This window comes from Stegostoma tigrinum, chromosome 2 (assembly GCF_030684315.1).
Source record: "Stegostoma tigrinum isolate sSteTig4 chromosome 2, sSteTig4.hap1, whole genome shotgun sequence".
In the NCBI taxonomy this organism is placed as follows: domain Eukaryota; kingdom Metazoa; phylum Chordata; class Chondrichthyes; order Orectolobiformes; family Stegostomatidae; genus Stegostoma; species Stegostoma tigrinum.
In genome coordinates, this window is record NC_081355.1 from 155,196,428 (window position 1) to 155,265,276 (window position 68,849).

At 49.4% G+C, this 68,849-nt stretch overlaps 2 protein-coding genes across 2 annotated transcripts; both read left to right on the forward strand.

The window, feature by feature from the left end:
- The first annotated feature begins 3,551 nt into the window (after nucleotides 1–3,551).
- Nucleotides 3,552–17,159, forward strand: c2h8orf82 (chromosome 2 C8orf82 homolog). Its single transcript, XM_059642237.1, has 3 exons — nucleotides 3,552–3,775; nucleotides 12,208–12,256; nucleotides 16,490–17,159. Exons 1-3 carry the CDS (start codon nucleotides 3,617–3,619, stop codon nucleotides 16,936–16,938), a joined length of 657 nt encoding a protein of 218 aa, XP_059498220.1. The 5' UTR covers nucleotides 3,552–3,616; the 3' UTR covers nucleotides 16,939–17,159.
- Nucleotides 17,160–31,615: 14,456 nt separating this feature from the next.
- LOC132207049 (uncharacterized) lies at nucleotides 31,616–59,883 on the forward strand. The gene is made up of 2 exons (XM_059642243.1): nucleotides 31,616–31,795; nucleotides 59,265–59,883. Exons 1-2 carry the CDS (start codon nucleotides 31,772–31,774, stop codon nucleotides 59,865–59,867), a joined length of 627 nt encoding a protein of 208 aa, XP_059498226.1. The 5' UTR covers nucleotides 31,616–31,771; the 3' UTR covers nucleotides 59,868–59,883.
- Nucleotides 59,884–68,849: the final 8,966 nt, after the last annotated feature.

Below are 68,849 nucleotides of genomic sequence, written 5' to 3' on the forward strand. Positions count from 1 at the left end.
CAGCAGGCCAAGCAGCACCAGAGGAGCAGGAAGGCTGACGTTTTTGTGCTCCTAAGTTGTGCTCCTCTGATGCTGCTTGGCCTGTTGTGTTCTTCCAGCCCCACCCCTTGTTATCTTAAATACTTGAGTTTGTCAGCTTTTGTAGATATGTGAGAACAGTCCTGGTGCTGTCAAACCTGCTGAGTTTCTCCAGCAAGTTCTGTTTTTGTCTCAGATCTCCAATATCCATTGTTCTTTGTTTTACTTTAGCGCAAAAGTAACTCCCACAAACAACAATTAAACCAATGACCAGACAGTCAGTTGTTAGGGTGAGATAACATGGTGTGGGGCTGGATGAACACAGCAGGCCAAGCAGCATCAGAGGAGCAGGAAGGCTGACGTTTTGTGTCTGGAATCTGGAAATAACTCCAACACAACACACTTACCACCGAACAACTCTCCTCATATTTAATTGTAGGAATGTTTGCGTTATTTTTACATTTTAATTTATGACTGAGTGTGCTGTATATGACCATAAGACACTGACCAAAAACAGCCTTTTGAGTCTGCTCTGCCCTTCAATGAGATCATGGCTCATCTGATAATCCTCAACTCCACTTTCCTGTCTTTTCCCCAAAATCCTTGATTCTCTTCCCGATTAAAATTCTATCTGCCTCAGGCTTGATGATACTTAATGACACAGCCTCAGCAGACCTCTGTGTGAAAGAATTCCATGGATTCACTCCCCTCTGAGAGAAGAAATTCCTCCTCATATCTGTTGTAAATGTGCGACCCCTTATTGTGAGATAATGCCCTCTGGTCCTAGACTCTCCCACTAGGTGCCAATGTTCTTCCTAAGCTGTGGAACCACTCCCAGAATCCACGCACCGCGATCCCTTGTGCTGACACCATTCCCAGCATTGACTCTGGTTTTGGAAGTTAATGCCACACACGGAGCTCATAGATCAGTACAGAAGAAAACAAAATGAGAGAGAACACAGCTTAGGGCTGAACGGTGCGGTGTCTTTGATGCCAGATTTACAATAACACTTACTGGTCAAACCCCTCCCAGCTTCTAAATTTCAGTTGCCTGAATCTCTCTTGTCCTTATCCTGAATTACTGAATCCCATTTATCCATCATTCCTGTCCCCCTGGTCCAGCAATCCCTCGGATTTAAAATTCACATTGCCATGTTCAAGTCTTACCGTGATCTGAACACTCCCTAGTGCGGCCTCATTTGGAATATTGCGTGCAGTTCTGGTCGCCCCATTACAGGAAGGATGTAGAAGCATTGGAAAAGGTGCAGAGGAGATTTACCAGGATGTTGCCTGGTCTGGAGCGCGGGCCCTATGAAGAAAGGCTGAGGGACTTGGGTCTGTTCTCATTGGAGAGAAGGAGGCTAAGAGGGGATTTAATAGAGACATACAAGATGATCAGAGGATTAGATAGGGTGGACAGTGAGAGTCTTTTTCTGAGGATGATGACGTCAGCTTGTACAAGGGGGAATAGCTACAAATTGAGGGGTGATAGATTTAAGACAGATGTCAGAGGCAGGTTCTTTACTCAGAGAGTGGTAAGGGCGTGGAACGCCCTGCCTGCCAATGTAGTGAACTCAGCCACATTGGGGGCATTTACACAGTCCTTGGATAAGCATATGGATGATGATGGGATAGTGTAGGGGGAGGGGCTTAGATTAGTTCACAGGTCGGCGCAACATCGAGGGCCGAAGGGCCTGTTCTGCGCTGTTTTGTTCTATGTTCTATGTTCTATCCCTGCCAACATTCTCCAACCTCACAACCTACAGAGATATCAACCCTCCACTAATGCGCTCCCCAACACTCTGATGTTCGTGCCTTACCTTTGGTGGCAGTTTCTTTAGTTGCCTGGAGCCTGAGATCTGACATTCCATCCTTAAATTTTTCTTACCTTAGCCTACCTCTTTTGGGAAGGCTGTTTTTAAATTTTTAAAATAAATTCTTGCTCCCATGAAGTGTTGTGTGAAGCGATCTTCCTAATTTTTTAAGGTGAACTATATTTATAAGTAACTGCATTTACTACCACAGAAGGCTGTGGAAGGAGGGTCATTGGGGATTTTCAGAGATAGGGGTAAAGGGGAAAATGGGAAAATGGAATTGAAATAGAGGGTCAGCCATGATCAGCAGGCTTGAAGGGCTGAATGGCATCCTCCTGTTCCAATTTTCTACGTAAAAGAAAAATTGTATCTTTCACTTGCTTTTATTATCTGAAATATATACACAATGACAGCTAAACCTGAGTGAGGCTGTATGACCTGACCTCTCTCCTCCAGGTGTAAATGTGGGGAAAGGCGTATGCCATTCAGCCCCTCAAATGTGTTACGCCATTCAATGAGATCATGCCTGATCTTTGGCTTAACTCCATAAACCTGCCTTTAGCCTGTTTTCCTTAATACCCTTGCTCAACAAAAATAAACTATCTCAGATTTAAACTTAACAACTGATCTTATAAGAGACATTTAAGTGACGCTTGGATAGGCACATGGAGGATACTAAAATGTAGGGTGTACAGGTTAGATTGATCTTAGTCAGGATAATAGGTCAGCACAACATCAAGGGCCGAAGGGCCTGTACTGTCCTATGATCTAGTATTAACTGCCACTGGTGGAACAGAGGTCTAAACATCTGCCACCCTTTGATTAGATTAGATTCCCTACAGTGTGGAAACAGGCCCAACAAGTCCATACATCAGAAGCAGAAGCATCCCACCCAGACCCATCCCCCTATAACCCACACACCCCTGAACACTACCGGCAATTTAGCATGGCCAATCCATCTACCCTGCACATCTTTGGACTGTGGGAGGAACCCAGACCACCCGGAGGAAACCCACGCAGAACGGGGAGAATGTGCAAACTCCACACAGACAGTCGCCCGAGGGTGGAATCGAACCCGGGTCCCTGGCGCTGTGAGGCTGCAGTGCTAACCACTGAGCCACCGTGCCACCCTTTGTATGGGGTAGTGCTCAGTAACATCAGTCCTGAATGGTCTGGCTCTAGTTCTCGGACTATGTGCCCTTGTTCGAGAATCCCTGTTCAGTGGAAACAGTTTATTGCTATCTACCCTGGATTTTCCTGTTAATAAAGCATTTGGACAGGTATAGGAATAGGAAAGGTTTAGCGGGATATGGGCCCAGATTAATTTAGGATACCTGGATGAGCTGGACTGAAGGGTCTGTGTCTGCTCTGTACAACTCTATAACTTTGATCAGGTCCTTAACCTTCTAAATTCTAGAGAAAACAAACCGAATTTGCATCATTGCTCGTCATAACAAGTATCATTCTTGTAAAACTACATTGTGCTCCCTTCAAGGTCAATATATCCTTCCTAAGGTACGGTGCCCCTATCTGCTCTCAGTCCTCCAAGTGGGGTCTCAATCCTGTTCCAAAACGTTGCTGTCACAGTTATCCAGAGCCTCCAGGGTGAGAGGAGGTGGTGGGGAACTGATGTGTTCCGGAACCATTTCTGTAGCGCGGAGACTCCAGCCGGACCGTTTCTCCAGCAGGACCCGCGGATCGGACGTATTTCTCCTTGCGCCGGTGACGCGGTGCCCATGGAGACGGGGAAAGGTTAGAGGTCAGGGGTGATCCGGGCCTGCGCGATGGCGCTGCCTGTGGCCGCCTCCGGCTCTCGCCGCCTGTTGCTGCTGTTGGCCCGCGGGGCCTGGAGCACCGTAGGCCGGGGCCTCACCTACAGCCAGGGCCAGAGCCCCGAGCCCAGCATCCGAGAGTACTTCTACTACATCGACCACCAGGGCCAGGTAAACACGTACACCCGCCCGGGGGGGAGGGGGGTGAATACCCGGTGGAGGGGGGTAAATACCCGGTGGAGGGGGGTAATTACCCGGGGGGTAACTAGTAAATGCCCGGGGGAGTGGGGGTAAATACCCGGGGGAGTGGGGGTAAATACCCGGGGGAGTGGGGGTAAATACCCGGGGGAGTGGGGTAAATGCCTGGGGGAGTGGGGGTAAATACCCGGGGGAGTGGGGGTAAATACCCGGGGGAGTGGGGTAAATGCCCGGGGGAGTGGGGGTAAATACCCGGGGGAGTGGGGGTAAATACCCGGGGGAGTGGGGTAAATGCCTGGGGGAGTGGGGTAAATACCCGGGGGAGTGGGGGTAAATGCCCGGGGGAGTGGGGGTAAATGCCCGGGGGAGTGGGGGTAAATGCCCGGGGGAGTGGGGGTAAATACCCGGGGGAGTGGGGGTAAATGCCCGGGGGAGTGGGGGTAAATACCCGGGGGAGTGGGGGTAAATACCCGGGGGAGTGGGGGTAAATACCCGGGGGAGTGGGGGTAAATGCCCGGGGGAGTGGGGGTATATGCCCGGGGGAGTGGGGGTAAATGCCTGGATTATGGGTAAATAATGGGGGAAGGGGGAATACCTGGGAGAAGGGGGAAGTACTGGTGGAGAAGGGGTAACTCCCTGGGGAAGGAGGTAAATAATTGGAAGAAGGAAATAATACCAAGGGGGTGGGAGTAAATACTGGCAGAGAAGGGGTTAATTCTGGGGGGAAGGGAGTAAATCTGGGGGAGAAGGGTAAATACCCGAGAGTGGTGGTCCATACTGGGGGCAGGAGAAAAATACTGGCACAGAAGGCATAAATTCCTGAGGAATGGGGTAAATATCCAGTGTAGGTGGGTAAATACCAGGGAGTGGGGTAAACACCCCATGAGTGGGGCTAAGTAACCGTGGAGTGGGATAAATACCTGGGTGAAATGAGAGTAAATGCCCTGGAATGGGGTAAATATGCTGGGCGTCTATACCCATAGTAAATGCTCAGGGAATGGTAGTAAATACTAAGATATATCTGGTAAAGTCTCACACAGCACAAAGAAAACCGAGATAATAAAGTGTGGAGCTGGATGAACACAACAGGCCGAGCAGCATCTCAGGAGCAGGAAAGCTGACGTTTCGGGCCTAGACCCTTCATCAGAAAATCCAGGCCCGAAACGTCAGCTTTCCTGCTCCTGGGATGCTGCTTGGCCTGCTGTGTTCATCCAGCCTCACACTTTGTTATCTCAGATTCTCCAGCATCAGCAGTTCCTACTATCGCTCTCTCAACATTCTGACTCATTTCTGTTGCAACTTGGCGTTCTTAACAACACCTAGGGCCCACCTACATGCCAGAGGGATTTAGGAAGGTAGCTCACTACCATCCTTCCAAGGCAATTAGTGCTGGATGCTGGCCTGGCCCACGAATGAATGTAAAAAAGTGTCCAAACGCGCTCCTTTTTTTGAACCAGGGGCTGCTAACGTTTTAAAACAGAAGGAATGTATTAATTATAAGGTCTCGTGTTTTGCCAGTAGAGGTTGCTGTATCTCGACATATACAGAGTGGGAGATGTGGAACATTGTCAATGCATCAGGTTCTGTTCATCAAAGGGGCAGCGATAGGGCACTGAGTTGTCATGATCTCAGGACCACATGTATTTGTTGTGACCTTCCCTCAATCACCTTCGGTCCTAAGGAAGGGCCACCAGACCCGAAACGTTTACTCTGCTTTTTTTTACTTCACAGATGCTTCCAGAACGGCTGAAAATGTCCAGCAACTTTTTGTTTTTGTTCCTGATCGACAGCATCCGCAGTTCTTTCTGATTTTACCTCCCTCAATCTTGCTTGGTGTTTAGAACAGTGGGTTAAAGGCAGCATGGCACTATACTTTAAGCTGTCCCTTGTGAATCTGTTGTGATTCTGAGCACCACTTGCTTGTCGCGCCTTGCTTACAGCCTGCCTTTAATTCGCTGTACCTGCTCTACAGCACTGAGACCACAATAACTTTAGAGCATGACCTCTGCCCCATTTTGTTCTGTATATTTTTTTCCATGTTTCTTTCTTCATTCTTTTGCTTCCTAATGGTTCCTATCCAGCCTCATTGAGCTGTTACCACTTCCCCTTTTGGCTTTTGTACCATGAAATATATTTGTATTTAATCTCTCCAGCCCTCTATCCTAACACAGACCTTCAGATTTGCTGTTCTCCCTCCCACCCCGTGTTCCCGGAACGTTCCTCAGAAGACCGACACGATTTGAAACATTAGCTGTGTTTCTCCCTCCCCCCCTCTCTCTATCTCTCTCTCTATCTCTCTCTCTATCTCTCTCCCTCTCTCTCTCCCTCTCTCTCTCCCTCTCTCTCTCCCTCTCTCTCTCCCTCTCTCTCTCCCTCTCTCTCTCCCTCTCTCCCCTCCCCTTCCTCTCTCCCCCCAGCTCCCCAGATGTGGTGTTTCTCCAGCATTTGCTGTTTCTATCCCTATGTGCCTTTCACTTGCCCAAGTCCTATTGGACTTCTAACTTTCCTCAGTTCTGATGAGAGGTTGAAATATTGCTCTCTCCACACGTGCGCCCATGGGGGTGCAAGAAACAACAGCCCTTTAGTTAACGACATCTATTTAAACCTTATCGCTTTAGCAAAGGTAATCGCTTACTGTGAAGTACTATTAAACAGTCAAATTGTCCATGATACCAATTCCCTTAGGCCCACAGTGCAACACCCATTGAAGAGCAGCACTAAGTTCTATTAATGCTTATTTGTAAATCATTGAACACGATGCTGGGTTAACTAAAGAGCAACTTGTCTTTCTGCCGGCTATTTCAAGATCTCAGCATGTCCCAACGGGCCTCACAGCCAATGAAGTGTAATCTTGAAACGTATTCATTGTCATCTGTGGGAAAGCAAACATTGATGTTATGAACTTTGATCTGTATCGACATTTTTGTAGGTCAGTGCTATTGAACTCCCTGTTCATTACAATCGGGATCATCCTGACTGAACCAGTAGATTGCAGGGATATGGTGATGTGGTAATATTACTAGATTAATAATTTAGAGTCTGGTGTCATGTTCTGGAGACATGGATTCCATAAGATGTAGGTGCAGTAGTAGGCCATTCAGCCCACCAGTCTGCTCTACCATTCAGAGAAATCACGTTTGAGCTGATAATTCTTGACTCCACTGTCTGGTCTTCTCCCTTTAACCCTTGATTTATTCACTGATTAAAAATCCATCTATCACAGACTTAGATATCATGACCCAGATTCAAATTCTGAAGAAGAGTCATACCAGATTCAAAATATTAACTCTGATTTCTCTCCACAGATGCTGCCAGACCTGCTGAGTTTCTCCAACCATGCTGAAGGTGGTGGAATTTAAATTCAATGAATAACATTGAAATCGAAAACTGATCTCATTAACAGAGACCAGGATTAGATTTGATTTATTATTGTCACATGTTCCGAGACACAGTGAAAAGTATTGTTTTGCAGGCTTACCAGACAAATTGTACCTTACATCAGATTAATAGGACAGATTGCAGAATGTAGTGTGACAGATACAGAGAGGGTGTAGAGAAAGGCCAACTCTCGTACATCAGAGGCCCATTCATAAGTCTGATAAACAGCAGGGAAAGAGCTTTCCTGAGTCTGTTGGTTCGGGTATTCAAACTTTTATATCTGCCCGATGGAAGATGGTGGAAGAGAGTATAACTGGGGTGGGAGGGATCTTATATTATGATGACTGCTTTCTTGTGGCAGAAGGAAATTTAGATGGAGTCAATGGAAGGAGGTAACAAGGTGCGAAGCTGGATGAACACAGCAGGCCGAGCAGGAAGGCTGACATTTTGGGCCTAGACCCTTAGGGCTGGCTTATGTGATAGACTGGAACGTGTTTACCACTGTGTAATTTCTTGCACTCTTGGGCAGAGCAGTTGCCATACCAAACTGTGATGGCAGCCGGATAGAGTGCTTTCTGTGGTGTATCTATAAAATGTAATGAAACCATAATTGAATTGAAACAATGTTGTTGAGGAGAATACTGAGATACAGGCTACTAGACTAGGTGGGATTGAGGTTCACATGGAAGAGGTATTAGAAATCCTACAGAGGGTGAAGACAGGTAAGTCCCCTGGCCCAGATGGGATTTATCCTAGGAACATCTGGGAGGCCAGAGAGGAGATTGCCGAGCCTTTGGCATTGATCTTTAACTCGTCATTGTCTACAGGAATAGTGCCAGATGACTGGAGGATAGCAAATGTGGTTCCCCTGTTCAAGAAGGTGAGTAGAGACAACCCTGATAATTATAGACCAGTGAGCCTTACCTCAGTTGTTGGTAAATTGTTGGAAAAGGTTATAAGGGATAGGATTTATAATCATCTAGAAAAGAATAAATTGATTAGGGATAGTCAGCACGGTTTTGTGAAGGGAAGGTCGTGCCTCACAAACCTTATTGAGTTCTTTGAGAAGGTGACCAAACAGGTAGATGAGAGTAAACCGGTTGATGTGGTGTATATGGATTTCAGCAAGGCGTTCGATAAGGTTCCCCACAATAGGCTATTGCACAAAATGCGAAGGAATGGAATTGTGGGAGATATAACAGTTTGGATCAGAAATTGGCTTGCTGAAAGAAGACAGAGGGTGGTAGTTGATGGGAAATGTTCATCCTGGAGAGCAGTTACTAGTGGTGTACCGCAAGGGTCGGTGTTGGGTCCACTGCTGTTTGTCATTTTTATAAATGACCTGGATGAGGGCGTAGAAGGATGGGTTCGTAAATTTGCAGACGACATTAAGGTCGGTGGAGTTGTGGATAGTGACGAAGGATGCTGTAGGTTGCAGACAGACATAGATAAGCTGCAGAGCTGGGCTGAGAGGTGGCAAATAAAGTTTAATGCAGACAAGTGTGAGGTGATGCACTTTGGTAGGAGTAACCAGAAGGCAAAGTACAGGGCTAATGGTAAGATTCTTAGCAGTGTAGATGGGCAGAGAGATCTCAGTGTCCATGTACACAGATTCTTGAAAGTTGCCACCCAGGTTGACAGGGCTGTTAAGGAGGCATACAGTGTTTTAGCTTTTATTAATAGAGGGATCGAGTTCCGGAACCAAGAGGTTATGGTGAAGCTGAACAAAACTCTGGTGCGGCTGCACTTGGAGTATTGTGTACAGTTTTGGTCACCGCATTATAAGAAGGATGTGGAAGCTTTGGAAAGGGTGCAGAGGAGATTTACTAGGATGTTGCCTGGTATGGAGGGAAGGTCTTACGAGGAAAGGCTGAGGGACTTGAGGCTGTTTTCATTAGATAGAAGAAGGTTGAGAGGTGACTTAATTGAAACATATAAAATAATCAGAGGGTTAGATAGGGTGGATAGGGAGAGCCTTTTTCCGAGGATGGTGACGGCGAGCTCGAGGGGGCATAGCTTTAAATTGAGGGGTGAAAGATATAGGACAGATGTCAGAGGTAGTTTCTTTATTCAGAGAGTAGTAAGGGTATGGAACGCTTTGCCTGCAACGGTAGTAGATTCGCCAACTTTAGGTACATTTAAGTCGTCATTGGATAAGCATATGGACGTACATGGAATAGTGTAGGTTAGATGGGCTTGAGATCAGTATGACAGGTCAGCACAACATTGAGGGCCAAAGGGCCTGTACTGTGCTGTAATGTTCTATGTTCTATGATTGTTGTAATAATCGCAGCCAGTTCCATAGGGTTAGGTTCTGCTTTTTTTAGGGAATGCAATCTGTCATTTTTACTCAGTCTGGCCTAAAGACCTCTATCAGTGTGGTTGACTCTTAACTGTCCTCTGAAATAGCCTGGCAAGCCACCCACTCCAAAGGATGAGTAACAAAGAACAACACAGCACAGGAACAGGCCTTTCAGCCCACCAAGACTACACTGATGCCATTCTAAACTCAAATCCTTTTGCCTCCACATCGTCTGTATCCCACTGTTCCCAGCCTATTCCGTCAAGATCCGCTTAAACTCTGCTGTTATATCCATGTCCAGCAGCATGTTCCAAGGACTGAACATGTTTTCTGCGAAAAGGAAAACTGGCTTCTCACATCTCCTCGAAACTGTCTCCTTTTACCTTTAGCCTATCTCCCCTAGTGGATACCTACCCTGGGAAAAAGACTCTGACTATCCGTTCTGTCCACGCCTCTCATAATTTTGTAATCTTCTATCAGGTTGCCTGCTAGCCTCCGAAGTTCAAGTGAAGACAAGTCAAGTTTGTGCAATCTCTCCTAATTCATACCTGACCTTGTCAGTGATTTCCACATCGCATAAAAGGAAAAGAGAAGACTGTGTGAAATGAGTGATAACAATTAAAAATATTATTGGACCTGGATATTGTCATCTTGCACAAACTTTAAGTGACTCCCTTCCAATTTTTAAGTGACTCTTGGATGGGCACATGGAGGATAGTAAAATGTAGGGTATACGGGGTAGTTTGATCTTAGCAGGATAATAGGTCGGCACAACATCGAGGGCCAAGGGGCCTGTACTGTGCTGTACTGTTCTATGTTCTATCTTCTGGAATGAAGACTGTCCTGTGGGAGACAAAGCTGTTTATAGATTGTGGCTGATTTATGTTCAGACGTAATAAGCAAACAAACAAAATGTTTGCAATGAATTTTAATATTGTGTTCTAACAGACATAGTATATTTTATTGACTAACAGTTTTTCAGACACTTATAAGCACCAAACTTTAACAGAGAATTTCCGTTCTGTGTGAAAAGCACTGTACTGCAGATGCTGGAAATACTGAGCTATTCTGGCAGCATCAGCTGGGGGAGAGGTGATGTTTCCAATCAATAACCCTTCCAAGGTTTGTGTGGGGTTTCTTTGGACTCACTCAGGATTATTTCTTAACTGGATAAATGCCAAAAGACTTGACCTATGACCCTTCACCTCTGAGATTAAACCAACACCTAAAGCAGGTTATCTAGTCATTTGCCTTGTTACTGTCAGGAACGACCCTGTGTGAAAATTGATGCACCTGTTTCTTTATGATAAAATAGTGGCTACACTTCAAAATGACTTTGCAAGTTATAAAATGTTCCTGAATATCTTGAATGCAGATGCATATACAACACTGGTTTGTATCTGTCATACTTCAACTGTGACATTGTAAGATGTGAAAATTTCAGAGTCCAATGTGTGTATGTGTGATATATATGCACAAAGAAACATAACAAAGTATTTGCAAAAGTAAATCTGGCCCCTCATTACCCACATGTAGGCACAGTGGATTTTTAAACTTAACTTCAGGGGTAGTCTTTGAGGAGTTACTCGTCGTGCCTGGCCTCGTGTTGACCTGAGCATCTGCTAGAACTGATTAGCCTGGAACTGGGCGGGTATGAGTTACACTGTGTGCTGCTGAAGAGATGCACAAGGTAGCCTGTACAAACAGCTGCAGCATCGTGTTATCATCTTCCTGTCCCTGTAAAGCAAGTACTGCACAGAATTAATGGAAATGACACTTTCGGGGAGTCGCCACAGTTAGGTGTGTACGATGAGACAGTATCATATTCACATTGGACACAACAGGGGGCAGTGTTGTATCCACATCATACACAAGCCAGTGCCATCTCCGTATCTTACAGCATCTCACTTTTTATGTTGTAATCATTATTAAGTTAAGCATTTTAAAACGCCAGGAATGCCAGCTGTAGCTCACTTTGCTCTGAATCGGGAGGATGTGAGGTCAAGCCTTGCTCCAGGTGCCTGAGTTGTCGCACTAAGGGGAGTGCTGCACAGCCCAAAGTCACTATGTAAATGTATCCTTTTCTTGTTTAAGGAGCAGCCAGATGGTTGTCCAAGTGGTTATATCACTGGACTAGGAATCAAATGCCTTGGCGCTGAGGGGCCAAATCCCACCATGCAGTTGCTGGAGTATTTAAGCTAAAGCAATTAGTAAAACTGGACTGGATAGCTAGTCTCATTAATGATGACCGTAAAGCCAATATCAGTTATTGTAAGCCACTCATATGGTCCTGTAGTGAAGAAATCTGCAAACATTACTTGGTGTGGACTACATGTGACTCCAGGCTCAGCACACTGTGGTTGGTTCACAACAGCCCCAACAATCCACTCAGTCTAAGGACAATTACAGTTGCTGGCCCAGATGATCCTATTCCCTGAAAGATTCAGTGGAAGAATTCCTGCTGTAACTATTGAACTCCCAGCTCTTTTGGCCTTTCCAGTGTTTTAAAAAGCTTAATTTAACAATGATTACAACATAAAAAGTGAGATGCTGTAAGATACGGAGATGGCACTGGCTTGTGGGTACAACACTGCCCCATGTTGTGTCCAGTGTGAATATGAAACTGTCTCACTGTACACGGCGCGGATACGTGTTGTGCTGTTGTATATGATGCTGTCCCATTGCATATGAAGCAGATACAACGTTATCTTGTGTTTTCTTGCAGCTCTTCCTTGATGACACAAAGGTGAAAAATTTCATCACCTGCTTTAAAGGTGAGTGTAGCTGTATCCCTGATACCTTAGACTTCAATGAGTACATCTGACTTCACCCAATGAATCAGTTAATGTGGCAGGCTGTTAGAAACACTGTCATGTGTTCACAAAAGGATTTGTTTCCAATGAGCAGATCGGGACTCCTGTGATCACCCTGTCCAGTTCTGGCCCATACGTGTCCCCACAGCAATGTGGTTGACTCTTAACTGCCCTCTGGACAATAAATGCTGGCCTAGCCAGGGATGCCCTCATCCCGTTGTTGAATTAACAAACAAAATGTACATCCCCCTGTCTGGAATAGCAATATGGACTGTCTCCAACATTCCCCTAACACACAGGGTCATGATAGCGCAAAGAAAAAGGCCATTTGGCACATCGGATCAATCCTAGCTCTCTTCACGCCATTGAGTCAGCCCCATTCCACTGCTGAGTCCCTAGCCCTTGCAAAGTGTTTGTCTCAAGTCCCTATCATTGGAGGATTGAGTACAGGAGTAAAGACATTTTGCTACAACGGTATATAATCTTGGTCAGCCCAGGCCTGGAGGTGAATGACACGGAGTTACAGGTTATTCAGGAACCTGACCTTAAGATCAACCATGGTCTTCCTGAAGGTGGAGCTGGCACAGAGTGACGAATGACCCACTGCTGCTGCTGTTCAGTCCTTTGTTCCCTTTGAAATCATTCATCACTCTATTTCCAGGTCATTGCTTCCGACTTCCTCATACTCTCCGTGAATGTCTCGCCCAAAACCTTACACCTGTGTAGTGACAATCTTGTACACCCTGGTCAGCTCCACATGCCAAGTTAATTTGTTCCAAAGGGATCAACCCCATGCTTCCCCAACCCATCATAGTTTCATTGAATGCCAGAGAAGCTTGTTTATACCGTAGACACACTCCTTGTGAAAGGCAGGCCCGAATGTGAATCGTTTAATTTGACCAAATAAGCTCGAGAGGGTCAGGTAATATCTGTAGTTCGGAAACAGACAAGGATTAACTTGTGTTTGAACATGCCTCAGGAAAGCCATTAACAGGAAGCAGACTGTAGGAATAAGTGGGCAAGAGTGGTGTGCCACAGGGGTTGGTGCAGGGGCTTCATAGAACATTGCAGCACAGTACAGGCCCTTCGGCCCTCTATGTTGTGCCGACCTGTCATACCAATCTGAAACCCATCTAACCTACACTATTCCATGTACGTCCATACGCTTGTCCAATGATGACTTAAATGTACCTAAAGTTGACGAATCTACTACCGTTGCAGGCAAAGCGTTTCATTCCCTTACTACTCTCTGAGTAAAGAAACTACCTCTGACATCTGTCCTATATCTTTCACCCCTCAATTTAAAGCTATGCCCCCTCGTGCTCGCCAACACCATCCTAGGAAAAAGGCTCTCCCTATCCACCCTATCTAACCCTCTGATTATTTTATATGTTTCAATTAAGTCACCTCTCAACCTTCTTCTCTCTAATGAAAACAGCCTCAAGTCCCTCAGCCTTTCCTCGTAAGACCTTCCCTCCATACCAGGCAACATCCTAGTAAATCTCCTCTGCACCCTTTCCAAAGCTTCCACATCCTTCTTATAATGCGGTGACCAGAACTGTACACAATACTCCAAGTGCGGCCGCACCAGAGTTTTGTACAGCTGCAGCATAACCTCTTGGTTCCGGAACTCAACTGTTTACATTTTATAAAAATGATTCAGAGATGGGATTGCAGGTAAGGAGCTGGTAACATCTGTGTAGAGAAATCAGAGTTAACATTTCAGGTTCGGTGACCCTTCCTCAGAACCCCTCTGGTCCACAAGCTCCACAACAACATTCTGGATGCTACCCACACCCCCTAAGTCCTCCAAGACTTTCAGTTCCCTGGTCCCCAACATCTCAACTTCACCCAGGACATCCAATCCCTGTACACCTGTATCCCCCACGCAGTTGGACTAAAAGCCCTCCATTTCTTTGTCTCCCATAGGCGCAACCAGCCCCCTTCCACCAAGACCTTCATCTTCCTAATGGAACTGGTCCTAACCCTCAACAACTTTTCCTTTAACTCCTTCCACTTCCTACAAATTATAGGCACCCGTATGGATCCAAGCTATGCCTGCCTCTTTGTAGGATACACGGAACTGTTCCTGTTCCGCTGTTACACCGGCACCATCCCTCCCCTGTTCCTCGGCTACATTAACTGTGTTTGCACTGCCTTGTGTTCCTTGAACTTGAACAATTCATCAGCTTTACTAACAGCTTTCAGCCCAACCTCAAATTCAGCCGGACCATCTCCGATTCCTCCCTCTCCTTCCTGGACCCCTCTGTCTCCATACCCGGCTGATCCGGAATGCCCTCAACTACATCTCTTACGTTTCCCGCACTTCTGCCCTCAAACCCCCTCCCCCCCCCAATAAAAAATAAAGACAGAATCCCCCTGGTCTTCATATTCCACCCCACCACCCTCCACATTGCAACGTAACATCCTCTGTCACTTCCGACCCCACTACCACATATTTCCCTCCCCACCCCTATCTGCCTTTTGTAGGGACTGCTCACTCTGCAGCACCCTTGTCCATTCCATGCTCCCCAACGACCCCACCACCCCCTGCATCTTTCCCTGCAACCACAGGGAGTGCTATGCCTGACCCTACACCTCCCCGTCACCTCCATTCAAGGCCCCAGACGAACTCCAAATCTGTCTATCCTCTAACCTGGTTGACTGAATCCATTGTTCCTGATGTGGCCTCCTCTACATTGATGAGACCAAACACTCAGCGACTGACGTGTGGAGCATCTGTGTTCTGTGTGTGATAATCAAGAGGACCTTCCAGTTGTGAATCAGTTTAACTTACCTGTCCTAATTCCTTAGTGACATGTCCATCCTGGGCCTCCTTCCAGTGCCACAATTACACCAACCGCAACTGAGAGGAGCAACGCCTCATATTCCACCTCAGGAGCATATAGCCTGATGGCCGAAACATGGAATTCACCCGTTTTAAAATCTGCGCACCCCTGGTCTCATTCCATTTCCAACCCTCCCTCTCATCCTCACCTCCTTGACCTGACACAACCTGTCCATCTTCTTTCCCTCCTATCCATGCCGCCCTTCCCACTGACCAATCCCTGGAATTCCCCTCCCTAATAGCATTGTGGGTTAACCCACAGCAGGAGGACTGCAGCAGTTCAAGAAGGCAGCTCACCCCACCTTCTCGAGGGGCAACTAGGGAGGGGTAGTAAATCCTGCCCCAGCCAGTGGCACCCACGTCCCACAAATGAATAGAAAAGAAAACTACCCCCAATGTATCCACCTATCACCATCTCACCTACCCTCCCCCAGCCATACCTCTCCCCGCTCTATTTCCAGCTCCCAGCTCCCTTCCCCCTCCCCAGTCCTGATGAAGGGTCCTGACCTGAAACGTTGACTTCCCTGCTCCTTTGATGTTGCCACCCCGGCTGTCCCCCTCCAACTCCACACTATATTGACTCCATAAGTACTGAGTATGTCATAACATGGCTGTTTCTTTCTAAAAGTACCGGGTGAAAATTATCCTCAGTCTCTCGTTTATCAGCAATGGAAAGAAAATCTTCCAGTGAATTTGAATTTCTTTGTGATAAGTACTGTTGGCTCCAGGAGCTGACAGATTTCTGCTTTCAGTACCTAGGCTTTACATCCATCCCTCTTACATTTGTTGTCGCCATTTGGAATATGGAATAAAACTCTTTTGGCCCTCCCTCAGCAATGTTCTAGGCTGACGAGGGCTTCTCAGTCTCTATTTCCCACGATACTATCCCCTTTACACTGACAGTGTGAGGACAGGTAACAGTCCAGAGCTGGATTAAGAGACTGGTCTGTGAGGAACCTAGCAAAAATTGCGTTTATCTTTGTTGTCCGTCAGCCAGTTAACCTGAAGCAAATGGAAGCCCATTTCACTAGGAGAGGATTGAATGTTCTGAACGAGTATACCATCCGTGCCACCTTGTCAATCTTCATTTATACTGTGAACTCAAACTTTCAGAAACAGTGGCCTTCATCCCATGAATGAAATTTTAGACGATTCCTTAACTGTATCTCTATTATTTTCCTCCACCACTGGATGAGATAGAGTTGCACATAGCCCTGAATTCCATTGAGATTGTAATGGTGGTGAGGTTATTTTACAGTGATTTGGGGACTTGTTGCTTGGTGTGTAGCCCATTTCATTAAAACACCTCTCTTTTTCTCTCTTTGTCTCTGTGGATCATCAAACAGATAAACAGTTTCTCGTTTTCTTCTTCAAGCAACTCAGGAAGAACTCTACCGGCCGCTACCAGGAGTTCCCCTATGTGTCGCTGTGCGGCCGTGAGCGGAACTTTGTACGCTGTGATGACCTTCCTGTTGTGTTCACCCACCTGATCAAAGGTGAAGGCTCTGAGCAGGAGCTGCTGTCCTACTGTGGGGGTGGGGACAAGCTGGCTGTGCAGTTTGAACCTGAGCGGTTGTTCATGCCGGAGAATGGCCGAGTCTATCACCCAGCCCCAGAGAGATCAGGCGGGGTTGGGCTGGTTAAATCCTCCCTGGCCTTTGAGCTCAGCCCTCAGTTCGAGTACAGCGATGGTAGACCTGACAGCGGCCCACCATCGCATTTCCACTGGAACGGTCAGCGTTACAGACTGACCAACGAACTCTCCTCAATCATCATGAGTAGAAAACCTGCCTAGCAGGGATCTGGCTTCTTTGCTAATGGGAGCTGACATCGACATGTAGCAAAGGTCATACTGGAATATCAGAAAGATAAAATATTGTAATTATGATCCTGACCCCTTACTCATTACCTCAAAGGCTGTGGGAAAGAAACTGTAATTGACCAGCTTCTGGGGAAACTGTACATCTCTGTAACCAGGGTTGGAGGGGGTATTAAATCACAACTCATCTCCCTGTCCTGACTGAGTGTGATGTGTTTGCATTTCTCGTACTTGAATTGTCAATAACGGACTCACTAAGGTGCAGTGCACCACTGCCGCATCTCAATGTGCGTTGGCTGGGAAGTCATCATTAAGTGAGCATTGATTTTTAAAAAAAAATTTTCTGTCCCTGTCTAGTTTGTACCCGGAGACATTCCATCATCCACCCAGAGAGAGTGAGCCCACACCCACCAGTGTACTCACCACAGCTGAATGCCAGAGCATGACCTCTGGTGACACTGCGCTCTAATAGTTTGACTATGAGCTTGAGGTGGAGTGGGGGCGTGGTTGGAAGCTTTGGCAGGTTCGCACTGAGCAGGGATTGAACCTGGGACCTGCTGCTGTCTGCGGCACAGTGTGACATTTTGAATCCCGACACCCAAATACCTTCAGCATTCCTTATGAGTTTGACTGTGGAACCATAAAATGCTTGGCATTGCAGGTGTGGGCTCGTTATGAACTAGACCGAGACTGTCAGCATGCATTTCAGTCAGATTTGTGCATTCTGAAGAGAGAATTTGATGTCACTGCGGGTTTCCAGTTACACGCTGTCCAAAGATTGTACTATCTGTTTGAGTGTCAACTGATGTCAGTGACTGGTCGTGCATGTAGCAATCAGTAGATGGAAGCATCTTCTCACAATCATTATTTAGACATTGTTAACTATTTCATTCCATCAGTATAATAAAGAAAATCATTTTAATATTGAACACAGCACTAACTTCATTTACTCAGTGAAGCACAAAGCACATTTGCTGTAAAAATATTTATTGGTGGAAGTGACAACTGAATAAATGTTCTTAGGTTATGGGATATATGAACTGGAGTTAGGAGCAGAAGTAGGCCATTCAGCCCTTCAAGCCTGCTGTGCTATTCAATAAGATTGTGGCTGACCTGTTCATGTTCTGACTGGCACATTCCCATCTACCTTTGATTCCTTTGCCTATTTGAGAATCTGTCAACTACTTTCTGACAGTTTCAAAGTCACCCAAGCCTCTGAAAGAAAATAATTCCCTTCATCTCAGCCTTAAAGTAGTATCTGCTAATTTTAAGTGTCCCCAGGTTCACACCTAACCTACAGGAGGGAACATCCTTTCCACATCCACCCTGCCAAGGCCACTCAGGATCTTATACACTTAAATCATGTCACCACCCAATCTTGTAGATGTTTTTAATCAACCTGTTCAGAGATGTAACACAGTGTGGAGCCGGAGGAACACAGCAAGACAGGCAGGATCATAGGAACAGGAAAGTCGACGTTTTGGGCTGGCACCCTTCTTCAGAAAATCTGAACTAAGGTCCCGTACTGAAATGTCAGATAGCTAGTTTTGAGAAGATTTGTAGCTCAGATTGAGGTTCTGGATGTGAGTTTGCTCGCTGAGCTGGAAGGTTAGTTTTTAGACGTTTCGTCACCATTCTAGGTAACATCATCAGTGAGCCTCCGACGAAGCGCTGGTGTTATGTCCCGCTTTCTATTTATCTGGTTAGGTTTCCTTGGGTTGGTGATGTCACCAACACAGGAAATGACATCACCAACCCAAGGAAACCGCATTTCCCACAACACATCCCTCACACCCCGTCCCTGCAATAACAACCATCCTCCGACACTCCCGCCATCTGCAATCTGACCCCACCACCAAAGACATTTTTACCTCCCCACCTTTATCTGCCTTCCGGAGGGACCACTCTCTCCGTGACTCCCTTGTCCGCTCCACACTCCCCTCCAGCCCCACCACACCCGGCACTTTTCCCTACAACCAAGGAAGTGCTACACTTGCCCCCACACCTCCTCACTCACCTCCATCCCAGGCCCTTCAAAATCTCCCCTCCCCCCACCGCATTCCAAAACCAGCCCATCTCATCCCTGCCTCCCTAACCTGTCCTTCCTTCCACCTATCCCCTCCTCTCACCTCAAGCTCCACCCTCATCCCCGACCTACTAACCTCATCCCGTCTCCTTGACCTGTCTGTCCTCCCTCGACTGGACCTATCTCCTTCCTACCTCCCCATCTACACTCACCTTTACTAACTCCATCCCCGCCTCTTTGACTTGTCTGTCTCCCCTCCACCTATTTTCTCCTTTATCCATCTTCTATCTGCCTCCCCCTCTTTCCCTATTTATTTCAGAACCTCCTTCCCCTCCCCCATTTCTGAAGAAGGGTCTCGGCCCGAAACGTCAGCTTTCCTGCTCCTCTGATGCTGCTGTGTTCATCCAGCTGTACACTTTGTTATCACAGTATTTGAGATGTAGGTCCCACTAATCCCTGCATTACTCAAGTAAAACATTTGAGTTTACATTCCATTCCTCTTGTAATAAAGGAAAAGCATTCCATTTGCCTTAGTCACTTGCTTTACCTTTGTGAGCACTAGAATACTTTAGATCAGGTGTGTTCAGTTTCTAGTCAATGGTTACCCCCAGGATCTTAATAGTGGGGGATACAGTGAAGCTAATGCCATGGAATGTCAAGAGATGATGGTTAGCTTCTCTCTCGTCCAGCATTCATTTACCACTCTTCGGCCTAAGCCTGGATATAGACCAGATCGTGCAGCATTTGAATATGGACTCCTTCAGTGTCTGAGGAATTGCGATGCTACGGAACATCATGCAATCATCGGTGAACATCCCCACTTTGACCCAATGATGGATGGAATGTTATTGATGAAGCGGCCGAGGATGTTTGGGCCTTGGACACTACCCTGAGGAACTCTTGCAGAGATGTCCTGGAGCTGAGGTGACTGACGTCCAACAACCGCGACCATCTTCCTCTGTACCAGGATAACAAAGTGTGGGGCTGGATGAACGCAGCAGGCCATGCAGCATCTTACGAGCCCATGAAGGGTGTAGGCCCGAAATGTCAGCTTTCGTGCTCCTAAGGTGCTGCTTGGCCTGCTGTGTTCATCCAGCTTCACACTTTGTTATCTCGGATTCTCCAGCATCTGCAGTTCCCATTATCTCTGATACAATTTCTTCCTCTGTACCAGGTCTGTCAGACTCCAGCAAGCAGATATTTTGCTCCGTATAGCCATCGATTCCAGTTTTTGTTGGGGTCCTTGATGCCACACTTGGTCAAATGTGGCCTGGATGTCAAGGGCTGTGACTCCCTCCTCACCTCTGGAGTTCAGCTGTTTTGCCCATTCAGCAAGGCATCCCCGACCAGGTTACTGCCGAGCTGGTTGATGATCGAGAGGAGACTGATGGAGCAGTAATCGGCTGTGTTGGATTTGTCCTGCTTCTTGTGTACAGAACACACCTGGGAAATTTTCTGCGTTGTTGAGTAGATCCCAGTGTTGTTACTGTACTGGAACAGCTTGGCTCGGGGACCGGCAAGTTCTGGAGCACAAGTCTTCAGTACTATTGCTGGAATGTTCTCAGGGCCCGCGGTCTTTGCAGTATCCAATGCCTTTGACAGTTTCTTGATATCGTGTGACATGATTGAATTGGCTGAAGACTGGTATCTGTGATGCTCAGGACTTCTAGAGGAAGCCAAAATAAATCATTGACTCAGCGCTAGAGGTTGAAGTGTCTTGCCAATGTGTCAGCCTTTTGCACTGGCGTGTTACCTTCCCCATCATTAAAGATGGGGATATTTTCGCAAACCTCCTCATCGAATCATACAACACAGAGGAGACCCTCAAGAGCAGCACCAGGCAGACCTGAAGAGGAGATGTCAACCTGGTGAAGCCACCAGACACGATTACTTGCACACTACTTGCAAGTGATCCCACAACCAACGGATCAGATCTAAGCTCTGCAGCCCTGCCACATCCAATGGTGAATGGTGGTGGACAATTAAACAATTCACTGGAGGAGATTTTGACAAGGCCCCACATCAAACACTGATAAAGAAGCACATAGGATCCAGGGTAACTCGGCAAAATGAATACAAAGATAACAAAGTGTGGAGCTGGATGAACACAGCAGGCCAAGCAGCGTCTTAGGAGCTGGGCGGCTGATGTTTCGGGCCTAGATCCTTTTCTGAAGAAGGGTCCACGCCCGAAACATCAGCCTTCCTGCTCCTGAGATGCTGCTTGGCCTGCTGTGTTCATCCAGCTCCACACTTTGTTATCTCAGATTCTCCAGCATCTGCAGTTCCTACTATCTATAAAATGAATATGAAACTGGCTGAATGTTAGGAGACAGAGGACGGTGGTAAAAGGCTGTTTATGTGACTGGAGGCCAATGTCCATTGGTGTACCACAGGGACCAGTGCTGGGTCTCTTACTGATACAGATGAGCATGTGGGAGGGATGAGAGGTAATCCTGAAGATGATGTAAAGATTGGCTGGGTAGTTAATAGTGAAGAAGTTGTTGGGTGACAGGAAGATGTGGACTGGTTGGCTGCACGAGCAGACGGAATTTAACCCCAAAAAATGTGAAGTGATGCAATTTGAAACAAGTAACAAGACAAGGAAGTACTGAATGAATGGCAGGACACTAGGAAGCTCAGAGGAACAGAGGGATCTGGGAGTGCTTGTCCACAGATCCCTGAAGGTGGCAGCACAGGTCAATAGGGCATGAGGAGACATGTGAGATATTTGGCTTTAACAGGTACGCCATTGATTTTAAGAGAAGCGAGGTTTTGTTGGAGCTATACAAGCTTTGGGTCTGGCCACAGCTGGAGTACTGTGTGCAGTCCTGTAGGAGGGATGTGATTGTACTGGGGGGAGTGTGAAGGTGCAGAGGAGGTTTGCCAGGGTGTGGCCTGGGTTGCAACATTTCAGCAACAGAGAGAGAGGTTGGATAAGCTCAGGTTGAGGAGAGAGGGCTGAGGGGTAATCTAGTGGAGGTGTAAATAATTATGAGGGGTGTGGACGGGCTGGATAGAAAGCAATAACAAGGAGGCACCATTTTAAGGTGAAGGGTTTAGAGGGAACTTGGGGAAAATTCTTTTCACCCAGACATTGATGGGAATCTGGACTGCAGTGCCTGGCTGGGCAGTAGAAGTGGGGAACCTTGCAACCTTTAAAACATACGTTAGATGAGAAGTTGAAATGTCACAACATTCATGGCTATGGGAAGTGCTGGAAAGTGGGATTAGTGTAGATAGGTTGGCACAGACTCAATGGGCTGGCTTGCCCTCCTGCACTCTCCATTGAACCAGGGTTGATTGCCTGGCTTGATGGTAATGGTTGAGTGGGGGATATGCCGGGCCATGAGGTTACAGATTGTGCTGGAGTACAGTTCTGCTGTTGATGGCCCACAGCGCCTCATGGAAGCTCAGTCTCGAATGGCTAGATCTGTACGAAGTCTGTCCTATTTGGCACGGTCTTAATGCCACACAACATGATGGAGGTTGTTCTCAATGTGAAGGCAGGAGTTCGTCTCCACAAGGTCTGTGCGATGGTCTCTCTTACCGCTATTGTCATGGGCAGATACATCTGCAGCCGGCAGATTGGTAAGGATGGTGATAAGTATGTTTTTCTCTCTTGTTGGTTCAGAGTTGCTCTCATCCAGAAATGTGGAGAATATTCCATCATACTCGTCAGCTCAACCCCCTGAAGATAAACAGCAGATGGAATTGTATGTTTTAAGGATTTGAGGAACAAAATATCAAACAACAAACAACAAAGAAAATTACAGCACAGGAACAGGCCCTTCGGCCCTCCAAGCCTGCGCCAATCAAGATCCTCTGTCTAACCTGTCATCTATTTTCTAACGGTCTGTGTCCATTTGCTCCCTGCCCATCCACGTACCTGTCCTAATACATCTTAAAAGACACTATTGTGCCCACCTCTTCCACCTCCGCTGGCAACACCCTCTGCGTAAAGAACTTTCCACGCATATCTCCCCTAAACGGTTCCCATCTCACCTTGAACTCATGACCCCTAGTAATTGAGTTCCCCCACTCTGGGAAAAAGCTTTTTGCTATCCACCCTGTCTATACCCCTCATGATTTTGTAGACCTCAATCAGGTCCCCCCTCAATCTCCGTCTTTCTAATGAAAATAATCCTAATCTACTCAACCTCTCTTCATAGCTAAGATAACCAGGTGTAGAGCTGGATGAACACAGCAGGCCAAGCAGCATCTTAGGAGCAGGAAAGCTGACGTTTCAGGCCTAGATCCTTCTTCAGAAATGGGGGAGGGGAAGGGGGTTCTGAAATAAATAGGGACAGAAGGGGAGGTGGATAGAAGGTGGATAGAGGAGAAGGTGGAGAGGGGACAGACAGGTTAAAGGGGCGGGGTTAGAGCCAGTAGAGGCGAGTGTAGGTGGGGAGGTAGGGAGGAGATAGATCAGTCCGGGGAGGATGGACACGTCAAGGGGGAGGGATGAGATTCGTTGGTAGGAGATGGGGTGGGGCTTGAGGTGGGAGGAGGGGATAGGTGAGAGGAAGAACAGGTTAGGGAGGCGGGGATGAGCTGGGCTGGTTTTGGGATGCAGTAGGGGAAGGGGAGATTTTGAAGCTTGTGAAATCAACATTGATACCATTGGGCTGCAGGGTTCCCAAGCGGAATATGAGTTGCTGTTCCTGTAGCACTTCCTGTGGCTGCCGTTGCAGGGAAAAGTGCCGGGTGTGGTGGGGCTGGAGGGGCGTGTGGAGCAGACAAGGGGGTCACGGAGAGAGAGGTCCCTCCGGAAGGCAGGTAAGGGTGGGGAGGGAAAATCTCCCCTCCCCCTACTGCATCCCAAAACGAGCCCAGCTCACCCCCTCCTCCCACCTCAAACCCCACCCCATCTCCTACGTACTAACCTTCTTCTTCCCCCTTGACCTGTCCGTCCTCCCCGGACTGACCTATCTCCTCCCTACCTCCCCATCTACACTCACCTTTACCGGCTCCATCCCCACCTCTTTGACCTGTCTGTCTCCCCTCCACCTGTCTTGTCCATTATCCATCTTCTATCCGTCTCCCCCTCTCTCCCTACTTATGTCAGAACCCCCTTCCCCTCCCCCATTTCTGAAGAAGGGTCTAGGCCCAAAGTGTCAGCTTTCCTGCTCCTCTGATGCTGCTTGGCCTGCTGTGTTCATCCAGCTCCACACCTTGTTATCTCAGGTTCTCCAGCATCTGCAGTCCCTACTATCTCTCTTCATAGCTAGCGCCCTCCATACCAGGCCACATCCTGGCAAGGTATAACAATTAACCACAGTTGTACTGATGAAATCAAGTTCAGAAAGATTGTTGTGTGAAAGAAATAAGTAGTGAGAGAGAGTTTATCCAACAGTGGATCATATCCCTGGAATGTTACCAACTTCTATTTATTTAAAAGCATAAAAGTTATGTATTGATCTCCTCACTCTGATTTTTGTCAGATTATGACAATACACTTTGGTCATTCTGTATGTTTCATGTCCATTGAGCTAGAGTCAAAATATTCATCACTTTTTTAACTAACGAGGCTTTACAGATATTATTACTATTGCTTTGAATATTTTGAAGAGAAAGGAATTCTCACAAAGCTAATGGAAAGAAAACAATTATAGGGGATCATAGAATCCATACAGTGTGGTAACAGACCCTTCAGCCCGTGGACTCCACACCAATCCTCTGAACAACATCCCATCTAGACCCAACCTTTTTCAGCAACCCTGCGTATGCCACGCCAATCCACCTAGCCTACACATCTTTGGGCTGTAGGAAGAAATCCGCGCAGACACGGGAGAATGTGCAAACTCCACACAGACAGTGGCCTGAGGGTGGAATCGAACCCAAGTCCCCGGTGCTGTGAAGTATCAGTGCTAACCACTGAGCCACCGTGCCATCCCCAAGTGGACTAGATTTAAATCTTTTACTGCAACAAAACCAACTAATGCTAATTTATTTCAAACTTTAATTCACAGGCAAAGGATATTTCAAGTGGGAAAGATAAATATAACTTTAAATAGCCGATATAGCAAACTAACTAATATAATAAAATGTGAGGCTGGATGAACACAGCAGGCCCAGCAGCATCTCAGGAGCACAAAAGCTGAAATTTCGGGCCTAGACCCTTCATCAGAGACGGGGATGGGGAGAGGGAACTGGAATAAATAGGGAGAGAGGGGGAGGTGGACCGAAGACGGAGAGAAAAGAAGATAGGTGGAGAGGAGTTATAGGTGAGGAGGTAGGGAGGGGATAGGTCAGCCCAGGGAAGACGGACAGGTCAAGGAGGTGGGATGAGGTTAGTAGGTAGGAAATGGAGGTGCGGCTTAGGGTGGGAGGAAGGGATGGGTGAGAGGAAGAACAGGTTAGGGAGGTGGGAACAGGCTGGGCTGGTTTGGGATGCAGTGGGGGGAGGGGAAGAGCTGGGCTGGTTGTGTGGTGCAGTGGGGGGAGGGGAAGAGCTGGGCTGGTTTAGGGATGCGGTGGGGGAAGGGGAGATTTTGAAGCTGGTGAAGTCCACATTGATACCATTGGGCTGCAGGGTTCCCAAGTGGAATATGAGTTGCTCTTCCTGCAACCTTCGGGTGGCATCATTGTGTTTCTTCCCAAGCCTCCGCTTGGTTTCCCCAATGTAGAGGAAGCCACCCCGGGTACAATGGATACAGTATACCACATTGGCAGATGTGCAGGTGTTTCTTCCCAAGCCTCCACTTGGTTTCCCCAATGTAGAGGAAGCCACCCCGGGTACAATGGATACAGTATACCACATTGGCAGATGTGCAGGTGTTTCTTCCCAAGCCTCCACTTGGTTTCCCCAATGTAGAGGAAGCCACCCCGGGTACAATGGATACAGTATACCACATTGGCAGATGTGCAGGTGTTTCTTCCCAAGCCTCCACTTGGTTTCCCCAATGTAGAGGAAGCCACCCCAGGTACAATGGATACAGTATACCACATTGGCAGATGTGCAGGTGTTTCTTCCCAAGCCTCCGCTTGGTTTCCCCAATGTAGAGGAAGCCACCCCGGGTACAATGGATACAGTATACCACATTGGCAGATGTGCAGGTGTTTCTTCCCAAGCCTCCACTTGGTTTCCCCAATGTAGAGGAAGCCACCCCGGGTACAATGGATACAGTATACCACATTGGCAGATGTGCAGGTGTTTCTTCCCAAGCCTCCGCTTGGTTTCCCCAATGTAGAGGAAGCCACCCCGGGTACAATGGATACAGTATACCACATTGGCAGATGTGCAGGTGTTTCTTCCCAAGCCTCCACTTGGTTTCCCCAATGTAGAGGAAGCCACCCCGGGTACAATGGATACAGTATACCACATTGGCAGATGTGCAGGTGTTTCTTCCCAAGCCTCCACTTGGTTTCCCCAATGTAGAGGAAGCCACCCCGGGTACAATGGATACAGTATACCACATTGGCAGATGTGCAGGTGTTTCTTCCCAAGCCTCCACTTGGTTTCCCCAATGTAGAGGAAGCCACCCCGGGTACAATGGATACAGTATACCACATTGGCAGATGTGCAGGTGTTTCTTCCCAAGCCTCCGCTTGGTTTCCCCAATGTAGAGGAAGCCACCCCGGGTACAATGGATACAGTATACCACATTGGCAGATGTGCAGGTGTTTCTTCCCAAGCCTCCGCTTGGTTTCCCCAATGTAGCAAACTAACTGCTCATTTAGTTACAAGGAATTCCCTCCCTAAGGGGATTGTGGGTCAATCTACAACACATGGGCTGCAGCAGTTCAAGATGGCAGCTCATCACCATCACCTCCTCAAGGGCAACTAGGAACGGGCAGTAAATACTGGCACAGCTAGGGATGCCCACATCCCATGATTTTTTTTGTTAAAAACACTCTGTTTCCATGCTGTATGACTCAACTCCATGACACACTAAATGCCAAAAAGATACATGTGTATAGGCTCTCTCTCTCTCTCTCTCACTCCTGTCACATCAGTCCTGTTGGCAGAGACTTCCTTCTCCAGTGCTTCTAAAGGGTCTAGTGGGGTCTGGAAACACTGAAACAGCAGGATGAGGTTTTAACCAAACCAATCCCTTGCTATTCCTGTCTTCAGTGTTCACAGAATCACAGAATTGTTACAGTGCAGGAGCCCATTTGGCCCATCATGCTGCGCTGGCTCTTCAAACAAGCACCATTACCTTGTGACAGTCTCCTGCCTTTTACCCCTATCTCTGCTCACATTTCCATCCAAATAACCACCCAATGCCTCTCTAAAACACCTCCATCGAACCCTACCTCCACCATACTCTCAGGCAGTGCACTCCAGACCCTAATTACTCACTGAGCGAAAACATTCTTTTCTGACATCACCCTTTCTTCTTCTGAGCACCACTTTGAGTTTTATTGATTCCTTTTAAATTCTGTCCTTTCCAACAACATAACTGTACGACACAGTGTCTGTTCTATTCAGAGCGATTTGCTTGGTCTGGCAGGTCAGTGTTCCAGGGTTTAGATGCTATTGGAAGGATAGAAAGGGAGGCAAGAGCGTTGGAGGAGGGGCATTTTTGATGAGAGAGAATATTATTGCAGCGCTGTGACTGGATATTCCTGAGGGATTGTCCAGAGAAGCTGTATGGGTAGAGCTCATGTTGATGACCTTGTAATGTAGACCCCCTCTCCCCCAATAATAGCGGGAAACTGAGGAACAAGTACATTGGGAGATCTCAGTTACTTGTAAGAATTGTAGGGGTAGTTGTAGGGGATTTTAGTTTTTGATACACAGATTGGGACTTCTATAGTGTTAAAGGTTTAGCTGGTGAGGAGTTTGTTAAATGTGTTTAAGAAAATTGTCTTTATCAATACATAGATATACCTACCAGAGAAGGAACAAAATTTGACCTGCTCTTGGGAAATAAGGTAGGGCAAGTGTCTGAGATGTTAGTAGGGGAGCACTTTGGGTCCAGTGATCATAATTCGATTAGCTTTAAAATAGTTTGGAAAAAGACTGGTCTTATATAAAAGTTAAAGTTCTTAACTGGAGCAAGGCAAATGTTGACAGTATGAGACAGGAATTTGGAAGAGTTGATTGGAGTAGACTGATCACGGGTAAAGGGATGACTCGCAATTGGGAGGCTTTCAAAGGTGAGATAATGCGAGTTCAGAGGCATTATGTTCCTGTTGGAGTGAAGGGTAAGGCTGATAAGAATAGGGAGCAATGGATGAACAAAGGTATTGAGGCTCTGGTCAAGAATCAGAAGAAGGCATTTATTAGGTAGGGGCACCTGGGATCAAATGAACCTCTTGAAGAGTATAACGGGTGTAGGAGCATTCTTAAGAGGGAAATCAGGAGGGCAAAAAGAGGAAATTAGATAGTTGTAGGAAATAAGATGAAGGAGATTCCACAAATTATTTAAGAGCAAAAGAGCAACTAGGGAGTGAAGAGGACCCCTTAAGGGTCAACAAGGTCATTTATGTATGGAAACCAGCAGATGGGAGAGATCCTAAACGAATATTTTGCAGCAGTATTTACCGTGGAGTAGGACATGGAGGCTAGGGAATTCGGGAAAATAAATATTGATGTTTTGAAAACAGTCCACATTACAGATGAGGAGGTGCTGAATATCTTATAAAACACATAAAGATGGATAAATCTCTGGGACCCGATCAAATATATCCCAGGACATTATGGAAAGTTAGGGAAGAAATTGTGGGGCTTGTAATAGAAATATTTGTATCATCTATAACCATGAGTGAGGTGCTTGAGAACTGGAGCATGGCTACAGTTGTGGCATTTTTTAAGAAAGGCTGTAAGGAGAAGTTAAGGAACTATAGACCAGTGAGTCTGACAGCGGTAGGTAAGTTTTAGAGGGTATTCTGAGACATAGGAATTACTGTATTTAGAGAGACAAGAACTGATTAGGAACGGCCAGCATAGCTTTTGGTGTGGGAAATCGTGTCTCACTTGTTTGAGTTTTTTATCGGTATAAAAGATAGATGAAGGCAGAGCAGTTGCTGTCGTCTATAAGGAATTTAGTAAAGCCTTTGACAAGGTTCCACATGGGAGGCTGGTTAGCAAAGTCAGATGTCATGGGGTCCAAGGACAGCGAGTGTATCGTATACAACATTGGCTTGATGGTACGAGAGAGAGAGGATGGTAGTGGAGGAGTTTATTTTTAGACCGGAGTTCTGTGACCAGCAGTGTTCCACAGGGATCGATGCTGAGTCCACTGTTATTTGTCCTTTATTTAAATGATTTGGAAGAGAATTTAGGAGGCATGGTTAGTGAGTTTGTGGGTGACACCAAAATTGGGTGGCACAGTCGATAGTGAAGGAGTTTATCTAAGATTACAAAGGGATCTTGATCAATTGGGCCATTGGGCTGAGAAGTGACAGATGGCATGTAATTCGATGAGATGAGAGGTATTGTACTTTGGTAAGATGAACAAGAGCAGGATTTATACTGTTAATGCTAGCGTTGCCGAACAGAGAGACTAAGGGGTTCTCGTACATAGTTTTTTGAAAGCTGCATCACAGGTAGACAGGATGGTTAGGAAGGTGTTTAGCCACTTGCCTTCGTTGCTCAGACCGTTGAGTACAGGAGTTGAGACTTTGGTCTACTTTTTGGGTACCGTATATAGTTCTGGTCACCCTGCTGTAGGAAGGATATCAGTAAATTGGAGAGAGTTCAGAAAATGTTTCCCAGGGTATTGCTGAGAATGAAGGGTTTGAGTCATAAGGAGAGGCTGGATAGGCTGGGATTTTTTCCCCTGGAGTACAGGAGGCTGAGGGGTGACCTTATAGAGGTTTATAAAATCATGAGTGGTATAGATAAGATGAGTAGCAAAGGTCTTCTCCCCAGGGTAGGGGGGTGTTCAAAGCTAGAGGGCATAATTTTAGGGTGAGAGGGAAAAAATTTAAAAGGGACCCACTTTTTTACACAGAGAGTGGTTCATATATGGAATAAACTGCCAGAGGTATAGTTAGAACATTTAAAAGACATTTGGACAGGTACATAAATAGGAAAGGTTTAGACAGATATGTTCCAGATGCAGGTAAATGTGACTGGTTTAGTTCGGGAGACTTAGTCAGCGTGGAAAATTAGACTGAAGGCTCTGCCTCTGTGCTGCATGACTCTATGACTATCTATCAGGGTCTGTTCTGAACTGCCGAAAGAGAACTGGTTGATCTGGAGAGAGTGTCACTTTGCTTTCATTCGCACATATTCCTGGTGTGCTCTGAACTGCTAGTCAGAATGGTTCTGGAGCTATCCACCAGAGCTGGGAGCTTGGTTCATGAGTCCCCGGGAACACCGCACTTCTGGGGACTAGCTTTCCTCTGAGTTCCCCTGAAGGGTGAGGGACCTGGAAGAGGACTTGTCAAGGGAGAGGCTGCGCAACGACAAAGATATTTTATTCGTTAATCTGAGCCAGTGCTGAGGGCTAAAAGTGAAGCATGTTAACACACAAAGGCAGTAAGCATATCTGTGTCCAGATATGAGCTGCACCGTGGCAAGCTGTAGGAGCCACACGGTCTAATCACCTCCATTCAGACAGATTTGGCGCACATGAACAGTTGGTGCAGGTAATGAGAAAGCTGGATGATTAGAAAATAAACTGTCAACAGCAAGCTCTGCAGCATCAGTCACTTCGAAGGGCCTTCAAAGAGATTGCATTTAGAGCACACCAAAGGTGCTAATATTTAACAATGCATTTCACAGGAGCTAAATTTGACACTGAATCACACCAGGAGGATATTCACAGAATTGCTAGGGGACAGAAAGAGGCTATTCAGCCCATCGTGACTGCACTGGGACAGGTAGCTGAAATCTTAACCAAGGGAGCTAGTTTTCAAAAGACATCTTAAATGAAGAGCGAAAGGTTTCTTCAACAAGACTACTGTTAACATTGATGAGACTTTTGGCACTCTTAAAGATGTTTGAATGTGGAATGTGCCTGAAGTGAATAGCATTGAGGTTACGGTCAGGGTAAGATCTTTTTGGGAGAAGGAAATTGAGGGTTACAATGATCAGTTCAGGTACAGAAAGATGGGAGGATGGTCTGGTGGAGCACGAACACAAGACAGACTATTTCAGGCCGGTTCCTCTGTTCTATGTCTGACTTAATTCCAGACATTGTGATACTTCTTGGTTGACTTTTTAACATGTGGACTTCCCAAAGACGACCAAGCCTTCCAACAGGCACAATCTCAAAATCCTGGAATTCCCTCCCTAATGGCATTGCAGGTCAACCCACGGTGTGTGGACTGCAGTGGTTCAAGAAGGCAGCTCACCAACACCTTCTCAAGGGGCAACTAGGGATGGGCAAGAAATGCTGAGCCCAGCCAGCGATGCCCACATCCCACAAAATGAATATAAAAAGAAACTGCTGCTTTCCTGTAGGCTCGTTTGCTGGGAGAAATGAGACAAGCTGCTAAAATGAAGGGGACAATTTTAGCCTAAAATGCAAACGATCAGAAACTGCTCAGTTTAATAGAGCAATTTAGATAAAGAGAAGTGAAGTGACGTTTTCTGCAGCGTGAGATTTAAATTAATTCACTTACAGCGAAAATTTCTTTCTCCAGATTCTATCATGTTATTTTTATCGATTGTAAAATTTCCTTTTCCAGTCATCGCTATCAAAGGAAAGCTGTCTGAAAGGCAATTGGAAACAGATGGGATGTGATATCAAGCTCGAGTAAGAAATGACAGTGACTCCTCGCTGTCAGATCCAAATTGTCACCTGATGCCGAGGAGACAGCGATTATGGCATTTCATTGCAATCCTGTGGAGTTTAAATTCATCTCTTGTTGTCAAGTGGTGTTCCAATGAGAAACAGTAACATTGACCAGGTACAGAGTGATGGAACTAATATATCATCAGAGCTAGGATTAGGATTCGGCCATTCAGCCCCTCTAGCTGCACTGCCATTTAATATGATCATGGCTGATCACATCTTAGCCTCAACTCCACTTTCCTGCCCACTGTCCATTACCCTTCAAATCATATGGGACAGCACGGTGGCTCAGAGGTTAGCAGTGCTCCCTCACAGCAGCAGGGATCCAGGTTTGATTCCACCCTCAGGTGACTGTCTGTGTGGAGTTTGCACATTCTCCCCCATATCTGCATGGGTTTCCTCCCACAGTCCAAAGATGTGTGGATTGGCCAGGCCAAATTGCCCATAGTGCCCAGGGAGGTGTAGCTTAGGTGGGTTATGGGTCTGGGAGGGCTGCTCCAAGGGTTGGTGTGGACTTGTTGGGCTGAAGGGCCTGTTTCCATATTGTAGGGATTCTATGATTACTAATTAAACATCTGCCTTAATTGTAGTCAATATTCCAACATCCACCACATTGTGAGGGAATGAATTCCACAGATTCATGGTCCTTTGAGAGATATAATTCCTCCTCATCTCTGTTTTAAGTCTGCTGTCCCTTACCCTAAAACTGTGATCTCTTGTGCATGAAGGAACATCAAGGACATGAGCGGCAGTTACATAGAGTCATAGAGCCACAGAGTACAGAAACAGACCCTTCAGTCCAACACATCCATGCCAACGAAATATCCTAAATTAATCTAGTCCCACTTGCCAGCTTTTGGCTCAGACCCATTTAAACCCTTCCTATTCATATGCCCATCCAGATGCCTTTTGAATGTTGCAATCGTACCAGCCCCCACTACTTCCCCTAGCAGTTTGTTCCATACACGCACCACCCTCTGCAGAGCTAAACCTGTCTTTATTATCTCTAAAGATAATAAAGTGTGGAGCTGGATGAACACAGCAGGCCAAGCAGCATCCCAGGAGCACAAAAGCTGATGTTTAGGGCCTAGACCCTTCATCAGAGAGGGGGATGGGGAGAGGGTTCTGGAATAAATAGGGAGAGAGGGGGAGGTGAACCGAAGATGGAGAGAAAAGAAGATAGCTGGAGAGGAGAGTATAGGTGGGGAGGTAGGGAGGGGATAGGTCAGTCCAGGGAGGACAGACAGGTCAAGGAACTGGGATGGGGTTAGCAGGGAGGAAATGGAGGTGCCACTTGAGGTGGGAGGAAGGGATAGGTGAGAGGAAGGACAGGTTAGGGAGGCAGGGACAAGCTGGGCTGGTTTTGGGATGCAGTCAGGGGAAGGGGAGATTTTGAAGCTGGTGAAGTCCACATTAATGCCATTGGGCTGCAGGGTTCCCAGGCGGAATATGAGTTGCTGTTCCTGCAACCTTCGGGTGGCATCATTGTGGCACTGCAGGAGGCCCATGATGGACATGTCGTCTAAAGAATAGGAGGGGGAGTGGAAATGGTTTGCGACTGGGAGGTGCAGTTGTTTATTGCGAACCGAGCGGAGGTGTTCTGCAAAGCGGTCCCCAAGTGTAGAGGAAGCCACACCGGGTACAATGGATACAGTATACCACATTGGCAGATGTGCAGGTGAACCTCTGCTTAATGTGGAATGTCATCTTGGGGCCTGGGATAGGGGTGAGGGGGGCAGTGTGGGGGCAAGTGTAGCATTTCCTGCGGTTGCAGGGGAAGGTGCCGGGTGTGGTGGGGTTGGAGGGCAGTGTGGAGCGAACAAGGGAGTCACGGAGAGAGAGGTTTCTCCGGAAGGCAGACAGGGGTGGGGATGGAAAAATGTTGGGTGGTGGGGTTGGATTTTAGATGGTGGAAGTGTCGGAGGTTGATTCGTTGGATCCGGAAGTTGGTGGGGTGGTGTGTGAGGACGAGGGGGATTCTCTTTTGGCAGTTATTGCAGGGGCGGGGTGTGAGGGATGAGTTGCAGGAAATGCGGGAGACACAGTCGAGGGTGTTCTTGACCACTGCGGCGGGGTGGGGGGATGTTGCAGTACTTGAAGAACGAGGACATCTGGGATGTATGGAAGTGGAATGCCTCATCCTGGGAGCAGATCTGGGACCACTTTGCAGAACGCCTCCGCTCAGTTCGCAATAAACAACTGCACCTCCCAGTCGTGAACTATTTCCACTCCCCCTCCCATTCCTCAGCCGACATGTCCATCATGGGCCTCCTGCAGTGCCACAATCATGCCACCTGAAGGTTGCAGGAACAGCAACTCATATTCCGCCTGGGAACCCTGCAGCCCAATGGTATCAATGTGGACTTCACAAGCTTGAATATCTCCCCTCCCCCCACTGCATCCCAAAACCAGCCCAGCTTGTCCCCACCTCCCTAAACTGTACTCCCTCTCACCTATCCCCTCCTCCCACGTCAAGCCGCACCTCCATTTCCTACCTACTAACCTCATCCCACCTCCTTGACATGTTTGTCCTCCCTGGACTGACCTATCCCCCTCCCTACCTCCTCACCTATACTCTCCTCTCTACCTATCTTCTTTTCTCTCCATCTTCGGTCCGCCACCCCCTCTCTCCCCAATTCTTCCGGAACCCTCTCCCCATCCCCCTCTCTGATGAAGGGTCGAGGCCCGAAACGTCAGCTTTTGTGCTCCTGAGATGCTGCTTGGCCTGCTGTGTTCATCCAGCCCCACAAGGGTACAAGGGTATACCGCAGTGTCAGGGGGTCAGTGCTGAGTGTATACTGCAGTGTCAGGGGGACAGTGCTGAGGGTGTACTGCAGTGTCAGGGGGTCAGTGCTGAGTGTATACTGCAGTGTCAGGGGGACAGTGCTGAGTGTATACTGCAGTGTCAGGGGGACAGTGCTGAGTGTATACTGCAGTGTCAGGGGGACAGTGCTGAGTGTATACTGCAGTGTCAGGGGGACAGTGCTGAGGGTATACTGCAGTGTCAGGGGGACAGTGCTGAGTGTATACTGCAGTGTCAGGGGGACAGTGCTGAGTGTATACTGCAGTGTCAGGGGGACAGTGCTGAGGGTATACTGCAGTGTCAGGGGACAGTGCTGAGGGTATACTGCAGTGTCAGGGGGACAGTGCTGAGTGTATACTGCAGTGTCAGGGGGACAGTGCTGAGTGTATACTGCAGTCTCAGGGGGACAGTGCTGAGTGTATACTGCAGTGTCAGGGGGACAGTGCTGAGTGTATACTGCAGTGTCAGGGGGACAGTGCTGAGTGTATACAGCAGTGTCAGGGGGACAGTGCTGAGTGTATACTGCAGTGTCAGGGGGACAGTGCTGACGGTATACTGCAGTGTCAGGGGGACAGTGCTGAGGGTATACTGCAGTGTCAGGGGGACAGTGCTGAGTGTATACTTCAGTGTCAGGGGGACAGTGCTGAGTGTATACTGCAGTGTCAGGGGGACAGTGCTGAGTGTATACTGCAGTGTCAGGGGGACAGTGCTGAGTGTATACTGCAGTGTCAGGGGGACAGTGCTGAGTGTATACTGCAGTGTCAGGGGGACAGTGCTGAGTGTATACTGCAGTGTCAGGGGGTCAGTGCTGAGTGTATACTGCAGTGTCAGGGGGACAGTGCTGAGGGTATACTGCAGTGTCAGGGGGACAGTGCTGAGAGTATACTGCAGTGTCAGGGGGACAGTGCTGAGGGTATACTGCAGTGTCAGGTGGACAGTGCTGAGAGTATACTGCAGTGTCAGGGGGACAGTGCTGAGGGTATACTGCAGAGTCAGGGGGACAGTGCTGAGTGTATACTGCAGTGTCAGGGGGACAGTGCTGAGTGTATACTGCAGTGTCAGGGGGACAGTGCTGAGGGTATACTGCAGTGTCAGGGGGACAGTGCTGAGTGTATACTGCAGTGTCAGGGGGACAGTGCTGAGGGTATACTGCAGTGTCAGGGGGACAGTGCTGAGTGTATACTGCAGTGACAGGGGGTCAGTGCTGAGTGTATACTGCAGTGTCAGGGGGTCAGTGCTGAGTGTATACTGCAGTGTCAGGGGGACAGTGCTGAGTGTATACTGCAGTGTCAGGGGGTCAGTGCTGAGTGTATACTGCAGTGTCAGGGGTACAGTGCTGAGTGTATACTGCAGAGTCAGGGGGACAGTGCTGAGTGTATACTGCAGTGTCAGGGGGACAGTGCTGAGTGTATACTGCAGTGTCAGGGGGACAGTGCTGAGGGTATACTGCAGTGTCAGGGGGACAGTGCTGAGTGTATACTGCAGTGTCAGGGGGACAGTGCTGAGGGTATACTGCAGTGTCAGGGGGACAGTGCTGAGTGTATACTGCAGTGACAGGGGGTCAGTGCTGAGTGTATACTGCAGTGTCAGGGGGTCAGTGCTGAGTGTATACTGCAGTGTCAGGGGGACAGTGCTGAGTGTATACTGCAGTGTCAGGGGGTCAGTGCTGAGTGTATACTGCAGTGTCAGGGGGTCAGTGCTGAGTGTATACTGCAGTGTCAGGGGTACAGTGCTGAGTGTATACTGCAGTGTCAGGGGGACAGTGCTGAGTGTATACTGCAGTATCAGGGGGACAGTGCTGAGTGTATACTGCAGTGTCAGGGGGTCAGTGCTGAGTGTATACTGCAGTGTCAGGGGGACAGTGCTGAGGGTATACTGCAGTGTCAGGGGGACAGTGCTGAGTGTATACTGCAGTGTCAGGGGGACAGTGCTGAGTGTATACTGCAGTGTCAGGGGGTCAGTGCTGAGTGTATACTGCAGTGTCAGGGGGTCAGTGCTGAGTGTATACTGCAGTGTCAGGGGGACAGTGCTGAGTGTATACTGCAGTGTCAGCGGGACAGTGCTGAGTGTATACTGCAGTGTCAGGGGTCAGTGCTGAGGGTATACTGCATTGTCAGGGGGACAGTGCTGAGGGTGTACTGCAGTGTCAGGGGGACAGTGCTGAGTTTATACTGCAGTGTCAGGGGGACAGTGCTGAGTGTATACTGCAGTGTCAGGGGGACAGTGCTGAGTGTATACTGCAGTGTCAGGGGGACAGTGCTGAGTGTATACTGCAGTGTCAGGGGTCAGTGCTGAGGGTATACTGCATTGTCAGGGGGACAGTGCTGAGGGTGTACTGCAGTGTCAGGGGGACAGTGCTGAGTGTATACTGCAGTGTCAGGGGGACAGTGCTGAGTGTATACTGCAGTGTCAGGGGACAGTGCTGAGGGTATACTGCAGTGTCAGGGGGACAGTGCTGAGTGTATACTGCAGTGTCAGGGGGCCAGTGCTGAGTGTATACTGCAGTGTCAGGGGGTCAGTGCTGAGTGTATACTGCAGTGTCAGGGGGACAGTGCTGAGTGTATACTGCAGTGTCAGGGGGACAGTGCTGAGGGTATACTGCAGTGTCAGGGGGACAGTGCTGAGTGTATACTGCAGTGTCAGGGGGTCAGTGCTGAGTGTATACTGCAGTGTCAGGGGACAGTGCTGAGGGTATACTGCAGTGTCAGGGGGTCAGTGCTGAGGGTATACTGCAGTGTCAGGGGGACAGTGCTGAGGGTATACTGCAGTGTCAGGGGGTCAGTGCTGAGTGTATACTGCAGTGTCAGGGGGTCAGTGCTGAGGGTATACTGCAGTGTCAGGGGGACAGTGCTGAGTGTATACTGCAGTGTCAGGGGGACAGTGCTGAGTGTATACTGCAGTGTCAGGGGGTCAGTGCTGAGTGTATACTGCAGTGTCAGGGGGACAGTGCTGAGTGTATACTGCAGTGTCAGGGGGACAGTGCTGAGTGTATACTGCAGTGTCAGGGGGTCAGTGCTGAGTGTATACTGCAGTGTCAGGGGGACAGTGCTGAGTGTATACTGCAGTGTCAGGGGGACAGTGCTGAGTGTATACTGCAGTGTCAGGGGGACAGTGCTGAGTGTATACTGCAGTGTCAGGGGGTCAGTGCTGAGTGTATACTGCAGTGTCAGGGGGACAGTGCTGAGTGTATAAAGCAGTGTCAGGGGGACAGTGCTGAGTGTATACTGCAGTGTCAGGGGGACAGTGCTGAGTGTATACTGCAGTGTCAGGGGGACAGTGCTGAGTGTATACTGCAGTGTCAGGGGGACAGTGCTGAGTGTATACTGCAGTGTCAGGGGGACAGTGCTGAGTGTATACTGCAGTGTCAGGGGGTCAGTGCTGAGGGTATACTGCAGTGTCAGGGGGACAGTGCTGAGTGTATACTGCAGTGTCAGGGGGTCAGTGCTGAGTGTATACTGCAGTGTCAGGGGGACAGTGCTGAGTGTATACTGCAGTGTCAGGGGGACAGTGCTGAGTGTATACTGCAGTGTCAGGGGGTCAGTGCTGAGGGTGTACTGCAGTGTCAGGGGGACAGTGCTGAGAGTATACTGCAGTGTCAGGGGGACAGTGCTGAGTGTATACTGCAGTGTCAGGGGGTCCGTGCTGAGGGTGTACTGCAGTGTCAGGGGGACAGTGCTGAGTGTATACTGCAGTGTCAGGGGGACAGTGCTGAGTGTATACTGCAGTGTCAGGGGGTCAGTGCTGAGTGTATACTGCAGTGTCAGGGGGACAGTGCTGAGTGTATACTGCAGTGTCAGGGGGACAGTGCTGAGTGTATACTGCAGTGTCAGGGGGTCAGTGCTGAGTGTATACTGCAGTGTCAGGGGGACAGTGCTGAGTGTATACTGCAGTGTCAGGGGGACAGTGCTGAGGGTATACTGCAGTGTCAGGGGGACAGTGCTGAGTGTATACTGCAGTGTCAGGGGGTCAGTGCTGAGTGTATACTGCAGTGTCAGGGGGACAGTGCTGAGTGTATAAAGCAGTGTCAGGGGGACAGTGCTGAGTGTATACTGCAGTGTCAGGGGGACAGTGCTGAGTGTATACTGCAGTGTCAGGGGGACAGTGCTGAGTGTATACTGCAGTGTCAGGGGGACAGTGCTGAGTGTATACTGCAGTGTCAGGGGGACAGTGCTGAGTGTATACTGCAGTGTCAGGGGGTCAGTGCTGAGGGTATACTGCAGTGTCAGGGGGACAGTGCTGAGTGTATACTGCAGTGTCAGGGGGTCAGTGCTGAGTGTATACTGCAGTGTCAGGGGGTCAGTGCTGAGTGTATACTGCAGTGTCAGGGGGACAGTGCTGAGTGTATACTGCAGTGTCAGGGGGACAGTGCTGAGTGTATACTGCAGTGTCAGGGGGTCAGTGCTGAGGGTGTACTGCAGTGTCAGGGGGACAGTGCTGAGAGTATACTGCAGTGTCAGGGGGACAGTGCTGAGTGTATACTGCAGTGTCAGGGGGTCCGTGCTGAGGGTGTACTGCAGTGTCAGGGGGACAGTGCTGAGTGTATACTGCAGTGTCAGGGGGACAGTGCTGAGGGTATACTGCAGTGTCAGGGGGACAGTGCTGAGTGTATACTGCAGTGTCAGGGGGACAGTGCTGAGTGTATACTGCAGTGTCAGGGGGACAGTGCTGAGTGTATACTGCAGTGTCAGGGGGTCAGTGCTGAGGGTATACTGCAGTGTCAGGGGGACAGTGCTGAGGGTATACTGCAGTGTCAGGGGGTCAGTGGTGAGGGTATACTGCAGTGTCAGGGGGACAGTGCTGAGTGTATACTGCAGTGTCAGGGGGACAGTGCTGAGTGTATACTGCAGTGTCAGGGGGACAGTGCTGAGTGTATACTGCAGTGTCAGGGGTCAGTGCTGAGGGTATACTGCAGTGTCAGGGGGACAGTGCTGAGTGTATACTGCAGTATCAGGGGGACAGTGCTGAGGGTGTACTGTAGTGTCAGGGGGTCAGTGCTGAGTGTATACTGCAGTGTCAGGGGGACAGTGCTGAGTGTATACTGCAGTGTCAGGGGGACAGTGCTGAGGGTATACTGCAGTGTCAGTGGTCAGTGCTGAGTGTATACTGCAGTGTCAGGGGGACAGTGCTGAGTGTATACTGCAGTGTAAGGGGTCAGTGCTGAGGGTATACTGCAGTGTCAGGGGGTCAGTGCTGAGGGAATACTGCAGTGTCAGGGGGACAGTCCTGAGTGTATACTGCAGTGTCAGGGGGACAGTGCTGAGTGTATACTGCAGTGTCAGGGGGACAGTGCTGAGTGTATACTGCAGTGTCAGGGGGACAGTGCTGAGTGTATACTGCAGTGTCAGGGGGTCAGTGCTGAGGGTATACTGCAGTGTCAGGGGGACAGTGCTGAGTGTATACTGCAGTGTCAGGGGGACAGTGCTGAGTGTATACTGCAGTGTCAGGGGGACAGTGCTGAGGGTATACTGCAGTGTCAGGGGGACAGTGCTGAGTGTATACTGCAGTGTCAGAGGGACAGTGCTGAGTGTATACTGCAGTGTCAGGGGGACAGTGCTGAGGGTATATTGCAGTGTCAGGGGGACAGTGCTGAGGGTATATTGCAGTGTCAGGGGGTCAGTGCTGAGTGTATACTGCAGTGTCAGGGGGACAGTGCTGAGTGTATACTGCAGTGTCAGGGGGACAGTGCTGAGAGTATACTGCAGTGTCAGGGGTCAGTGCTGAGAGTATACTGCAGTGTCAGGGGGACAGTGCTGAGTGTATACTGCAGTGTCAGTGGGACAGTGCTGAGTGTATACTGCAGTGTCAGGGGGACAGTGCTGAGAGTATACTGCAGTGTCAGGGGGACAGTGCTGAGTGTATACTGCAGTGTCAGGGGGACAGTGCTGAGTGTATACTGTAGTGTCAGGGGGTCAGTGCTGAGTGTATACTGCAGTGTCAGGGGGACAGTGCTGAGTGTATACTGCAGTGTCAGGGGTCAGTGCTGAGGGTATACTGCAGTGTCAGGGGTACAGTGCTGAGTGTATACTGCAGTGTCAGGGGGACAGTGCGGAGGGTGTACTGCAGTGTCAGGGGGACAGTGCTGAGGGTATATTGCAGTGTCAGGGGGTCAGTGCTGAGTGTATACTGCAATGTCAGGGGGTCAGTGCTGAGTGTATACTGCAGTGTCAGGGGGACAGTGCTGAGGGTATACTGCAGTGTCAGGGGGACAGTGCTGAGGGTATACTGCAGTGTCAGGGGGACAGTGCTGAGAGTATACTGCAGTGTCAGGGGGTCAGTGCTGAGTGTATACTGCAGTGTCAGGGGGACAGTGCTGAGGGTATACTGCAGTGTCAGGGGGACAGTGCTGACTGTATACTGCAGTGTCAGGGGGACAGTGCTGAGTGTATACTGCAGTGTCAGGGGGACAGTGCTGAGTGTATACTGCAGTGTCAGGGGGACGGTGCTGAGTGTATACTGCAGTGTCAGGGGTCAGTGCTGAGTGTATACTGCAGTGTCAGGGGGACAGTGCTGAGTGTATACTGCAGTGTCAGGGGGACAGTGCTGAGGGTATACTGCAGTGTCAGGGGACAGTGCTGAGGGTATACTGCAGTGTCAGGGGGACAGTGCTGAGTGTATACTGCAGTGTCAGGGGGACAGTGCTGAGTGTATACTGCAGTGTCAGGGGGACAGTGCTGAGTGTATACTGCAGTGTCAGGGGGACAGTGCTGAGTGTATACTGCAGTGTCAGGGGGACAGTGCTGACGGTATACTGCAGTGTCAGGGGGACAGTGCTGAGGGTATACTGCAGTGTCAGGGGGACAGTGCTGAGTGTATACTTCAGTGTCAGGGGGACAGTGCTGAGTGTATACTGCAGTGTCAGGGGGACAGTGCTGAGTGTATACTGCAGTGTCAGGGGGACAGTGCTGAGTGTATACTGCAGTGTCAGGGGGACAGTGCTGAGTGTATACTGCAGTGTCAGGGGGACAGTGCTGAGTGTATACTGCAGTGTCAGGGGGACAGTGCTGAGTGTATACTGCAGTGTCAGGGGGACAGTGCTGAGTGTATACTGCAGTGTCAGGGGGACAGTGCTGAGTGTATACTGCAGTGTCAGGGGGTCAGTGCTGAGTGTATACTGCAGTGTCAGGGGGACAGTGCTGAGTGTATACTGCAGTGTCAGGGGGACAGTGCTGAGTGTATACTGCAGTGTCAGGGGGTCAGTGCTGAGTGTATACTGCAGTGTCAGGGGGTCAGTGCTGAGTGTATACTGCAGTGTCAGGGGTACAGTGCTGAGTGTATACTGCAGTGTCAGGGGGACAGTGCTGAGTGTATACTGCAGTGTCAGGGGGACAGTGCTGAGTGTATACTGCAGTGTCAGGGGGTCAGTGCTGAGTGTATACTGCAGTGTCAGGGGGACAGTGCTGAGGGTATACTGCAGTGTCAGGGGGACAGTGCTGAGTGTATACTGCAGTGTCAGGGGGACAGTGCTGAGTGTATACTGCAGTGTCAGGGGGTCAGTGCTGAGTGTATACTGCAGTGTCAGGGGGACAGTGCTGAGTGTATACTGCAGTGTGAGCGGGACAGTGCTGAGTGTATACTGCAGTGTCAGGGGTCAGTGCTGAGGGTATACTGCATTGTCAGGGGGACAGTGCTGAGGGTGTACAGCAGTGTCAGGGGGACAGTGCTGAGTGTATACTGCAGTGTCAGGGGGACAGTGCTGAGTGTATACTGCAGTGTCAGGGGGACAGTGCTGAGTGTATACTGCAGTGTCAGGGGGACAGTGCTGAGTGTATACTGCATTGTCAGGGGGACAGTGCTGAGCGTATACTGCAGTGTCAGGGGGACAGTGCTGAGTGTATACTGCAGTGTCAGGGGGACAGTGCTGAGTGTATACTGCAGTGTCAGGGGTCAGTGCTGAGGGTATACTGCATTGTCAGGGGGACAGTGCTGAGTGTATACTGCAGTGTCAGGGGGTCAGTGCTGAGTGTATACTGCAGTGTCAGGGGACAGTGCTGAGGGTATACTGCAGTGTCAGGGGGACAGTGCTGAGGGTATACTGCAGTGTCAGGGGGACAGTGCTGAGTGTATACTGCAGTGTCAGGGGGACAGTGCTGAGTGTATACTGCAGTGTCAGGGGGTCAGTGCTGAGTGTATACTGCAGTGTCAGGGGGACAGTGCTGAGTGTATACTGCAGTGTCAGGGGGACAGTGCTGAGGGTATACTGCAGTGTCAGGGGGACAGTGCTGAGTGTATACTGCAGTGTCAGGGGGTCAGTGCTGAGTGTATACTGCAGTGTCAGGGGGACAGTGCTGAGTGTATACTGCAGTGTCAGGGGGACAGTGCTGAGTGTATACTGCAGTGTCAGGGGGACAGTGCTGAGTGTATACTGCAGTGGCAGGGGGTCAGTGCTGAGTGTATACTGCAGTGTCAGGGGGACAGTGCTGAGTGTATACTGCAGTGTCAGGGGGTCAGTGCTGAGGGTATACTGCAGTGTCAGGGGGACAGTGCTGAGGGTATACTGCAGTGTCAGGGGGTCAGTGCTGAGTGTATACTGCAGTGTCAGGGGGTCAGTGCTGAGTGTATACTGCAGTGTCAGGGGGACAGTGCTGAGTGTATACTGCAGTGTCAGGGGGACAGTGCTGAGTGTATACTGCAGTGTCAGGGGTCAGTGCTGAGGGTATACTGCAGTGTCAGGGGTACAGTGCTGAGTGTATACTGCAGTGTCAGGGGGACAGTGCGGAGGGTGTACTGCAGTGTCAGGGGGACAGTGCTGAGGGTATATTGCAGTGTCAGGGGGTCAGTGCTGAGTGTATACTGCAATGTCAGGGGGTCAGTGCTGAGTGTATACTGCAAGTGTCAGGGGGTCAGTGCTGAGTGTATACTGCAGTGTCAGGGGGACAGTGCTGAGTGTATACTGCAGTGTCAGGGGGACAGTGCTGAGTGTATACTGCAGTGTCAGGGGGTCAGTGCTGAGTGTATACTGCAGTGTCAGGGGGACAGTGCTGAGTGTATACTGCAGTGTCAGGGGGACAGTGCTGAGGGTATACTGCAGTGTCAGGGGGACAGTGCTGAGTGTATACTGCAGTGTCAGGGGGTCAGTGCTGAGTGTATACTGCAGTGTCAGGGGGACAGTGCTGAGTGTATAAAGCAGTGTCAGGGGGACAGTGCTGAGTGTATACTGCAGTGTCAGGGGGACAGTGCTGAGTGTATACTGCAGTGTCAGGGGGACAGTGCTGAGTGTATACTGCAGTGTCAGGGGGACAGTGCTGAGTGTATACTGCAGTGTCAGGGGGACAGTGCTGAGTGTATACTGCAGTGTCAGGGGGTCAGTGCTGAGGGTATACTGCAGTGTCAGGGGGACAGTGCTGAGTGTATACTGCAGTGTCAGGGGGTCAGTGCTGAGTGTATACTGCAGTGTCAGGGGGTCAGTGCTGAGTGTATACTGCAGTGTCAGGGGGACAGTGCTGAGTGTATACTGCAGTGTCAGGGGGACAGTGCTGAGTGTATACTGCAGTGTCAGGGGGTCAGTGCTGAGGGTGTACTGCAGTGTCAGGGGGACAGTGCTGAGAGTATACTGCAGTGTCAGGGGGACAGTGCTGATGGTATACTGCAGTGTCAGGGGGTCCGTGCTGAGGGTGTACTGCAGTGTCAGGGGGACAGTGCTGAGTGTATACTGCAGTGTCAGGGGGACAGTGCTGAGGGTATACTGCAGTGTCAGGGGGACAGTGCTGAGTGTATACTGCAGTGTCAGGGGGACAGTGCTGAGTGTATACTGCAGTGTCAGGGGGACAGTGCTGAGTGTATACTGCAGTGTCAGGGGGTCAGTGCTGAGGGTATACTGCAGTGTCAGGGGGACAGTGCTGAGGGTATACTGCAGTGTCAGGGGGTCAGTGGTGAGGGTATACTGCAGTGTCAGGGGGACAGTGCTGAGTGTATACTGCAGTGTCAGGGGGACAGTGCTGAGTGTATACTGCAGTGTCAGGGGGACAGTGCTGAGTGTATACTGCAGTGTCAGGGGTCAGTGCTGAGGGTATACTGCAGTGTCAGGGGGACAGTGCTGAGTGTATACTGCAGTAACAGGGGGACAGTGCTGAGGGTATACTGCAGTGTCAGTGGTCAGTGCTGAGTGTATACTGCAGTGTCAGGGGGACAGTGCTGAGTGTATACTGCAGTGTCAGGGGTCAGTGCTGAGGGTATACTGCAGTGTCAGGGGGTCAGTGCTGAGGGAATACTGCAGTGTCAGGGGGACAGTCCTGAGTGTATACTGCAGTGTCAGGGGGACAGTGCTGAGTGTATACTGCAGTGTCAGGGGGACAGTGCTGAGTGTATACTGCAGTGTCAGGGGGACAGTGCTGAGTGTATACTGCAGTGTCAGGGGGTCAGTGCTGAGGGTATACTGCAGTGTCAGGGGGACAGTGCTGAGTGTATACTGCAGTGTCAGGGGGACAGTGCTGAGTGTATATTGCAGTGTCAGGGGGACAGTGCTGAGGGTATACTGCAGTGTCAGGGGGACAGTGCTGAGTGTATACTGCAGTGTCAGAGGGACAGTGCTGAGTGCATACTGCAGTGTCAGGGGGACAGTGCTGAGTGTATACTGCAGTGTCAGGGGGACAGTGCTGAGGGTATATTGCAGTGTCAGGGGGTCAGTGCTGAGGGTATATTGCAGTGTCAGGGGGTCAGTGCTGAGTGTATACTGCAGTGTCAGGGGGACAGTGCTGAGTGTATACTGCAGTGTCAGGGGGACAGTGCTGAGAGTATACTGCAGTGTCAGGGGTCAGTGCTGAGAGTATACTGCAGTGTCAGGGGGACAGTGCTGAGTGTATACTGCAGTGTCAGTGGGACAGTGCTGAGTGTATACTGCAGTGTCAGGGAGACAGTGCTGAGAGTATACTGCAGTGTCAGGGGGACAGTGCTGAGTGTATACTGCAGTGTCAGGGGGACAGTGCTGAGTGTATACTGTAGTGTCAGGGGGTCAGTGCTGAGTGTATACTGCAGTGTCAGGGGGACAGTGCTGAGTGTATACTGCAGTGTCAGGGGTCAGTGCTGAGGGTATACTGCAGTGTCAGGGGTACAGTGCTGAGTGTATACTGCAGTGTCAGGGGGACAGTGCGGAGGGTGTACTGCAGTGTCAGGGGGACAGTGCTGAGGGTATATTGCAGTGTCAGGGGGTCAGTGCTGAGTGTATACTGCAATGTCAGGGGGTCAGTGCTGAGTGTATACTGCAGTGTCAGGGGGACAGTGCTGAGGGTATACTGCAGTGTCAGGGGGACAGTGCTGAGGGTATACTGCAGTGTCAGGGGGACAGTGCTGAGTGTATACTGCAGTGTCAGGGGGTCAGTGCTGAGTGTATACTGCAGTGTCAGGGGGACAGTGCTGAGGGTATACTGCAGTGTCAGGGGGACAGTGCTGACTGTATACTGCAGTGTCAGGGGGACAGTGCTGAGTGTATACTGCAGTGTCAGGGGGACAGTGCTGAGTGTATACTGCAGTGTCAGGGGGACGGTGCTGAGTGTATACTGCAGTGTCAGGGGTCAGTGCTGAGTGTATACTGCAGTGTCAGGGGGACAGTGCTGAGTGTATACTGCAGTGTCAGGGGGACAGTGCTGAGGGTATAATGCAGTGTCAGGGGACAGTGCTGAGGGTATACTGCAGTGTCAGGGGGACAGTGCTGAGTGTATACTGCAGTGTCAGGGGGACAGTGCTGAGTGTATACTGCAGTGTCAGGGGTCAGTGCTGAGTGTATACTGCAGGGTCAGGGGGACAGTGCTGAGTGTATACTGCAGTGTCAGGGGGACAGTGCTGAGGGTGTACTGCAGTGTCAGGGGGACAGTGCTGAGGGTATATTGCAGTGTCAGGGGGTCAGTGCTGAGTGTATACTGCAGTGTCAGGGGGTCAGTGCTGAGTGTATACTGCAGTGTCAGGGGGACAGTGCTGAGGGTATACTGCAGTGTCAGGGGGACAGTGCTGAGTGTATACTGCAGGGTCAGGGGGACAGTGCTGAGTGTATACTGCAGTGTCAGGGGGTCAGTGCTGAGTGTATACTGCAGTGTCAGGGGGACAGTGCTGAGGGTATACTGCAGTGTCAGGGGGACAGTGCTGAGTGTATACTGCAGTGTCAGGGGGATAGTGCTGAGTGTATACTGCAGTGTCACGGGGAGAGTGCTGAGTGTATACTGCAGTGTCAGGGGGACAGTGCTGAGTGTATACTGCAGTGTCAGGGGTCAGTGCTGAGTGTATACTGCAGTGTCAGGGGGACAGTGCTGAGTGTATACTGCAGTGTCAGGGGGACAGTGCTGAGTGTATACTGCAGTGTCTGGGAGACAGTGCTGAGTGTATACTGCAGTGTCAGGGGGACAGTGCTGAGTGTATACTGCAGTGTCAGGGGGACAGTGCTGAGTGTATACTGCAGTGTCAGGGGGACAGTGCTGAGTGTATACTGCAGTGTCAGGGGGTCAGTGCTGAGTGTATACTGCAGTGTCAGGGGTCAGTGCTGAGTGTATAGGGCAGTGTCAGGGGGACAGTGCTGAGTGTATACTGCAGTGTCAGGGGTCAGTGCTGAGTGTAAACTGCAGTGTCAGGGGTCAGTGCTGAGTGTATACTGCAGGGTCAGGGGGACAGTGCTGAGTGTATACTGCAGTGTCAGGCGGACAGTGCAGAGGGTATACTGCAGTGTCAGGGGGTCAGTGCTGAGTGTATACTGCAGTGTCAGGGGGACGGTGCTGAGTGTATACTGCAGTGTCAGGGGTCAGTGCTGAGTGTATACTGCAGTGTCAGGGGGACAGTGCTGAGTGTATACCGCAGTGTCAGGGGGACAGTGCTGAGTGTATACTGCAGTGTCAGGGGGACAGTGCTGAGGGTATACTGCAGTGTCAGGGGGACAGTGCTGAGTGTATACTGCAGTGTCAGGGGGTCAGTGCTGAGTGTATACTGCAGTGTCAGGGGTCAGTGCTGAGTGTATACTGCAGTGTCAGGGAGACAGTGCTGAGTGTATACTGCAGTGTCAGGAGTCAGTGCTGAGTGTATACTGCAGTGTCAGGGGTCAGTGCTGAGTGTATACTGCAGTGTCAGGGGGTCAGTGCTGAGGGTATACTGCAGTGTCAGGGGGACAGTGCTGAGTGTATACTGCAGTGTCAGGGGTCAGTGCTGAGTGTATACTGCAGTGTCAGGGGTCAGTGCTGAGTGTATACTGCAGTGTCAGGGGGACAGTGCTGAGTGTATACTGCAGTGTCAGGGGGACAGTGCAGAGGGTATACTGCAGTGTCAGGGGGTCAGTGCTGAGGATATACTGCAGTGTCAGGGGGACAGTGCTGAGTGTATACTGCAGTGTCAGTGGGACAGTGCTGAGTGTATACTGCAGTGACAGGGGGACAGTGCTGAGTGTATACTGCAGTGTCAGGGGGTCAGTGCTGAGGGTATACTGCAGTGTCACGGGGACAGTGCTGAGTGTATACTGCAGTGTCAGGGGGACAGTGCTGAGGGTATACTGCAGTGTCAGGGGGACAGTGCTGAGTGTATGCTGCAGTGTCAGGGGGACAGTGCTGAGTGTATACTGCAGTGTCAGGGGTCAGTGCTGAGTGTATACTGCAGTGTCAGGGGGTCAGTGCTGAGGGTATACTGCAGTGTCACGGGGACAGTGCTGAGTGTATACTGCAGTGTCAGGGGGACAGTGCTGAGGGTATACTGCAGTGTCAGGGGGACAGTGCTGAGTGTATGCTGCAGTGTCAGGGGGACAGTGCTGAGTGTATACTGCAGTGTCAGGGGGACAGTGCTGAGTGTATACTGCAGTGTCAGGGGGACAGTGCTGAGTGTATACTGCAGTGTCAGGGGGACAGTGCTGAGTGTATACTGCAGTGTCAGGGGGACAGTGCTGAGTGTATACTGCAGTGTCAGGGGTCAGTGCTGAGTGTATACTGCAGTGTCAGGGGTCAGTGCTGAGTGTATACTGCAGGGTCAGGGGGACAGTGCTGAGTGTATACTGCAGTGTCAGGGGGACAGTGCTGAGGGTGTACTGCAGTGTCAGGGGGACAGTGCAGAGGGTATATTGCAGTGTCAGGGGGTCAGTGCTGAGTGTATACTGCAGTGTCAGGGGGCCAGTGCTGAGTGTATACTGCAGTGTCAGGGGGACAGTGCTGAGGGTATACTGCTGTGTCAGGGGGACAGTGCTGAGTGTATACTGCAGTGTCAGGGGGAAAGTGCTGAGGGTATACTGCAGTGTCAGGGGGACAGTGCTGAGTGTATACTGCAGTGTCAGGGGGATAGTGCTGAGTGTATACTGCAGTGTCACGGGGAGAGTGCTGAGTGTATACTGCAGTGTCAGGGGGACAGTGCTGAGTGTATACTGCAGTGTCAGGGGTCAGAGCTGAGTGTATACTGCAGTGTCAGGGGGACAGTGCTGAGTGTATACTGCAGTGTCAGGGGGACAGTGCTGAGTGTATACTGCAGTGTCTGGGAGACAGTGCTGAGTGTATACTGCAGTGTCAGGGGGACAGTGCTGAGTGTATACTGCAGTGTCAGGGGGACAGTGCTGAGGGTATACTGCAGTGTCAGGGGGACAGTGCTGAGTGTATACTGCAGTGTCAGGGGGTCAGTGCTGAGTGTATACTGCAGTGTCAGGGGTCAGTGCTGAGTGTATAGGGCAGTGTCAGGGGGACAGTGCTGAGTGTATACTGCAGTGTCAGGGGTCAGTGCTGAGTGTAAACTGCAGTGTCAGGGGTCAGTGCTGAGTGTATACTGCAGTGTCAGGGGGACAGTGCTGAGTGTATACTGCAGTGTCAGGCGGACAGTGCAGAGGATATACTGCAGTGTCAGGGGGTCAGTGCTGAGGGAAAACTGCAGTGTCAGGGGGACGGTGCTGAGTGTATACTGCAGTGTCAGGGGTCAGTGCTGAGTGTATACTGCAGTGTCAGGGGGACAGTGCTGAGTGTATACCGCAGTGTCAGGGGGACAGTGCTGAGTGTATACTGCAGTGTCAGGGGGACAGTGCTGAGGGTATACTGCAGTGTCAGGGGGACAGTGCTGAGTGTATACTGCAGTGTCAGGGGGTCAGTGCTGAGTGTATACTGCAGTGTCAGGGGTCAGTGCTGAGTGTATACTGCAGTGTCAGGGGGACAGTGCTGAGTGTATACTGCAGTGTCAGGGGTCAGTGCTGAGTGTATACTGCAGTGTCAGGGGTCAGTGCTGAGTGTATACTGCAGTGTCAGGGGGTCAGTGCTGAGGGTATACTGCAGTGTCAGGGGGACAGTGCTGAGTGTATACTGCAGTGTCAGGGGTCAGTGCTGAGTGTATACTGCAGTGTCAGGGGTCAGTGCTGAGTGTATACTGCAGTGTCAGGGGGACAGTGCTGAGTGTATACTGCAGTGTCAGGGGGACAGTGCAGAGGGTATACTGCAGTGTCAGGGGGTCAGTGCTGAGGATATACTGCAGTGTCAGGGGGACAGTGCTGAGTGTATACTGCAGTGTCAGTGGGACAGTGCTGAGTGTATACTGCAGTGACAGGGGGACAGTGCTGAGTGTATACTGCAGTGTCAGGGGGACAGTGCTGAGGGTATACTGCAGTGTCAGGGGTCAGTGCTGAGTGTATACTGCAGTGTCAGGGGGTCAGTGCTGAGGGTATACTGCAGTGTCACGGGGACAGTGCTGAGTGTATACTGCAGTGTCAGGGGGACAGTGCTGAGGGTATACTGCAGTGTCAGGGGGACAGTGCTGAGTGTATGCTGCAGTGTCAGGGGGACAGTGCTGAGTGTATACTGCAGTGTCAGGGGGACAGTGCTGAGTGTATACTGCAGTGTCAGGGGGACAGTGCTGAGTGTATACTGCAGTGTCAGGGGGACAGTGCTGAGTGTATACTGCAGTGTCAGGGGGACAGTGCTGAGTGTATACTGCAGTGTCAGGGGTCAGTGCTGAGTGTATACTGCAGTGTCAGGGGGACAGTGCTGAGTGTATACTGCAGTGTCAGGGGGACAGTGCTGAGTGTATACTGCAGTGTCAGGGGTCAGTGCTGAGTGTATACTGCAGTGTCAGGGGGACAGTGCTGAGTGTATACTGCAGTGTCAGGGGTCAGTGCTGAGTGTATACTGCAGGGTCAGGGGGACAGTGCTGAGTGTATACTGCAGTGTCAGGGGGACAGTGCTGAGGGTGTACTGCAGTGTCAGGGCGACAGTGCTGAGGGTATATTGCAGTGTCAGGGGGTCAGTGCTGAGTGTATACTGCAGTGTCAGGGGGTCAGTGCTGAGTGTATACTGCAGTGTCAGGGGGACAGTGCTGAGGGTATACTGCAGTGTCAGGGGGACAGTGCTGAGTGTATACTGCAGTGTCAGGGGGACAGTGCTGAGTGTATACTGCAGTGTCAGGGGGTCAGTGCTGAGTGTATACTGCAGTGTCAGGGGTCAGTGCTGAGTGTATACTGCAGTGTCAGGTGTCAGTGCTGAGTGTATACTGCAGTGTCAGGGGGACCGTGCTGAGTGTATACTGCAGTGTCAGGGGGACAGTGCAGAGGGTATACTGCAGTGTCAGGGGGTCAGTGCTGAGGATATACTGCAGTGTCAGGGGGACAGTGCTGAGTGTATACTGCAGTGTCAGTGGGACAGTGCTGAGTGTATACTGCAGTGTCAGGGGGACAGTGCTGAGTGTATACTGCAGTGTCAGTGGGACAGTGCTGAGGGTATACTGCAGTGTCAGGGGTCAGTGCTGAGTGTATACTGCAGTGTCAGGGGGTCAGTGCTGAGTGTATACTGCAGTGTCACGGGGACTGTGCTGAGTGTATACTGCAGTGTCAGGGGGACAGTGCTGAGGGTATACTGCAGTGTCAGGGGGACAGTGCTGAGTGTATACTGCAGTGTCAGGGGGACAGTGCTGAGTGTATACTGCAGTGTCAGGGGGACAGTGCTGAGTGTATACTGCAGTGTCAGGGGGACAGTGCTGAGGGTATACTGCAGTGTCAGGGGGACAGTGCTGAGTGTATACTGCAGTGTCAGGGGGACAGTGCTGAGTGTATACTGCAGTGTCAGGGGGACAGTGCTGAGGGTATACTGCAGTGTCAGGGGGACAGTGCTGAGTGTATACTGCAGTGTCAGGGGGACAGTGCTGAGTGTATACTGCAGTGTCAGGGGTCAGTGCTGAGTGTATACTGCAGTGTCAGGGGGACAGTGCTGAGTGTATACTGCAGTGTCAGGGGGACAGTGCTGAGTGTATACTGCAGTGTCAGGGGTCAGTGCTGAGTGTATACTGCAGTGTCAGGGGGACAGTGCTGAGTGTATACTGCAGTGTCAGGGGTCAGTGCTGAGTGTCTACTGCAGGGTCAGGGGGACAGTGCTGAGTGTATACTGTAGTGTCAGGGGGACAGTGCTGAGGGTGTACTGCAGTGTCAGGGGGACAGTGCTGAGGGTATATTGCAGTGTCAGGGGGTCAGTGCTGAGTGTATACTGCAGTGTCAGGGGGTCAGTGCTGGGTGTATACTGCAGTGTCAGGGGGACAGTGCTGAGGGTATACTGCAGTTTCAGGGGGACAGTGCTGAGTGTATACTGCAGTGTCAGGGGGACAGTGCTGAGTGTATACTGCAGTGTCAGGGGGTCAGTGCTGAGTGTATACTGCAGTGTCAGGGGGACAGTGCTGAGGGTATACTGCAGTGTCAGGGGGACAGTGCTGAGTGTATACTGCAGTGTCAGGGGGATAGTGCTGAGTGTATACTGCAGTGTCACGGGGACAGTGCTGAGTGTATACTGCAGTGTCAGGGGGACAGTGCTGAGTGTATACTGCAGTGTCAGGGGTCAGTGCTGAGTGTATACTGCAGTGTCAGGGGGACAGTGCTGAGTGTATACTGCAGTGTCAGGGGGACAGTGCTGAGTGTATACTGCAGTGTCTGGGAGACAGTGCTGAGTGTATACTGCAGTGTCAGGGGGACAGTGCTGAGTGTATACTGCAGTGTCAGGGGGACAGTGCTGAGGGTATACTGCAGTGTCAGGGGGACAGTGCTGAGCGTATACTGCAGTGTCAGGGGGTCAGTGCTGAGTGCATACTGCAGTGTCAGGGGTCAGTGCTGAGTGTATAGGGCAGTGTCAGGGGGACAGTGCTGAGTGTATACTGCAGTGTCAGGGGTCAGTGCTGAGTGTAAACTGCAGTGTCAGGGGTCAGTGCTGAGTGTATACTGCAGTGTCAGGGGATCAGTGCTGAGGGTATACTGCAGTGTCAGGGGGACAGTGCTGAGTGTATACTGCAGTGTCAGGGGTCAGTGCTGAGTGTATACTGCAGTGTCAGGGGTCAGTGCTGAGTGTATACTGCAGTGTCAGGGGGACAGTGCTGAGTGTATACTGCAGTGTCAGGGGTCAGTGCTGAGTGTATACTGCAGTGTCAGGCGGACAGTGCAGAGGGTATACTGCAGTGTCAGGGGGTCAGTGCTGAGGGTATACTGCAGTGTCAGGGGGACGGTGCTGAGTGTATACTGCAGTGTCAGGGGTCAGTGCTGAGTGTATACTGCAGTGTCAGGGGGACAGTGCTGAGTGTATACCGCAGTGTCAGGGGGACAGTGCTGAGTGTATACTGCAGTGTCAGGGGGACAGTGCTGAGTGTATACTGCAGTGTCAGGGGGACAGTGCTGAGGGTATACTGCAGTGTCAGGGGGACAGTGCTGAGTGTATACTGCAGTGTCAGGGGGTCAGTGCTGAGTGTATACTGCAGTGTCAGGGGTCAGTGCTGAGTGTATACTGCAGTGTCAGGGGGACAGTGCTGAGTGTATACTGCAGTGTCAGGGGTCAGTGCTGTGTGTATACTGCAGTGTCAGGGGTCAGTGCTGAGTGTATACTGCAGTGTCAGGGGGTCAGTGCTGAGGGTATACTGCAGTGTCAGGGGGACAGTGCTGTGTGTATACTGCAGTGTCAGGGGTCAGTGCTGAGTGTATACTGCAGTGTCAGGGGTCAGTGCTGAGTGTATACTGCAGTGTCAGGGGGACAGTGCTGAGTGTATACTGCAGTGTCAGGGGGACAGTGCAGAGGGTATACTGCAGTGTCAGGGGGTCAGTGCTGAGGATATACTGCAGTGTCAGGGGGACAGTGCTGAGTGTATACTGCAGTGTCAGTGGGACAGTGCTGAGTGTATACTGCAGTGACAGGGGGACAGTGCTGAGTGTATACTGCAGTGTCAGGGGGACAGTGCTGAGGGTATACTGCAGTGTCAGGGGTCAGTGCTGAGTGTATACTGCAGTGTCAGGGGGTCAGTGCTGAGGGTATACTGCAGTGTCACGGGGACAGTGCTGAGTGTATACTGCAGTGTCAGGGGGACAGTGCTGAGGGTATACTGCAGTGTCAGGGGGACAGTGCTGAGTGTATGCTGCAGTGTCAGGGGGACAGTGCTGAGTGTATACTGCAGTGTCAGGGGGACAGTGCTGAGTGTATACTGCAGTGTCGGGGGACAGTGCTGAGTGTATACTGCAGTGTCAGGGGGACAGTGCTGAGTGTATACTGCAGTGTCAGGGGGACAGTGCTGAGTGTATACTGCAGTGTCAGGGGTCAGTGCTGAGTGTATACTGCAGTGTCAGGGGGACAGTGCTGAGTGTATACTGCAGTGTCAGGCGGTCTTTGCTGAGTGTATACTGCAGTGTCAGGGGTCAGTGCTGAGTGTATCCTGCAGTGTCAGGGGGACAGTGCTGAGTGTATACTGCAGTGTCAGGGGTCAGTGCTGAGTGTATACTGCAGGGTCAGGGGGACAGTGCTGAGTGTATACTGCAGTGTCAGGGGGACAGTGTGAGGGTGTACTGCAGTGTCAGGGGGACAGTGCTGAGGGTATATTGCAGTGTCAGGGGGTCAGTGCTGAGTGTATACTGCAGTGTCAGGGGGTCAGTGCTGAGTGTATACTGCAGTGTCAGGGGGACAGTGCTGAGGGTATACTGCAGTGTCAGGGGGACAGTGCTGAGTGTATACTGCAGTGTCAGGGGGACAGTGCTGAGTGTATACTGCAGTGTCAGGGGGTCAGTGCTGAGTGTATACTGCAGTGTCAGGGGGACAGTGCTGAGGGTATACTGCAGTGTCAGGGGGACAGTGCTGAGTGTATACTGCAGTGTCAGGGGGACAGTGCTGAGTGTATACTGCAGTGTCAGGGGGACAGTGCTGAGTGTATACTGCAGTGTCAGGGGGACAGTGCTGAGTGTATACTGCAGTGTCAGGGGTCAGTGCTGAGTGTATACTGCAGTGTCAGGGGGACAGTGCTGAGTGTATACTGCAGTGTCAGGGGGACAGTGCTGAGTGTATACTGCAGTGTCAGGGGGACAGTGCTGAGTGTATACTGCAGTGTCAGGGGTCAGTGCTGAGTGTATAGGGCAGTGTCAGGGGGACAGTGCTGAGTGTATACTGCAGTGTCAGGGGTCAGTGCTGAGTGTATACTGCAGTGTCAGAGGTCAGTGCTGAGTGTATACTGCAGTGTCAGGGGGTCAGTGCTGAGGGTATACTGCAGTGTCAGGGGGACAGTGCTGAGTGTATACTGCAGTGTCAGGGGTCAGTGCTGAGTGTATACTGCAGTGTCAGGGGTCAGTGCTGAGTGTATACTGCAGTGTCAGGGGGACAGTGCTGAGTGTATACTGCAGTGTCTGGGGGACAGTGCAGAGGGTATACTGCAGTGTCAGGGGGTCAGTGCTGAGGGTATACTGCAGTGTCAGGGGGACAGTGCTGAGTGTATGCTGCAGTGTCAGGGGGACAGTGCTGAGGGTGTACTGCAGTGTCAGGGGGACAGTGCTGAGGGTATACTGCAGTGTCAGGGGGACAGTGCTGAGTGTATACTGCAGTGTCAGGGGGACAGTGCTGAGTGTATACTGCAGTGTCAGGGGGACAGTGCTGAGGGTATACTGCAGTGTCAGGGGGACAGTGCTGAGTGTATACTGCAGTGTCAGGGGGACAGTGCTGAGTGTATACTGCAGTGTCAGGGGGACAGTGCTGAGGGTGTACTGCAGTGTCTGGGGGACAGTGCTGAGGGTATACTGCAGTGTCAGGGGGACAGTGCTGAGGGTATACTGCAGTGTCAGGGGGACAGCGCTGAGTGTATACTGCAGTGTCAGGGGGTCAGTGCTGAGTGTACACTGCAGTGTCAGGGGGACAGTGCTGAGTGTATACTGCAGTGTCAGGGGGTCAGTGCTGAGTGTATACTGCAGTGTCAGGGGGACAGTGCAGAGGGTATACTGCAGTGTCAGGGGGACAGTGCTGAGTGTATACTGCAGTGTCAGGGGGACAGTGCTGAGTGTATACTGCAGTGTCAGGGGGACAGTGCAGAGGGTATACTGCAGTGGCAGGGGGTCAGTGCAGAGGGTTTCCTGCAGTGTCAGGGGGACAGTGCTGAGTGTATACTGCAGTGTCAGGGGGACAGTGCTGAGTGTATACTGCAGTGTCAGGGGGTCAGTGCTGAGGGAAAACTGCAGTGTCATGGGGACAGTGCTGAGTGTATACTGCAGTGTCAGGGGGACAGTGCTGAGTGTATACTGCAGTGTCAGGGGGTCAGTGCTGAGTGTATACTGCAGTGTCAGTGGGACAGTGCTGAGGGTATACTGCAGTGTCAGGGGGACAGTGCTGAGTGTATACTGCAGTGTCAGGGGGACAGTGCTGAGGGTATACTGCAGTGTCAGGGGGACAGTGCTGAGTGTATACTGCACTGTCAGGGGGACAGTGCTGAGTGTATACTGCAGTGTCAGGGGGACAGTGCTGAGTGTATACTGCAGTGTCAGGGGGTCAGTGCTGAGTGTATACTGCAGTGTCAGGGGGACAGTGCTGAGTGTATACTGCAGTGTCAGTGGGACAGTGCTGAGTGTATCCTGCAGTGTCAGGGGGACAGCGCTGAGGGTATACTGCAGTGTCAGGGGGACAGTGCTGAGTGTATACTGCAGTGTCAGGGGGACAGTGCTGAGGGTATACTGCAGTGTCAGGGGGACAGTGCTGAGTGTATACTGCAGTGTCAGTGGGACAGTGCTGAGTGTATACTGCAGTGTCAGGGGGACAGTGCTGAGGGTGTACTGCAGTGTCAGGGGGACAGTGCTGAGGGTATACTGCAGTGTCAGGGGGACAGTGCTGAGTGTATACTGCAGTGTCAGGGGGTCAGTGCTGAGTGTATACTGCAGTGTCAGGGGGACAGTTCTGAGTGTATACTGCAGTGTCAGGGGGACAGTGCTGAGTGTATACTGCAGTGTCAGGGGGACCGCGCTGAGGGTATACTGCAGTGTCAGGGGGACAGTGCTGAGTGTATACTGCAGTGTCAGGGGGACAGTGCTGAGTGTATACTGCAGTGTCAGGGGGACAGTGCTGAGTGTATACTGCAGTGTCAGTGGGACAGTGCTGAGTATATACTGCAGTGTCAGGGGGACAGTGCTGAGGGTGTACTGCAGTGTCAGGGGGACAGTGCTGAGGGTATACTGCAGTGTCAGGGGGACAGTGCAGAGGGTATACTGCAGTGTCAGGGGGACAGTGCTGAGTGTATACTGCAGTGTCAGGGGGACAGTGCTGAGTGTATACTGCAGTCTCAGGGGGACAGTGCTGAGTGTATACTGCAGTGTCAGGGGGACAGTGCTGAGGGTATACTGCAGTGTCAGGGGGTCAGTGCTGAGTGTATACTGCAGTGTCAGGGGGACTTTGCTGAGTGTATACTGCAGTGTCAGGGGGACAGTGCTGAGGGTGTACTGCAGTGTCAGGGGGACAGTGCTGAGTGTATACTGCAGTGTCAGGGGGTCAGTGCTGAGAGTATACTGCAGTGTCAGGGGGACAGTGCTGAGTGTATACTGCAGTGTCAGGGGGACAGTGCTGAGTGTATACTGCAGTGTCAGGGGGACAGTGCTGAGGGTATACTGCAGTGTCAGGGGGTCAGTGCTGAGTGTATACTGCAGTGTCAGGGGGACAGTGCTGAGTGTATACTGCAGTGTCAGGGGGACAGTGCTGAGTGTATACTGCAGTGTCAGGGGGACAGTGCTGAGTGTATACTGCAGTGTCAGGGGGACAGTGCTGAGGGTGTACTGCAGTGTCTGGGGGACAGTGCTGAGGGTATACTGCAGTGTCAGGGGGACAGTGCTGAGGGTATACTGCAGTGTCAGGGGGACAGCGCTGAGTGTACACTGCAGTGTCAGGGGGTCAGTGCTGAGTGTACACTGCAGTGTCAGGGGGACAGTGCTGAGTGTATACTGCAGTGTCAGGGGGTCAGTGCTGAGTGTATACTGCAGTGTCAGGGGGACAGTGCTGAGGGTATACTGCAGTGTCAGGGGGTCAGTGCTGAGTGTACACTGCAGTGTCAGGGGGACAGTGCTGAGTGTATCCTGCAGTGTCAGGGGGACAGTGCTGAGTGTATACTGCAGTGTCAGGGGGACAGTGCTGAGAGTATACTGCAGTGTCAGGGGGACAGTGCTGACGGTATACTGCAGTGTCAGGGGGACAGTGCTGAGTGTATACTGCAGTGTCAGGGGGTCAGTGCTGAGTGTATACTGCAGTGTCAGGGGGACAGTGCTGAGGGTATACTGCAGTGTCAGGGGGTCAGTGCTGAGTGTACACTGCAGTGTCAGGGGGACAGTGCTGAGCGTATACTGCAGTGTCAGGGGGACAGTGCTGAGTGTATACTGCAGTGTCAGGGGGACAGTGCTGAGAGTATACTGCAGTGTCAGGGGGACAGTGCTGACGGTATAGTGCAGTGTCAGGGGGACAGTGCTGAGGGTATACTGCAGCTGGTGGGCAATGCAGAGGGTATTCTGCAGTCAGTGGGCATTACTGACGGCACACTGCGGTGTCTGAGGGCTGTACTGACGGAGTATTGAGGAAATGCTACGCTAGCCCTGTGCTCTAGTCAGGGAATACTACCCTGTCTGAGCAGATATGTTGAGGGAGTGCTGCAGATTCTGAGCTGTTAATTGGCAGCGTAAAAATATTGAGTGAAATGAATCTGACAAGTTCTTAGATCTGAAGAAGCATGACTGGACTTGATACATTAACTCTGTTTCTCTCTCCACAGATGCTGTCAGACCTGCTGAGTTTTGTCAGCAATTTCTGTCTTTGTTCTGAGAATAACTGTATCTGTTAACAGGGTTATATTTTAGTGGGAAGCTGCAGGATGTTTGAACTATGTTTGGGATGGGTGACATTATTCGGTTGGGAGTTGGGGACACAACTGGAGAACGGCTCTCAATGTGGGGGAATAGACGCTAATGCAATGATGTACAGGATGCTTGCACATTCTACACTGAATCATTGGCTGTTCCACCTCAGAAATCGCCTCTTCAGTTCTGGATGATTGTGTGTCTCTGATGAGACACCTATTCTCAGCTCATTGTCCAGCTCACCTCCCCAAACCCTTTCATATTTCTCTTCTTCAAACAACCGCATCATTTAATTTTCTTAGGAATTTATGGTTGATGCTTCAATAATGATCAGTGACAGTGAGTTCCACATTCCAGTCACTGTACAAGATTTTGCTGACTCCCTAAATCTATCTGATGATTTTAAATGTGGCTGCACGTCACAGGTCAGGAGGGACAGTCCATCACTATTTGTAGCATCATAATTATTTGCAATCATAAAGGCTGCTCCTTAATCTTCTTAGCTGTAATGAGAAAAGCTTATAATTTATCAAAGGTCTCTTCATAACAGTAATCACAATAACATCACCATGAATTTACACCACCCGCTTTCATATTCCCTTACACTCTCCTGACAATGAGATGTCCAATTGGCACAATTCTCTCTTTGCAGCTTAGTCGAGGTCTTGTACAAATCAAACTCTGCTTGTTTTTGCTTTTGAGATCTGAATCCAGTCGCAAATCTAAGAATTTCATTTGATTTTTCTCTCGCTGTTTGGCTTGCAGGCTGAGATGAGGATGAAGGAGGTTGGTCCATCCCACCCTTCTGCAAATCTGACCAGTCTCAGGGTGGGGTCCCACAGTCAGCGTTCGTGGCTGAAGCCCATGAAGGGAGTTTTGGCAGCAATGGCAGAAGAAAGTGCAACATGTGCCGGCAGACAGAGAAATAAATTCCTTCCAGAAGAGTCAGAGATAACACAATGTGGAGCTGGAGGAACACAGCAGGCCAGGCAGCATCGGAGGAGCAGGAAGGCTGACATTTGGGTTGGGACCCTTCTTCAGGCAATGCCTTGTGTTTGTTTTACTTTTGAGATTGATAGGTTCCTAGATTTGAACAATATGAAGAGACTGCAGGATAATGGTGCTGAGGTAGAGACCCATTTGAAGCGTGAGACAGGTTTGATGAGCCAAATGGATCGTTTCCTATTTCCTATAGTTTCTCTTTCTTTAAGCACCCACGAGGAAGGAAATGAGAACTGGCTCATATATTCTGTCCCCTGGTTGTACAGCCTTATTTTCTCCCTGGAATTGAGAGGCTGCTGTAACCAACTGAAGTGGATAGCAGTGTCCTCAGGCAGATCATTACTATTATCGCTACGATCCTGTTAGAGACAATTTATGTTCAAGGAAGGAATTTGAACATCCAGCAATTAACTGGCAGAACTATGTCATAAGATTTCATGCTTTTAATTAAAATAAAACTTTATTTTATATTTAAAAGAATTAAGCAAAGTAAGCACTATTAACTTAACACTATAGCTTACATGAACTTATACTCAAACTCCATTTCACTTTCCACTTCCCTGAAGTGTTCCTTTATCTTACAAAATCCTGAAGGATCATTCACTCTTCCTTGGACCAAGCTAAAGACACAGCTTCTGGAAGGTCCTTTGGTCTCTCCATAGTCATCCTGCTATTCCTTGAAGTACAAGGAATGGACCAAATGCGAGCAGAAGGAATTTGTTTAATTTGATGTCTTGCTCAGCACAGTATGGTGAGCTGAAGGGCCTGTTCCTGTGCTGTACTGGTGTATGTTCGACATGCATTTCAGAGTTACAGTTTTTGGAAGAGTCATCTTCAATCTTTTTTAAAGATCTCACTACTGTGGGCTCTCTAATCCTCATGTCTCACCTTTGGACATATTTTTAACCATTTTGCAAATGCAGCTTCTGTACAGCTCCTTCCAAGGTAACAATGGAAGCTGACTGCATTCTGCCACAAGGTTCTGTGAGGATCATTGTAGATTTGCTCCATTTTTTTGCTAGCTGGAGCAAATCTTTCAGCTGCTTTTCCATCCTGGAACCCAAACTGAACTGTCAGCTTTAGTTAGCCAACACTGGGAATAAATAAATGAAAAGGAGGAGGGGAGGATTGAGATGATTCAGAAAGAGGAAAAGGGGTGGTTTCCACAAAACCATCAAAACAGGATAGCACCATTCACTCAGTGATGCCCACACAAAGGAAGATTTGCATTGACTCTAAGGAGTTCTAAAGCCCATCACAGCTCACACAGCACTGTGATGACAGTGAGTTATCTCTGATATTAACTTAAAATGAGGTATTGCATTTTGGTAAAACAAATAAGGTCAAACAAACTTGTACAATTAAAAATAGGGCCTTGGGTAGTGTTGTAGAACAGAGAGACCTAATGGTTCAGGTGCATAAATCTTTGAAGTTTGCATCACATGTGTACAGGATGGTTAAGAAGGCATGTAGTACACTTGCCTTCATTGCTCAGATCTTTGAGCATGGGAGTTGGAACATCATGTTGAGGTTGTACAGGACATTGGTCAGGCCTCTTCTGGAATTCTGTGTCCCATTCTGCTCGCCCTGCTATAGGAAGGACATTATTCAGCTGGACAGGGTTCAGAAGTGATTTGCCAGGATGTTGCTGGGAATGGAGGGTTTGAATTGTAAAGAGAGGCTGGAGAGGCTGGGACTATTTTCCCCAGAGCATAGGAAATTGAGGGGTGATATTATGGAGGCTTATAAAGTCATGAGCGATATAGATAAGGTGAATGGCATGTGTCTTTTCCTTGGGGTGGGGTATTTCAAGACTAGGGGTCATATTTGTAAGATGAGAGGAGAAAGATTTGAAAAAAGACTTGGACACAGAAAGGATTGCAGATGCTGGAAGCTAGAGTCAATAAATGTGGAGCTGGAAAAGCACAGCAGGTCAGACAGCATCCGAGGAGCAGAGAAATCAATGTTTCAGACTGAAACCTTTCATCTGTCCTGACACAGGTTTCAGCCTGAAACACTGACCAGCTGTGCTTTTCCAGCTCCACATTTATTAAGATTTAAAAAGACATGAGAGTGGTTCGTGTGTGGAATGAACTTCCAGAAGAAGTGAACATTTGGAGAAGGACATGCACAAGAAATATTAGGAGGGATATGGGCCAAGCACAGGCAGGTGGGACTACTTTAGTTTGGGATTATGTTGTCTTGGATTGGTCGGACCAAAGGGTCTGTTTCTGTGCTGCATGACTCTATGACTACAATATCATTGATGGGACATGTACATACATTGTGGACATTTTGGAATAAACAATTGCAAAGCAGTGGCTGCAAGAGGGAACCATTTGTGAGGAACACAAACTGCTCAGTTGGAACTACTGAGTCGACAATACCGCCAGAGAGAGGTCACATGACTCAGTTTGATCATTTAAAAATGCTGCTGGAATTGACCGTCGGAGAAATGACTTGCCTTGATCAACAGTCCTTGTTCTTTCTCTCTCCTTTTCTATCAAATCCCTTCCATCAAAGTGTGAGAGCTGTAAACCTACTGAGATGCCTCATCACCACAAGTGGAGGGTCCCTGAAATATACATCGTTATCTGCAGAAAAGCAAATCTGACCAGATGTAAGTAGTCTGGGAGTGTCAATAGTTTATGTGCGAGTTGGCTTCTGCTACAGACCAACATTCTGGTAATCTGTGATTAATTTATTCCATCTCCCAGTCTGGGAGATGGTGGTGTGTGTTTGTGCATTTGCACAGTTTAAGGTTTATTTAAATCCAAACTTTTTTTTATTCATTCATGGGATGAGGCTGTTGCTGGCCAGACGAGCATTTATTGCCCATCCCTAATCGCCCAGAGGGCAGTTATGAGTCAACCACATTACTGTCACATGTAGGCCAGTCCACGTAAGGATGGCAGTTTCCTTCCCTAAAGAACATTAGTGAACCAGATGGGGCTTTCCCCAATAATGAGCATCATTAAATTCTTAATTCCAGATATTTTAGTGAATTCAAATTCTACGATCTGCCATGGCAGGATTCGAGCCCAGGTCGCTTTGCAGAAGAAACCAACTGCTTTGCAGAACACCTCCGCTCAGTTCGCAGCAAACAACTGCACCTCCCAGTCGCGAACCATTTTAACTCCCCCTCCCATTCCTTAGATGACATGTTCATCCTGGGCCTCCTGCAGTGCCATAATGATGCCACCCGAAGGTTGCAGGAACAGCAACTCATATTCTGCTTGGGAACCCTGCAGCCCAATGGTATCAAAGTGGATTTCACAAGCTTCAAAATCTACCCTTGCCCCACTGCATCCCAAAACCAGCCCAGCTCATCCCCTCCCGCCACTGCATCCCAAAACCAGCCCTGCTCGTCCCCGCCTACCTAATCTGTTCTTCCTCTCACCTATCTCCTCCTCCCACCTCAAGCCGCACCTCCATTTCCTACCTACTAACCTCATCCCACCCCCTTGACCTGTCCGTCCTCCCCGGACTGACCTATCCCCTCCCTACCTCCCCACCTATACTCTCCTCTCCACCTATCTTCTCCCCTATCTATCTTCGGTCCGCCTCCCCCTCTCTCCCTATTTATTTCAGAATCTTCTCCACATCCCTCTTTTTTGATGAAGGGTCTAGCCCTGAAACGTCAGCTTTTGTGCTCCTGAGATGCTGCTGGGCCTGCTGTGTTCATCCAGCTCCACACTTTATTATCTAGGATTCTCCAGCATCTGCAGTTGCCATGATCTCTCCCCCAGAACATTACCTGGGTCTCTGCATTAACAGTCCAGTATAATACTACTGTTACCATTGTTGCATCCAGTGGTTGGGGGGGGGAGGGGTTGCGGTCAAAGAAAGTTTATCTGCTCCTATCTGGATCATAATAATAATTGTAATAATTATCATGCAGTATAATGTCCAAACATGCAGCCAATTTTCACACAACAAGATCCCACAACCAGCGATGAGATAAATAACCAGGAACAGGTGAACGCTGTTTAACCTCATTCAGTCAGTCATGAAGACCAAGCCTAATCTGTATCTTAACTCCATCAGCCAACCTTTGCTCATTTCCCTTGATATCCTAAACTGGCAATAAAATCAAAAAAAACAGTGCAGCACAGAAACAGGCCTTTTGGCTCACCAAGCCTGCGTCCACATGCTGTACTTTTCTAACTAAAAACCTTCTGTCTGTATCTATTCCCTGTCTAATTGTACGTCTGACAAGATGCTCTTAAAAGTTGTTATTGTAACCATCTCTACCACCAGTGGCAGTGCATTCCAGGTACTTAGCACCCTCTGTGTAAAAAAAACCTGCCTCTCACATTCCCTATCAACTTACTGCCTTTTATCTGATAGCAGTGTCCCCTATAAATTGACATTTCTACCCTGGGATAAAGGCTCTGGATCTCACTCCATCCATGCCTCTCACAATGTTGTGAATGACTGATGTCGGTTGAGGATGGTAAACTGCATACCACAGAAACCCCTTGCTCTTTTTAAAACAATTCTGTGAGATCGTTCTACATTTACTGAGATGGAAAACATCCCTTTGTTTTCATGAATCACCTGTCAGGTAGCGCCTGTAACAGTGCAGCACTCCCTCGGCACTGCACTGCAAACTCCATCCGGATAATATGTTCAAGACTCTGGAGTTTAACGAAAGATTAAAAATTAAAGAATTCTACAGTGGAGCTAAAGTTTAAAGTTCACATGAAGCACTTTAAGGTTGAGTGAATGTCTGAAAGGCCAACTTTCCTCGTTACATATCACCGTGTACTGGCAGTGAGGACTGAACTCTTACTCAAAGTGTTGACTAAGAGTTAGGAAAGCCGAAAGAACTGCGGATGCTGTAAATCAGGAACAAAAACAGAAGTTGCTGGAAAAGCTCAGCAGGTCTGGCAGCATCTGTGAAGGGAGAAACAGAGTTAACATTTTGAGTCCGGTGTTGACTCTCCTTCAGAACTGAAAAGTGTCGGAAATAGGTTCTTATTTATATTCTGACGCAAGTGGAGGAGGGGTGAAGGGCACAGCAGTGAAATTGATGAAGGGTCTAGGTCCGAAACATCAGCTTTCCTGCTCCTCTGATGCTGCTTGGCCTGCTGTGTTCATCCGGCTCTACACCTTGTTATCTCGGATTCTCCAGCATCTGCAGTTTCCATTATCACAGATTCAATATGGTCCGTTTCTGAAATTATGGAATTCAATGTAGACACCTTGAGACTGTAAAGTGCCCAACTTGCATGAGGTATTAAACCATAATATATAGGAGCAGAATTAGGCCGTTTGGCCCAACAAACCTGCTCCACCATTCATTCATGACTGATACATTTCCCTACCGCTTTCTCCTAACTTCTCCTGTAACTCTTGATCCCCTCACTAATGAAGAACCTATCTATTTCTGTCTTAATCACACTCAATGACTTGGCCTCCACAGCCCTCTCGGCGAAGGAGTTCCACAGATTCACCACCTTCTAGCTGAAGAAATTCCTCCTAATCCCAAGGGTTGTCCCTTCACTCTGAGGCTGTGCCCTCGGATCGAGTCTCTCCTACCAGTAGAAACATCTTCTGCACTCTATCCACGCCCTTCAGTAGTGTCACATGTTGTTCCTTGAGCCTGTGTTGTGGAGCATTGCAGTGGGTCCAGGTCAGAAATGCTTGTGTTGGAGCAAAGTGATTTGTTGAAATGGCAAGCTTTTGTTTCGGGATTTCAGAGTGTCGGGCTGAGGACAGACTGACTCAGAACGGAAGTGGGTGACTGTCACTGAAGCTCTCAATGTGATGTACAGACCTGTCACAGTAAAGAAGGTGGTGTGAGGCTGTGAGCTGTTATATTCAGGCTGGAGATTGATCGCCCAACCTGTAATGTTCCTCTCTGACTGATGATTCCAGTTCTGACAAGGCAATGCGTGTGAGGCTTTCCATCAACAACTTTTTCAAGTGTCAGTTACAATGTGAAGTTTTTCTCACCTGAAGGTCACCTGGTGACATGTTCAGACACCATGTATGAGTAATTTATTGTGCCTTGGATAACAACCAGGCTGGACAATTCAACCCTTCATACCTGTCCTGTCAGACCCCTGTTGATGTATTCATACAAGAATGAGTTAAGAATTGAAGGAGGCCATTCAATCTCTCGTACCTGATCTGATTGCATTTGGTATTTCACGCTCCCATCCCCCTCCAATAGTGTTTGATTCCCCTCACTAAGAGGAATCTTTCCATTTCCCCTTAAAAATATTCAATGACACTGCCTCCTGAGGGAAAGATTCCAAAGTGATATTGCTGCAATTCAAATGCCAGGCAGTGCCCACCCACAACTAGAGAGAATCTGACCATTGCTGCTTGACATTCAATAGAGTTACCATTACTGATTCCGCCACGACCAACATCTTGGGGGTTACCAGAAAATGAACTAAATGAATACGACAGCTACAAGATCGTGTCAGAGGCTAGGGATCTTGCAGTGAGTATTTCACCTCCTGACTCCCCAGAACCTGATGTTGATAATGGGAGATTCCCACTAGTCTAGAGAAACTCACTAAGGGTCTGTAGCCAGCACTTTCCAAACCCACGATCACCTCAGTCTAGAAGGACAAAGGCAGCAGGTATATGTGAACACCACCACCCACAAGTTCCCCTCCGAGCCACTCACCATCCTGACTTGGGAATATATCGCCGTTCCTTCAGTGTCACTGGGTCAAAATCCTGGAATTCCCTCTCTTAGGGCATTGTGGGTCAGCCCACAGCTGGAGGACTGCAGTGGTTCAAGAAGGTAGCTCACCTCCACCTTCTCAAGGGGCAACTAGGGATGGACAAGAAATGCTGGGCCCAACCAGCAGCGCCCACATCCCACAAATGAATTTAAAAAAGACAAACAAAACTCTGACAAGAGAAGATTTCTCCTCGGAGATCTTCATCTCTTTCCTATTAAAGAAGCCATCAAATTTAAAATATGCTCCTAGCTCTGGGCTCACCCATAAGAGGAACCATCATTTCCACATCCACCTTGTCAAGATCATTCAGGATCTGATACACTTCAATCAAATCACCCCTCCCCCTCTTCTAAACTCCAGTCAAAACAATCTCAACCGGTCCAACCTCCCCTCATAAAACCATCCCTGTTCCTTCCAGGGATCTATCTAACCTCTTACGGACATTTACGCCCTTCTTTAAATCAGGGAATAAAAACTGTAGCCTTCTTAGCTGTGCTCTAACGCTTTTACGACTCATGTATTAAAGCACCCTGATCCCTGAATGGATTCCAACTATGCCATGATCTGCTCCCCTTCTATAAAATACCAAACAAAACACTCACTTTCTCAACAGCCCCGTTTGGGAATTAGGAGGGTTAAAAGGGATCTGAAAAATGTTTACCGGGAGGTTGCCTAGAATGGGGGATTGTTTTCATCAGAACACAGGAGGTTGAGAGGCAACCTGATACAAGTTTATAAGATTGTGTATGGCATGGATAGAGTGGAAAGCATGAGGTTTTTTCCTGGGGGTAGGGGTCAAATATGAGGGGACACAGGTTCAAGGTGCGAGGGGGCATGTTTAAAAGAGATGTGTGAGGCAAGGTTTTTCACACAAAGGGTGGTGAGTGCCTGGAACACGTTGCCAGAGGAGGTGGTGGATGCAGACAGAACAGCATCATTCAAGAAACACCTGGACATTTACATGAAGAGGAAAGAAATGGAGGGATTTGGATCCTGTAAGTGGAGACAGTTTTAGTGTGGAAGGGCAAAACGTGTTGGTGCAGGCTTGGAGGGGCCGAAGGGCCTGTTCCTGTGCTGTATTGTTCTTTGTTCTATTCTCCAATAGTCAGCAGATTCCTATCCCTGTTCCTGACTGCCCATTACATATGTCCATTGGAGTAGCCGGATTTCAGGGAACCATTTGTCATTCTGTAAATCTCAGCATTCCTCAAAGCTCTTCACAAACTGAGAAAATGTTTTCAAAACGCAGTGTGACCTTCATAAAGATTAAAAGATGTTATTGCACTGTTTTGGAGGCAGTTCAGAGGAGGTCCATGAGATTGATTCCAGAGCTATCAGGTTTGTCTGATGAAGAGAGATTGAGCAGTTTAGGCTGATGCTTTCTGGAGTTTTTGCGATATATAAGAGAACCTTTTGAGATATATAAGATGCTAAAAGGGTGTGGACAAAGTAGACAGAGAGGATGTTTCCTCATGTGGGACAACCTAGAATGAGAGGTGATAGTTTTAGGATAAGGGGAAGGAGATTTAAAATAGAGAGGAGGAGAAATCACTTCTCTCAAAAGGTTGTGAATCAGTGGAATTTACTCCCCCAGAGTGCAGTGGATGCGAAGGAGGGGATAGACAGACTTTTAATTGGGGTTGAAGGGGTATGGAGAGCGGGCAGGAAAGTGGGGTTGAGGCTGAGATGAGATCAGCCATGATTATACTAAATGGCAGAGCAGAGTGGTCTCCTCCTGTTCCTGGTTCTCATATTAAGTCAAATTGTTGAAGAGGGAACAGAGCACGGGGTTGGGGGGATGGAGGGGTGGAGGGCAGAGAATGACGGCAAAGTGGTAGTGCAATGGGCTAGGGATGGGAAATCTCACCATGGCAGATTATGGCATTTAAGTTCATACAATATGGAATTGAGAGCTAGTCTCTCAGGACTGGGGGCCATCAACTGATGTCAAAACACATGCTGGTTCGCTAGTGCCCCCTGAAATTGCCGAGCAAACCATTCCATTCAAGACCAATGACAGACAGGCAGCAAACACTGGACCCACCAATAGTATGCACATTTCATGGAAGAAAATTTCCTTGTAAAAACCATATCACTAAACTTGGAGCTAATGTCGCAACAATTCTCATCAACAATTCATAAATTAGTTAAAATAAATTTGACCTGATTTAAACTTGAGATGTGTCTCGTGGGATTGGTGTTGGTGATGGTGATCAGCTCTGAAATTGCCCCTTCTCATCTGTCCACCGCACCGATGTCTTTTGCAATGTGCATGGCGTTCACATTTATCTGCATTAAAATCCGTCTGTCATCTTTACCCTCACTCATTTAATTAATCCAAACATCTTCAAATCCTATTATACGGTTCTGGTAACCATACAGCTGCGATTTGAACAGCATATTTTCCAGTTCTTAGTGAGAAACCTTTTATCATTCATGTGCTCTGTAAAGAGCAGGGTTTCTAAAACACAAGCCGTACATTGTCACTTATCAGAGCCTGTCTCTCCTGGTACACAGCCTGGCTTCCATTTCATCCTAAAATTTGTAGCCATGTCTGTTTCAGATCCAGCCAATTAATTTCTCATTATTTCCAAAAACATTAATCTCCTTTAGAATCCGCTATTCCCTTCTGAAGACCCAG

Bases quoted from the DNA above. Each gene is read 5' to 3' on its own strand.
- c2h8orf82 (XM_059642237.1), top strand. From the start codon at position 3,617: ATGGCGCTGCCTGTGGCCGCCTCCGGCTCTCGCCGCCTGTTGCTGCTG. The intron at 3,776-12,207 runs GTAAACACGTAC...GTTTTCTTGCAG, and splicing joins ACATCGACCACCAGGGCCAG to CTCTTCCTTGATGACACAAA. The intron at 12,257-16,489 runs GTGAGTGTAGCT...ATCATCAAACAG, and splicing joins TTTCATCACCTGCTTTAAAG to ATAAACAGTTTCTCGTTTTC.
- LOC132207049 (XM_059642243.1), top strand. From the start codon at position 31,772: ATGAGAAACAGTAACATTGACCAG. The intron at 31,796-59,264 runs GTACAGAGTGAT...TTTGGCTTGCAG, and splicing joins GAAACAGTAACATTGACCAG to GCTGAGATGAGGATGAAGGA.